This window comes from Salvelinus namaycush, chromosome 25 (assembly GCF_016432855.1).
Source record: "Salvelinus namaycush isolate Seneca chromosome 25, SaNama_1.0, whole genome shotgun sequence".
Lineage (NCBI taxonomy): Eukaryota > Metazoa > Chordata > Actinopteri > Salmoniformes > Salmonidae > Salvelinus > Salvelinus namaycush.
Window position 1 is genome coordinate 6,743,810 of NC_052331.1, and position 72,089 is coordinate 6,815,898.

The window sequence follows — 72,089 nt, forward strand, 5'->3', positions numbered from 1 at the left end:
TTTGACTGGTACTGTATATTAAATCCAATTTTATTTGTCATATGCTTCGTAAATAACAGGTGTAAACTAACAGTGAAATGCTTACTTAAGGGCCCTTCCCGTCAATGCAAAGAGAAAAATAATAGAAGGATAACACAAGGAAGTAACAATAACTTGGCTATTTACACTGGGTACCAGTACCGAGTCGATGTGCAGGGGTACAAGGTAGTTGAGGTAGATATGTACATATACTGTATGTAGGGGTAAAGTGACTAGGCAACAGGATAGATAATAAGCCGTAGCAGCAGTGTATGTGATGAGTCAAAAGAGTTAGTGCAAAGGGGGACAATGCAGATAGTCTGGGTAGCTATTTGGCTAACTGTTTTGCAGTCTTATGACTTGGGGGTAGAAGCTGTTCGTGTGGTAGCAGAGAGAACAGTCTATGACTTGGGTGGCTGGAGTCTTTGAGTCTTTTGAGTCTCCATCTATGTGCCAACTTTACAATCAAAACAACCTTGGCATCTGGGCTAGATAAGGCTATAATAGTAGGGCTCTATTCAATCTGTAAATTTTAGCGTTACAGCGTGATTTAAATTTAAAGGCAATATTCCCACGTCAATGGAGACTGCATTCACAGTGAAGCTGCGTACACTGAGTATACAAAACATTAAGAATACCTGCTCTTTCTATGACATAGACTGACCAGGTGAAAGCTATGATCCCTTATTGATGCCACTTGTTAAATCCACTTCAATCAGTGTAGATGAAGGGGAGGAGACAGGGTAAAGAAGGATTTTTAAGCCTTGAGACAATTGAGACATGGATTGTGTATGTGTGCCATTCAGAGGGTGAATGGGCAAGAGAAAATATTTAAGTACCTTTGAACGGGGCATGGTAGTAGCGCACCGGTTTGAGTGTATCAAGAACTGCAACGCTGCTGGATTTTTCACGCTCAACAGTATGTATCAAGAATGGTCCACCACCCAACAGACATCCAGACAACTTGACACAACTGTGGGAAGCCTTGTAGTCAACATGGGCCAGCATTCCTGTGGAATGCTTTCGACACCTTGTAGAGTCCATGGCCCGGCGAATTGAGTCTGTTCTGAAGGCATAAGGGCGTACAACTCAATATTAGGAAGATGTTCATAATGTTTTATACACTCGGTGTATGTCGGCTCAATCGGAAATTTCTCTTGTGCAATCTGTAACACTTCAGCGATAAAGATTGAATAGAGCCCTTAGTTTAACTGAGAGGGGTTGGGTTAAATGCGGAAGACACATTTCAGTTGAAGGCATTCAGTTGTACAACTGACTAGGTATCCCCCTTTCCCCTTTCAGGGAAGACAAGCGGTAGGCTATACCTACTATACATTTGAAGAAGTGGACGGCGAGAACCTCTCTTTCTGCGGCTTGCAGCAGAGTACCTACATAGGCTACCATCCTTTACAGAACTTGGTGAAGTTTTTAGAATATACTTTTTGACAGTTTTGATTTTAGATAGCCAAAAATCAACTCGTATATTGACACAAGCGTGATTTTTTTTTAAATAAATAAGGTGTGTTACCTAAGCATCACCTGTAGCATTGAAATTAATTCAACATGATTATGAAGGGCAGGATGAAGACCATGTTTTTTCATGTCTAGCATTTGGCTGATGGCAGTCCTCTGGAAGGGCACGTTTGATCCAGTTCTCCAACAGTAGCTAGCCATGTCAGTTGAGTAGCAAGGCAAAGGGCAGGCAAAAATATTATTCAAGGTTTTGAATACACCTTTTGAGCTACTTTTATGTATATTCTTTATTTTTAAGGCAATTGTTGTCATTTTCATCTTCCATTCTTATATTCATTTGGACCTTTTTCTATTTCACGTACATTGAGATTTAATGCACTGATTTGACTGTTGTGATTATTTGACAATATAATGGAGCTCTTTCTGACGTGCATGTTGGCTTCAAATATGTAGGACATTTGATGTGAGGGTCTTTATGGTAGTGATGATGATGATCCGTTCAACACAAATTCATGCTCGACCTCAAAACACCAACATTGTATCATATCCATTGTGATCTTCTAATTCTCGAACCGACTAGGTGAAAAACCTGTCGATGTGCCCTTGTGCAAAGCAATTAACCCTATGTAACCATGTACGCTGAGAGTTGGGAAGCAAGTTCAGGGAGTGAATACATTTAATAAATACACGAACAAAACAAGAAACACAAACAGCGCACCGACATGAAACAGCAACAATGACGACTGGGGAAGGAACCAAAGGGAGTGACATAAAGGGCAGGTAGTCAAGGAGGTGATGGAGTCCAGGTGAGTGTCATAATGCGCATAACGCTGGTGACAGGTGTGCACCCTAACGAGCAGCCTGGTGACCTACAGGCCGGAGAGGGAGCACACGTGACACCCTAATTGCTCCTGTAAGTCGCTGTGGATAAGAGCGTCTGCTAAATGACTAAAATGTAAAATGATCTTCCTCCCTCATCAGTTGTCTTCCTCACCCCAAGCAGCCTGACTCAATTTCTGTCTGTCCCTCCCCTCAGTCTGTTCGTGGTGCCAGGGTGCTGGTGACTGGTGCCAGCACGGGCATAGGAGAGCAGGTGGCATACCGCTACTCAAAGATGGGTGGCCAGATCGTCATCACGGCCAGGAAGGAGCACGCCTTGCAGAAGGTTTGTGGATCTGTCTGACTAACTATGTACATCTGTCCTTTCTATTATTACCAGATGGTGACAGCCTCTTTACCAGTGTGTCATTGCTTCCTCTGTCCTGTAGGTGGCAGAGGACAGCACAAGCCTGGGGGCCCAGAAGGCTCTGTATGTGACAGGAGATGTGTGCCAGGCCTCAGATCCAGAGAGAGTGGTGAGGATGGCTGGGTAAGAACTGATCACTTAGATCAACTTCAGTCATTGTCTGTATTATGTTAAAGATTCATACGGCACATTAGTTTACATTTTCCAACTGTCTTTTTGTTCTGCAGGATGTCTTGACATCCTAGTTTTGAATCACATTGGATCCTCCCCATTCGCCATATGGAACGGAGACAGGGAGCACGTCAGGGAACTGATGCAGATACGCTTCGTTTTTTGTCTTTATATTAGGCTATACTTAGCCTTGCACCTAGCCAAGTGAGACAAGGCTATGCTATAGTAGTTTTTAATGTGTTGCTGTTTTCCAAAGGTGAATTTCCTCAGCTACGTGAACATTGCTTCTGCAGCTTTGCCAGTGTTGGAGTACAGGGTCTGTGATCGTAGTATCCTCTCTGTTGGGTGAATACACAACACACGGTCTTATACAAATACAGTCTTATACAGATGCAGTATTATACAGATGCACACTACACTAGTACTCCTTCTACTGTATTGTTAGAGGGGAATAAAACCAAGATCTGTCCTTCTGTCTGAAGTACTCAGACAAGCACTGTCAATACTGTGTGAACTCACCAACGTTCTTTTCATCCTGTCTCTCCCCCACAGGTAGGATGACTACTCCGTGGAGCCCTACGCGGCCAACGGTTTCTTGTAGTGAACGTTTTCTTTGGCACCATACAGCATGAGCTAGCCATGCAGCACAGCAATGTATCTCTGACCATCACCACCTTGGGCCTGATCGACACAGAATCAGGTCAGACACACAATCCATTTACAGTCTTTCTTTTTTTATATGTGTTCTAGAGCTTTTGTCTTTTCCTACTGAATAAATGGCATTATGACTGGGTAGTGTGCGTGGTTGTGCTGGTGATGTTGAATGACTGGCCATGTAAAATAAACATTTTCAAGTGTCACCGTGACTTTACATACATGAGTTGTATTGACTGCTTGTGTAGCAGTAGTTGGATATTTATGAAGGTACAATACCTGCTACATTTATAGTAGGCCTTAGATAAAGTAGAATGAAGTAGAAAACATTACAGTAGGTATCATGTAGGTCTTATCACGGTGTCCTTATTCTATTATTTAACCTTTATTAAACCAGGAAGTTCAATTGAGATGAAACCTGATCAAAACATTTAAACACATCCTGCATGTAGCATGCATTACAGTACCCTTAATGTCTTACCCTGCAGCGTATCTTTAATTTCCCATGTACTATCCCGCCTGCAGAGGCCACGCCTATATGATGGCCTACCCAGCCAGCGATGCTGCCCTCCACCTCATCACCCGCCAGAAGAAGTCATTCGGCCCTGTCTACATTTACCTCGCCTGCCTGTGCAGAGACTGGTTCCCCTTCTTCAGAGACATTGTCATTGAGAACCCCTACACATACTGAAGGAGCCTCAAACCACGAGTGAATGAAGCCCCTAATACACAGAGTGGGGCAGGGTAAGGGTCAGGGAGAATATTTTAGGATAAGATAGAAATATAGAGGAGAGAGGGTGCTAGAGCAGTGGGTCAGATTCAAACCCATGCTCGCAGACGTTCACAGTACATATGATCCAGAGACAGCGACTTTCAGACAGCTGGAACTCCCAGGCCACGTGCTTTACCTACTTAAGGGAACCCTCATAGTTGTATGGAATGAGCCCACCTACTACTGTGACCACACAGGAAGCCCAACTCCACCTATGGTTGGATGTTGTATCTATATGAGGCGTTCTCATGTCTTCAAAATGCTTTCCATTGTAATGGTGGTGAATGCTCCTTATCCACTAACCAAGGTGCAGCACCCGTTGTGACCAATCAGACTTATCTGGAGGGAGGAGGTGGGTGGTTAAATGGAAAGCATATCAGGGCGTAGAGTGACCATCGTGGCTATATCTCATTATGTGTGGTCACTAGTGTGGAATTGAGATCTGCTTTAATGATTTCAGACAGGCCCTCCTTAAGCCCCCTTCAGGTGCTACATGCGTGGACATCAAAGGATTTGAGTTATAGCCACCGGTTCTTATAACCCATTCCTTTAATTAACATGCAATATTCTGTGTCTAGAGAATAAGGTGCACAATAAACTACGGTGCTAAGCGGAAGGTTGAAGTAGGGCTGTAACGTGAAGACCTCTGAAGTGTTGTGTGTGTGATGACACGCTCGACAGCAACGCTAACTGTGTGCAGTCATATGAATACAATTAATAGAACAGACACAGGTCTGGGTAGGCTATGTGTTCTCATGACTCATTGGGTCAAATGGAACACAGAGGGGAATGCTAAATTGATTTGAAGTATTCCAGCTTGGTAACGGAGCATTTCAAAATGGCTTCTTTTATACAAATCCATTACCAATGCCCTTTGTCTCCATAGTCATGTAAATGCTGCCTGTACATTGTCTGTAGGTTAAAATCTGTAATGTGTTAGTGTGTCTAGGCTTTCTGCAAATGTTGATGAAGTCTGTTGATGTCAGATAAAGCAATTATAGAGGTGTTTTTATCTACAAAGTGTAGTCATAGAGTAATTTACCGTTGGTCTCCTGCCCTAGTTCAACTGTACCAGTTTTAAATGCAAGTCACATGCGATTACTAGGGGAAAATGGCTGCTTCTCCCTTTTAACAGCTTGCCTGGGAAACTGATCAAAGCATGTTTGCGATGAGGTTCCAAATTTCAAATGCATTTTCTGATTGTATGAAAGTGACCATTTGTACATGTTTTGTATTTTATCAATGTTCCAGTCTTGAATTAAATGTCTATGTTATTTCAGTTTACACATCATGATGGTTTTATTTGCATTTATAGTCATGCATGTTTACGCTGCAATTACACCGCGAAACAACACACACACACACACACACACACCACACACACACAGTAATATGCAGCAGACTGTAGGGAAGTGCCCTGTGCTGAGAGGCAGACTGGGACTTGTTGTTATTCTCATTGCTCAGCATCACAACAAAATCACTAGTCTTCCACACTGCACTAGGACCAGTTCTCTCTCTCCATCCTCCATCCATCCATCTGTCTGGTGTTTCTTTCATCCCTTGCTTCAGCTGAAAGAGAATAATGATACAAAATGTGATAGCACAGAGCCTTGACACAGATTCTGAGGGTAAAAACTCACATTCCACTTGACATTTCACGTATGTACCCACCTAACATTTGTATTCCCGCTCCGCACATCCACATTTATACAGTATGCACTCAACATGTAAATACCACACTCTCCTATGCATACTCACACTGCATTTGGGAGCTGTAGTGGAACTCTAGTGGAAGATATAAAAAGTGACAAGGGACGTAGGGGCTAGAGGTTGATTTCACACTATCCTTTTCTCATTCCTGTGTTTCCTCTCTCTCTCTCTCAGTTCTCTCTGCCTATTTCTCTCTGAAGCCTGTTGACATTCCGTCCTGCCTTTGTTGTTCTAATGCCAACCTTTCAGCTCTTCTCAAAGAGGCAGAGGAGAGGAGGAGAGCAGGATGAGGGGAGGTGGAGGAGAATAGGGGGAGGGGAACATAGCACTCATAATAAACCTTATTTGCTAAAGCACTGCTACTGCATGGAGGCCTTCTTTTCTAGTCAAATTCTAGCATTAAAGAAATGGAGATGGCCTTCATTAGTATGCCCGATCTACATAGGTATTTATTCAAATGGTTCTATGTTTTCATACTGTAAATATGATGTTACATTATCTATACACTACAGTCACCTCCACTAATGACAGTAAAAAATAAACTTCACTGCACTTCCACAGCAAATAAATCAGATTGTTGTTGGCTTTAGACTTAATTTTCTTTCACATCATCTGATATTTTTATTTTTCAACATATGCCATGCTAGCGTGCATGCACGCACACAGCTATAATCTTTGTCTTCCATCTCCAGTGTTTCACGGGCAGTGCTGGTAGCTATGCAACAGGACTGGGAGCAACTGGGAGAGGGGGATGGGGTGGGGGTGACAGTTTAGCAAAGGAAGAGAAGGGAAGGATGGGGGGAAGGGGCCTTGACAGTCGCTGTTGGCAACCATGGTTGGTAGAGAGGTTGGCTGATCACGAGCGGAGAAAGCCCTCTCTTAGGAGAACAGATTGACTAGAGGAGATTTGTCATCTTGTGTGGAAAAGTAAATTCCTCTTTTGCATAGTTATATTTGCCAAGACCTGCCTTGCCTTGATTTTCTGTTGGCAATAACATTTTAGAGTGAAAATTACATTCAAAAGTAAAATGAAACATAAACATATCAATGGCTCTTTTTGACATGAATTTCATGAACCTTTACACTTGAAAGTAAATGGTGATTTCAATATTTAAAAAAATGTCCAGATGAATTATGTTGTAGTTGCTAACAAGACCAACAAACACATTTAAAATCTGGTGGCGAATTAAAAAGAAACAACCTTTGTATTGATTGACCCACATAAATAGGCGAATAGACATTGTGAACGTAGGAGCTGTCCAGTGTCTTGGGCTGAATGACGCCCTACTTCATCTCTCTCCCATCCTCAGCATCAGACTCGCCTTTCCCTACTCCGGCCCGGGAAAAACCTGCCACCTGTTGCACGAAAGTTTCCCATCTAAAGCTGATTTTATTTTTTATGATATTCAACGTAAATGAAGATAAACTACGTAAATAGGCTACTGAAAGTTAACGGCTGCTCAAAACATTTTGCGATTTGTTCTTTAAAAAAAAACAGCAACCGGTGAGGGAATATTTTTCTCGAGGCTCGAGCTATATCGCGGCAGACGAGCGAGAGAATTACAATATATTTCAGAATCACTCCAGTAAAGATGGAGTCTGCTCTTAATTTGTCAACGATAGATCACGATTTACTGTTTTCTCAAACTGACCGTTTTCTTCTTTGGGACACGTCCTGTACCATTAAACCATAATTGTGTGAACATGAAAATATATCTCTACAATGACCACGTCGACGAAATGTTCTTAACAACCCGTTTTAAATAGATGTACATGTCTAAAATGTGAAATTGAGAAAGTCTGACTTACCATCATGTAGCGTAGCCTATACGGACCAACAGGGGTCTTCTTCTGGCCGCACATCTCTCTCTCCGGCTGCCATTGAAACACACGTCAATCTCAGCTGTAAACCCTCCCCATTTGAGGTCCACGTATTGGTTATTATGATGTTACTAGGTAGCTCAGAGAGAGAGAGATTCTGTCTGTTTATATACTGTCCAAACACCAGAAAGGAGGTTGGATCAATGCAGATGACGACTACAGGAAGAGACCAATTGAGATTCGATTATTTTTTCTAGTGCTGTAGTAGAAAATCCAGGGTGCGGCCCTAACAAATTGTGACATGAAATTACAAATAAAAACCAATGGAGTTACACATTAATGATGTTAAACGCAAATAGGCCTACAAGCACATGCAAAAATGTATAACGTTTATTCATGATGATCATATACAAACAAGGCTGTTTGCAATTGTATTAAATCTACTATCATGAGAAAAGGTGAAATGCATTGGGCAATTATTCTTTACAGAGTATGGTCACTTTACACACAGGTGTAAGCCTGGAAACCACAAGAGGATTGGTCATATTCATGTGTGGATACTGTCTTTTTCTAGCCAGTTGCAATTACCTGAACAAATAAATGAAATAGGATATAATATGCAAAGGATTTCAAGGGTGCATTCTTCAAATAAATTGTCAAACCTTCAATAACCACCGAAGGCCTACTTATATGTGCCTTAATATTGAGGAAAGTGCTCATCTCACCCCTATCCCACATAAACATATTTATAAAAGCAAAACCTACTTGGAAAATCCAAGTGGTGCTACTTTGCAATTCAACCCTAATTTTGACATGGTCCATACTTCACCCCTGATACCGCACAATACCTAATCACTAAACATTTTTAAAGACGTTTCATAGCCAGTGGAGAAATGAATGAATACAATTACGCAGGAGCATTGTCTGTAAAGGTCGCTCATAATTGTGAAGTCCCACTCACGCCTCAAGAGAGCCCTGAGCCATGCAAACTCAAATAGATGGCCGCAAGTCTGCGATGACTGAGGATGCTGTGGGCGATGTTACAATCCTATACGGACACAACCTATTAGTAGGGACGTCAAACATTCAGCTTGCTGCACAGACCATATGGACGCTCTAGTCTAGGTGGTGGTTTTTCTGTGTTCGTTTTAACAGGACGTGCAACCTCATCTCTCCCCTTTTGCTCAATTAATTTCAACTTATTTATCGATAGGAGTGATTGACAAAACAGTGTTGCGTCTCTCTTTCTGTGAGGTGAGCCCAGTGGTTATTTTGGCATTAATATGTGTCACATATCAGTTTGAAAATTCATTGACTTAATAAAGCTGCAAACAAACATGGTCTCTTTTTAGTTTTCTTGATTAAGGCAGCTCCAAAATGCAGGTGTTTCAGCCTAGCTCAATGCTTTCTGTGGTGGTGGGGCAGCCAGTGGAAAATACGGAGCGTAGGGGTTGGTAATTTCACTAGTTGAGCCGTGATTGGCTCAGTGTTCTGTCACTCATGGGGACACCTCGTCACCGCAACATCTATGAGTAGAGCTAGAAAATTCAAGCCCCTTGGATGCTGCCACATTAGAAATGCCCTCAAGGTCATTGGCCACAGATAAAATGATGTCAAATCATTATCATTATATCTACCATAGCTTTGATTGGACTGTCAACATCATACTTTCAAAATCTTAGCTAGCAAGCTAGCAGTCATCATCATGAATCAAGTCGACAATCTACTGGCAAATCCTTTTCAATCCTTGTCACAATGAGATGATACAAGTTGGAAATCGCAAAGTTAACAGTGAGTGGTTTGGATGGAATCAGTGGAGTGGGTGTGTGGTCCAAGTGTGGGTTTAAGGGTCTCTTTTCCAAGCATAAAAGGATAAACATTCAACACCATGGGTCATAAAAGGTTGAAGACATTGACCATGCTGTCAATCCAGCATGACTTCTGCCGCGTTCAAAACAACTGGAAACTCGGAACTGGGAAATATCAAACATCAGGGAGTTCAAGACAACTGGGAACTCTTGAAAAAAAGCTCCGACTGGGGAAATATGTTTTGAACGGTCATCCATCTCAGAATTACAAATCAAGAATTCGGGCCTCTTTCTGGAGCTCCGACCTGATAATCACTGACGTCATGATTCACCCTTGTTTTTTACGAGTTGTCTTGAAAGCACCATAAATCCAGAGAATGCCAGACTTTGATGACAAAGTTTGATGACAGAATTTGCCCACAAGAAGGACCACCTTCCTGTTCAAGTGAGCACAACACAACAAGGTGAGTCCAAAAATGTATTCTATGCTGCTACACAAATTATGTAATTTGCCAGGGAGATATGTATACTGTAGCTAAGAAAGTAATACTAAGTGTATGTTGTGTAGTAAGCTGTTAGTAGCCCATATGCCTCACCTTAATAATTTGGTCCCTTTTCCCCTCATAACTTAGCCTTCTGTTCTGACTTGGTGGTGCACTTGTAGCCTATAGGCTGTTTTAGAGAAATGTAATCATTGAATATTGTGAGAGCTTTTATTGTATGCTTATATGCCACCTTTATTTATCCTACAGTTCTGACTTGGTGGTGCACATGTAGCCTATAGCCTGTTTTATAGAAATGTAATCATTGAATATTGTAAGAGTTTCCATTCTCTGCTTATAGGCACCCTTTATTTATCCTACCGTTCTGACTTGGTGTACAGGGAGAACACTGTAAGAACGACCCATGTTCGGAATTCTGTTGCTCTACATTTCAAATGCGCTAAACAAATAGTTACATTGACTACGTCCGTCCTAGCTCTCTCATTAATGTCTTAATCGAAATGACAGATTGCCTCTTATTTAAGCAAGTCAGCCATATCAGCTATGTTTTTTTTAAAGGCAGTAAGTGAGGCCGAATTAACTGTTTCACTGCCAAACAAGGCTCCGCTGGTAGCAAGGTGTAGCAGTGGTAAGGATTTACTCCATGGTGCTGAAAAAAAGCTCTGCTGTTGGGACATATTAATCTAGGCCCTAACCGTTTGTTTTGCTGACATGCATCTAAAAAAACAAAGTTTGAGTTTGCCCCACCAAGATTGACATGCTAAAATCACCACTAAGTGACCCCTGTATCATCGAAATGCAACATTCCAAAGTGTAGCTGAATGTGTTTTGCAGGTTGTCCTCTAACCAGTGATGTAAAAACATATCCAGTTTCCATGTGGTTTTTGGCTGCCTGTGCAGTTTAGAAGATGCTCATTTAAAAAAAAAAGTGATATTACTATTGTTGCACATGTACAGTGCCTTCAGAAAATAATCACTCACACCCCTTGACTTTTTCCACATTTTGTTGTGTTACAGCCTGAATTTAAAATCAATTAAATGTCGAATTTTTAAGGCACTGGCCTACACACAATACACCATAATGTCAAAGTGGAATTATATTTGTCGAAATTTTTATAAATTAATAAAATATGAAAAGCTGAAATGTCTTGAGTCAATAATTATTCCACCCCTTTGTCATGGCAAGCCTAAATAAGTTCAGGAGCAAAATGTTGCTTAACAAGTCACAAGATAACTTGCATAGACTCAGCCTGTGTGCAATAATAGTGTTTAACATTCTTTTTAAATGACTACCTCATCTCTTTACTCCACACATCCAATTATCTGTAGGGTCCCTCAGTCGAGCAGTGAAATTATTTAATATTTTTCTCTCACCAATTTTTTTGTGATATCCAATTGCGATCCAATTACGATCTTCTCTAATCGCTTCAACTCCTCAACGGGCTCGGGAGAGGCAAAATTCGAGTCATGCGTCCTCTGAAACATGACCCGCCAAACCTCGCTTCTTAAAACCCGCCCGCTTAACCCGGAAGCCAGCTGCACCAATGTGTCGGAGGAAACACCGTTCAACTGAAGATTGAAGTCAGCCTGCAAGCGCCTCGCTCAACACATGGAGACGCTAGAGTGCGATGAGCCAAGAAGTTGAGTGTCATTCACATAACAATGATAGACGATACCGTGTGAGGTTATGATGGAGCCGAGTGACTTGGTGTATAGAGAGAAGAGGAGAGGGCATAGAAGCAAGCTCTGGGGGACACCAATAGTGAGAGTATGTGGTGCAGACAAAGATTCTCTCCATGTCACCTAGTAGGAGAGGCCTGCCAGGTAGAATGTGCAGAGCCTGAAGGGCCCAGCCATGAGAGGGTGGAGAGGTGGATCTGATGGTTCACCGTGTCGAAGGCAGCGGACAGATCTAGGAGGATGAGAACAGAGGAGAGAGAGTCAGCTTTGGCAGTGCGGAGAGCCTCCATGACACACAGAAGAGCAGTCTCGATTGAGTGACTGGTCTTGAAGCCTGACTGGTTAGGGTCAAGAAGATCGTTCTGAGAGAGATAATGAGAGAGTTGATCAGAGACAGCATGCTCAAGTGTTTTGGAAAGAAAAGAAAGAAGAGACACAGGTCTGTAGTTTTTGACGTCAGCGTGTTGGTTTCTTGAGGAGGAGAGCGACTCGGGACATTTTGAAGTCAGATGCGACGCGGCCCGTGGTCAGGGATGAGTTGATGAGGGAAGTGAAGAATGGGCCAAGGTCTCCAGAGATGGTCTGAAGAAGGGAGGAGGGGATAGGGTCGAGCCGGCAGGTTGTCAGGTGGCCAGACCACACTAGTCACAAGATTTCATCTGGAGAGAGGGGAGAAAGTGGTCAAGGCGTAATGTAGTTCTGTGTGAGTGGGACCAGTGGACTCAATAGGCTGAGTAAATGAGGAGTGGATGTCAACAACCTTCTTTTCAAAGTGGCTGACAAATTCGTCCGCAGAGAAGGTGGAGGGAGGGGGTGAAGGATTAAGGAGGGAGGAGAAGGTGGGAAAGAGTTTCCTAGAGTTAGAGGCAGAAGCTTGACATTTAGAGTGATAGAAAGTGGCTTTAGCAGCAGATACAGAGGAAGAGAAGGTAGAACGGAGGGAGTGAAAGGATGATAGGTCCTCCGGAAGTTAGTTTTACTCCATTTTCACTCAGCTGCCCGCAGCCCTGTTCTTTAAGCTCACGATGAGTCACTCAGCCACCGAGCCGGAGGGGAGCCAGGAGGATAGGGGACAGTGCGAGTCATATGATGCGGAAAGAGAGGAGAATTAGGGGACAGGAGGGTGAAGAATTTAGCAGAAGGGAGAGATGATAGGATAGAAGAGGAGAGAGTAGTGGGAGAGAGAGCGAAGATTACGACAGCGCATTACCATCTGGGTAGGGGCTGAGTGGCTAGGGTTGAAGGAAAGGGAGACAGAAAAGGACACAATGTAGGAATCGGACACCTGGAGGGGGGTTGCCTACCTACCTGAGTTGGAGAGGATTGGGAAAGGGTGAGGTCAAAAGAGACGAGGAGGGGAAAGAGAGAGTTGGAAAGAAATGAATCGAAGTCAGGCGTCGGGAGGTTGAAGTCGCCGAGTACGAAGAGCGGTGAGACATCTTCAGGAAATTAGCTTATCAAAGTGTCAAGCTCATTGCGGAATTCTCCAAGAGCCCCTGGTGGGCGTTTGATAACAACAATATTAGGCTTGAGTGGACAACTGACAGTGTCAGCATGGAATTCAAATGACCAGATGGACAGGTGAGAGAGGGAGAAAAGAGAAACTCTCCAGTTAGGAGTAGCTATGACTATGAGAGTAAATGGTGTCAAAGGAAGAGAGAGCAGCTGGAGTAGCAGTGTTCTCTGGGGAGATCTATGTCTCTGTCTGGGCCAAAAAGTCACAGCACGGAAGGGCAGTATAGGGTGAAATGGGTAAAAAATAAAATGAATAGATGGGTAAAAAAGCAGATATTATATATCCCCTTGAGCATGCTGAAGTTATTAATTACACTTAGGATGGTGTATCAATGCACCCAGTCACTACAAAGATACAGGCGTCCTTCCTAACTCAGTTGCCGGAGAGGAAGGGATTTCAACATGAAGCCAATGTTGACTTTAAAACAGCTACAGTTTAATGGCTGTGATAGGAGAAAACTGAGGATGGATCAACAACATCATAGTTACTCCACAATACTAACCTAATGGACAGAGTGAAAAGAAGGAAGCCTGTACAGAATAAAATATTCCAAAACATGCATCCTGTTTTCAACAAGTTGCTAAAATAATACTGCCTATAATTTGGCAAAGCAATACTTTTTTTGTCCTGAATACAAAGTGAGTACTGTACACATTACTGAGTACCACTCTCAATATTTTCAAGCATAGTGGTGGCTGCATCATGTTATAGGTATGCTTGTAATCATTAAGGAATGGGGATTTTTTCAGGATAAAAAATAAATAGAATGAAGCTAAGCACAGGAAAAATCTTAGAGGAAAACCTGGTTCAGTCTGCTTTCCACCAAACACTGGGAGATTTATTCACCTTTCAGCAGAGCAATAACCTAAAACACAAGGCCAAATCTACACTGGAGTTGCTTACCAATAAGGAGGTGCATCTTCCTGAGTGGCAGAGCTACAGTTTTGACTGAAATCTACTTGAAAATCTATGGCAAGACCTGAAAATGGTTCTCTCACAATGATCAACAACTAATTTGACAGAGCTTGAAGAATTTTGAAAATAATAAGGGGCAAATGTTGCACAATCCAGGTATGGAAAGCTCTTAGAGACTTATCCAGAAAGACTCACAGCTGTAATCACTGCCAAAGGTGCTTGTACAAAGTATTGACTCAGGGGTGTGAATACTCATGTAAATTAGATATTTCTGTATTTAATTTTCAATAAATTAGCAAAAATGTCTAAAAACGTTTTCATTTTATCATTATGGGATATTGTGTGTAGAAGGCATTGTACGTGTAGATAATACATTTTAGGTTTAGTTTTATGGAGTAAAAAGTACATTATTTTCTTTAGGAATGTAGTGAAGTCAAAAGTAAAAGTTGTCAAAGATATAAATAGTAAAGTATAGATATCTTAAAAAACGTCCATAAAAAATTACTAAGGTAGTACTTTTAATAATTTTTAGTCAAGTACTTTATACCCCTGCGTATTGGTTATTGATTTGGACACTTCAAAAAAAGAATTACTGCAAGTCTTGTCAACAGGAAGCAGCGACAGCATCATTTTCAACTTAAGTTTAAGGAATATGTAACTTTCAACATTCATTTCCAATGTATTGTACTTAATCAGGTAAAAACTGCTGAATGAGTCCAAAAATGTGCTGTTATTGATACATTTTGATGATATACCAGAAATCACAAAAATGTGTTTGGTTTTTTGATAACATTGAGTTTTATTGCATATTTCCGGTGGTTTTGACCCACAGATTTGCAGATAGACTGGCAGGTCAACAATTTTTTGGCTTGTCTAGCTAGCTAATTGTTTTTATTATAATTTTTTTGAATGATGCATCTGGACACTGTACCCTTTATTTATCTATTTTTTCACATGGCTGCTGGTTCCTGATATTTTGAAAACATAAACTGAAGAGTCACCTGAAGCTTGAGAGGAATATGAGATGCAGTAGAGGGATTGTAGCAAGGAAGACTGGCTACTACTGTGAACTGTGTGTGGTGAGCCCTCTGGCACCCAGAGCTGCCGAGGCATCACCCAAGTGTGTGCTATACATAGTGAAGGAGAAGTACAGTGGCTACATGACTCACAATGGTTCCCAGAGTAGCCTTCTACAAGATCGTCGCCAGACTCTTCATCAACCATCTCCCTGAACACCTTTCTTTGATCAAGCCATAAACTGTATCTCTCCATCTTTGGAGGATGCATCTTGCACTCAAAGACTTACTATTGGTTGACCTAGCTAATTATATGGGCTACTCATGATGATGTAATGCTTCTTTGCTTTTTTTTGCTTTTGAAGCACTTTGAAATTATGCATTCTTTTTTATAATTTATTATTATTATTATTGAGTGCCCAACCTAATGTTTACCAGTAAATAGGCTATGCATGGTATTATATCCTATTAATAGGATATGGCATCAAATCATATATCCTTACAATGTTGTATTGCAAACCAACCCAAGATATAGGTCTATTCTGTCTTTCGGTCTGAAGAAATCCTTCCATTTTGAGCCGACAGGTGGTTGGGGGGACAGGCAGGATGAGAATCCATTTGCAAAAGAGCTCTATGACCCACTACAGCTCCATTCTGTTCAGGAAATGTCAGCAGGACGGGCCTGGGTAGCCAACACTCAACTCCACTCCTTTGATAGCCAAGAAGCCTGGTGGTGACTAGCACTACAACTGGGTTTAATATGGATCCTACAGACCTCTCTCTGGGCTGTCTCCTGATAGACTCATCGGGAGGCAGGATTATCCAGATGAAGACATCTACCTCTATTCTCCAACCTTTTCTCAAGGCTTAATGATACAGGTTCTAAGCTGGAGCTGCTGTAGAGATGTAATGCTGTGCGTGTCCTGGTTAATCCCTACATCACAATAGAATATCTGTGTAATTTGCATGGGATTATGATAGGTCTGGAGGAAAGGCTTCTACAAGTAGATGGAAGACACAATCCATTATCTGTCTGGTGAGCACACCGCTTTGATCCTTCATTGTTCTGTGGTCCAATAGTCTTTAGTAGTTTCCATTTGTCTATCTGGTCAAAAAACAAACTCCTATCTGCTAACCTATGTATTTGCAGAACTGAAGGGACTGGATAGGTGAAAACAACAGATTTGCAAACAAGCAACCAGGTTAGACAGGGGGGAGGGGGCTTGGTAAGAGTTGTTTTTAGAATGGGCTTCTATCCCCTCTCTCACCATGACCAGTGAAGGGTAAAGAGACACCTTATTGGCCTCTCCTTTCACTTCAGTGGTCATGAAGAAAAGGAAGCAATTCAATACTATTAAGAAGCAGCTGTGATACAAGCCCAAATGGAACATTACCAGTTCCTGACCCTTTGGGTTTGTCAAGTCTCTAAAAACAATATTGTTGAAAATCTTAACTGTTTGAAGGACTAGTTTAAGCAGAAGCTCCATATTTCTCACAATTCCTCAGTCCTTTCACACACGTGAACACTGAAGGGGTGGGAGCTAGGGCACTAGCTCAAGAGGGCTCTGAACGGTCAGTGTGTGTGCAGGCACATTCAACCCATTCAAAGAATCCACTTACTTTTTTTTATGCAACCAGTAGTTCAATCAAATAGCACTGGGCTGGAACAAAAGTTTGCACATACTGCAGCCTTCCAGAACTGGAGTTGTCCACCACTGGCCTGATCTTGGTGCGGAAATGGAACAGAGGTGTGGATGAAAGGCTGCTGCTGCTGTAGAAGAGAAGACTGGTGCCCTCTGGTGCTTCCTTTGTATTAGGACAGCTTTACAAGAGCCATCTCACACTGGGCTTCAGTTTCTGGTACAGTAACAGCAGTTAACCAAGGGTAAAATCTCACGCAATTTGGTCAGCTGCGTGATTAACTTCTGTGTTCATACGTGTTAGACATTAAGAGATCTGGCAAAAACGTAGTCTCCACCCTCCACGATCTGTGGGCACGCACTGGAAGCACTTGTGGCAAAGCAGTTTAAGCACCGCCTTTGCCCAATCCTGATACTTCCAAATAACCAGTGATGAAACCGCCAAGAAACTGAACTACTGCTGCTCCATTTCACACATCCCTTTCAGTCCTGGCAGATTCTCTCGGTCTACATGCAGAATCTGCCCACGGGAGATGAATGGTATGATAGTCATCAACACATACAGCAGTTAAAGCTCTTTAGCAAGAATGATGTCTCTCTCAGGGGACTATTCAACACTACGCCAATCATACATGCTCTGCATTCCCTCTCCTACACACACACACACTTTATAATGCAAACAGATAATAGCATACACTCGAAAATAGTGATGTGATCACTTTATTTTTTTCTCAGTACAGAAATATTTTTTGATCTTCATAACATTCTTTATGCATTTCAATTTGGCAGCATTCTTTGTTCTGTTTCTGTGGCATGAAATAATAAGTACAAACGCTTAGCTAGGACTGGAGCTAGTATATACACTGTACAAGTCAGCGTTCCATCTTTCAACTATCAGATAAATCAACTCTCAGAATAATACACACATGCTGTGTGTGTACTGGACACTTTTACACAGCTCAAATAAATAGCACTCATTCAAAGACGGCACAAAAGGTCACTCAAAAGCCACATCCAAACTGAGAAAATGAAAAAAAAGGTACCACTACAAGAATCAAACAAAGAAATGCTGAGAAAAAATAAGTGCCCTGGATTAAATATCTTTATACCGCAGACAGACACATATAGCACAATGCAACCATCAAGGCCTTTTAAGAGACCATGAATGTTTTTCCTTTTTCTTTACAGCGCATTTCAGTTACTGCTACACCCAGGGAAAAAAATAAAATGTTTATATTTTATCCTGTATAAGTATAAATTCCAAAGTTTATGCCTAGTTTTTTTTACCTACGTTCCCAAATACTACTTGTTCGTTAGACTGAGTGCAATGACATTTTCTGAGAACAAAAGACACCAAAAATGTGTCTCTGTAAATGTAGGTTAACCTACATATATCCATGCAAGTGATTACTGAGTACTGATACTTTGGTTAAAAATTAAAAAAAGACAATTAACTGGCAAAACAACACAATTTACAGAGAAACTGCAAGTGATTTTATGTAGTTAGTTTTTGGCCACTGCTCAAATTTCAAAATGACAACTGCAGATTTGTTTTCTAATTAAAAAATGTAAGATTTTCACCATTATTGACACACATCACACAATTAACTTAAAACTTTTTTTTTTACCGGGTGAATAAATTAGAATGGTCTACAACATGTAAAAAAAAAAATAATCTATAGTTTACAAATAGGTACAGGACAGCTCACCCTGAAGTCAAAGCATGTCACACATTTTCATACCTCGTGAGGCAAAAAAACATTTGACATACTTTCATTTTAGATGTAAACTATCCCTTTAAGGCACAAACAAACAAAAGCTTCAGGCTCTTCGCTGAAGAGTCCGACACGCAACATTCACTCACACAGAAAACAAAACAAAGTCTGCTGAAGCACACTGGCGACGTTACGTGATTAACAATAAATAAAACATTCAAAAAAAAGGACAAACTTCATATTTGGCAAGTATGCACAGTCTGTCTGTAAACAAAACAGAATCACTTGGGGAAGATAACATCCCAGAATCCTCCTCTTCCAGGGAAAATCACCAATGGTACTGTATGGGGGTGTGGCCTTGTAATGTCACACTGATTGTGATGGGTGTTGTGAGGATAGGATTTATTCCACTGGAATATTGACTCCCATCTATCGGCTTCACGACCTGGCCTTAGGTATTTGAAAGGGCCATAGGCTACCAGAGGCCTAGGAGGACATAAGGGGGCAGAGAAGGGGAGTTGTTTTTCAGAATGAAATCCAGTGGGCTGGTTCACCCCCATGTTCCCTTGTTGGACACTAGCATCCCTCTGGCTACCGGATCCTGGTAAACAGGTTCAGAACAGATACAGACTCCTGCAGAGGAAGAGAGCAGGGGTCAGTTCTCTAACACTAGAATCCTCAATACCAGTGTTTCCCAAATGAGACACTGGTTTTGCTTATTGGGTTGGTAACAAAATCATTTAAAAAGAGGTAGACTTTAAGTGGGGCACAGGCAGCACAAAATCAATGTCGCCAGTCAATGAGGTGTGGGGTTACCTTGGTGGACCTCATCTTGCTGAAGACGTTCCAGAAGCGCAGGGTCTCGTCTCCGGCGCCTGTCACGATGGCCTCTCCGTCAGGGGACATGGCCAGGTAGAGCACTCTGTAAGAGTGGCCTGTGAGTTTCGCCACCTGTGTGAGGGAGGGGTACTTCCACACCAAGATCTGGTTCTGGGAGTAACCGTGTGTGCTCACCTGGAAGTAAAAATAATTTTAGTTACAAATGCTTAAAAGGGATAATCCACCCAATTTTGTGAAAGACTATGTTCAGTAAAACATTTTTCCCCCCCACAATTTAACTTCTAAGTGGTCGGTCTGAAATAAAGAAATCATGTAGGAATGTGTCATAGCTACATGGTTCTCGTTACTGGAGATCGGGTTATGGCCCATCACATTTCATAATTACCTGGGGCTCGATTCATTACTTAAGAAAAAAAAAGTAAGAAGATTAAGGAAAAATATAAGTTTGTAAGATAGTTCATTCTTAGGAACTTCGTAAATACCTTATGTGGCATTGACATTAGTGACGTGCTTGAACCCAATAAACAAGCCTGTGACAGGGATGATAGGATTTGGCCCACTATAATAAAGTGTTGATATTTCCATTTGTTTTTTGCTTTGGGTCTCAAAATTATTCTTTTTTTGTTGGCTCGCAAACCCTTTATGCACAAAAACAATTTTTGTTTTCACACATTATAGCCATCAGACTAGCTATATCACGGATAACCAAGGAAAGCCCAATACAAAGTTCAGCAAACAAGAGTTTGAAGTGATGGTGGAGGAAATAGCAGCCAGGAAAATATTGCTGTTGGGGAGACTTGAAAACTGCAGGGTCACTGCAGAGATCAAAAAGAGAGGATGGGCGAGAGTGGGCGAGTCGGTCTCTGCCGTCGGGGGTATGGCAAGTGTCGCCGCTGTAAAAACAATAGTGGTTCGACATCAAGTCGGCTGCTAAGAAGAAGGGAGCTGAGAGACCATTCGTGGGGACCAGCTGGAGGAGAAGATGTTGTCCATGATAGGAGAGATGGTGGTAGAGGGACTGCACAACCGTTAAGTTAGCTAACGTAAACTCACCCCATTCCATACAAATGTGCGCAACCGCGACATTCAAACGAGGCTACAAAGAAAACTAATGGGACTGTAGCAACTGTGTTGACTTCAAAATCTGGGGTGTGAACTACGTTTCTATTCAAGCGTTGATCGACATGGTAATGGCTCTATAGTATTGGAGAAAAGTTGAAAAAACGGACCCTCCGTTACATCGTGACATGTCATGCCGTAACGTACAGCACGCATAAAGCAACTATTTCTGTCTTACAATCTCTCTCCACCAGGTGTAGCACCTCAATCATCGTTTAAAAACAAGAAATGGACAGTGACGGGGGTACGGGGGGGATACCTAGTCATATTTTGCGTCGTTACTGCAAGCGATCACGACTCTCAAAAAAACTGTTTACTTCTGAAGTTCACTTTAGCACCGTCCGAAAAACCCGATTCAAATTCGACACAAACCTTCAAATAGGTATGTAATCACACATTATATAAACTCTTTACAGTGTTTTACTTACATTTTAGAGGCGATAAGGTGATAAGTTGGACAGACCGAGTGGAAAAAAAGCAATTTTCCCACACTTCTCTCCTTCATACTATCACGTATTAGTTTCGCTTCCCCACCCGCCATTTAAAAAAAAGACCCGACGGGGCTCATTGCCTGCTTGAATCATGCAGAAACGGGCAGCGTTTAGGTCATGTCATTTATTTTGTTGGAAAGGGGAGAAAGTGTGCTTTACAAATGGTATTGACATTACAGTTGATCTGGAAGTATTATGTTTTTGGGAGCTAAAATAAGGTCAATTGTACAGACCAAGGCAATGTACAAAAGTGAGTGCGTTTACGTTAGCTAACGCATAACGACATTATAGCCAACATAGCTAACGTTAGCCAAGTTCTTCTTTGCCATTTGAAGAGCTAACGCTAGCTTTTTAACACTTCTAGAATATGGTAATATATTGTTAATTACTAGCTAGCTAGATAACTAATTAAACGCGCTTCATCTTTCTAGCTGAATATAAATGTCCGGTAGCAAACTGTCTGTGGCGCAAGAAAACGTTAATTAATGGTTCCAAAAGTATCCATTCGTCACAAGACACGCATTTAGCTGTCCTAAAGTTAAGTACATGTCCAAGAAGAAATCCTAGAACATTATTTTGAAGTATCCCATTTCACTTTTTGGGGGGGAATAAACATAGGGAAAAAATGAAGAACATTTCCAATAACTTTGAGGTTACGGAAATAACGGCAGTTAAGAAATTTCAAATTAAGATTCAGCTGCAACAGATTTCCACGTTGAAACAAACCGTGTTTTAACTAAATAGTGTTATTTAACACTTAATCATAGGCATTAGTGGATTGTGGTGTATTGGGGGGGGGGTGGGGGTACTAAGCTAACATATAGAATTGTTTTAACCTCTACGGGATCAGTCTCCCTAAACCAGGACGGTTGTTGCTAATGTGACTAGAATGACTTCCATTCAGTAATCTTGCTCTGATTTGTCATTCTGAGGGCCCATAGTTGTGTTTGATAAAAATCCATTATTATGTTCAAATGTAGGAACTGAGGTCTACAGTTTGAACCCACTGCCGCCTCTGGCTCCACACCCACCCCGCCCAGCCATCTAGATGTGTGAAAGTATATAAGCTAATGATCCATCATGTATGACATTCCTGGGATTATGTAAAATTGAATTTTTTAATACCATAGCATTTTTGTATGTTCTCTATAGTTATGTACATGAAAATGTATCAATTCAGCACATTTGGGCAAACTCCTGGCAGATTTGACACAAAATATTGTGCAGTAATGTAGTTCACAGGATCAGTCTGAAACTTTGCCATCTGGTGGCCAAAATCCAAATTACACCTAGACTCCTATCTGAAAGTATGGCCATGGTCTTGCATTTCAAAGTTGATGAAAAATAATGTTTTTTTGTTTGTATTATCTTTTATCAGATCTAATGTGTTATTCTCCTACATTAATTTCACATTTCCAAACATTTCTAAGTGTTTCCTTTCAAATGGTATCAAGAATATGCATATCCTTGCTTCAGGTCCTGAGCTACAGGCAGTTCGAGTTGGGTATGTCATTTTAGGAGAAAATTGGGGGGGGGGGGGGGGGGGGGGGGGGTCAGATCCTTTAAGATGGTCATACCAAGGATAATCTAGCAATTTGATTTTTAACAGCCTTTAAGTATCCCCAAAAATGCTTAAAAAAATATTTGATTAAGTATTGAATTTGGCCTTACTACTATTAGCATTGAATAACAGACCCCCCAAAAAGTGTCTGCCCGATATCTAAGATATATAACAAAGATCAGGAAACTGTTTGACACATTTAATACCTATGGAAGTAGTTTAGGTACTAAAATACTTCCACAGAATGTGGAAAAAGTCAACGGATCTGAATACTTTCCCAAGGCACTGTATATGGGTTACAGCCTTATTCTAAAATTAATAAAAACGTGTCCCCCCTCAATATACACACAATACACCAAGACAAAGCAAAAACAGGTTTAGAAAGTTTTGCTAATTTATATATATATAAAAATATCACATTTACATAAGTATTCAGACCCTTTACACACTACTTGTTGAAGCACCTTTGGCAGCAATTACATCCTCGAGTCTTCTTGGGTATGACGCAACAAGCTTGGCACACCTGTATTCGGGGAGTTTCTCCTATTCTTCTCTGCAGATCCTCTCAAGCTTTGTCAGGTTGGAAAGGGGAGTGTTGCTGCACAGCTATTTTCAGTTCGATCGGGTTCAAGTCCAAGCTCTGGCTGGGCCAGTCTAGGACATTGAGACTTGTCCCTAAGCCACTCCTGCATTGTCTTGGCTGCGTGCTTAGGGTCATTGTCCTGTTTGAAGGTGAAGCTTATCCCCAGCCCGAGGTCCGGTGAGCAATGGAGCAGGTTTTCATTAAGGATCTCTCTATACTTTGCATCATCTTTGCCTATGTTCTGACTAGTCTCCCAGTCACTGCCGCTGAATAACATCTGCACAGCAGGATGCTGCCACCATGCTTAACCTAGCAGCATCCCTACAGTGTATTCCAGACCTGACGCTTGGTATTCAGGCCAAAGAGTTCAATCTTGGTTTCATCAGACCAGAGAATCTTGTTTCTCATGTTCTAAGAGTCCTTTCTGTGCCTTTTGGCAAACTCCAAGCGGGCTGTCATGTGCCATTTACTGAGGAGTGGCTTCCATCTGGTCATTCTACCATAACGGCCTGATTGTCTAGCCCGGCTGATTTGTAACAATCTGGACCCTTTCTTTCTAAAATGATCTGCCAAAATTGTTGCAACCCCTATTACTAGCCTGTTCAACCTCTCGTGTCGTCTGAGACTACCAAAGATTGAAAAGCAGCTGCGGTCATCCCCCTCTTCAAAGGGGGGGACCCTCTTGACCCAAACTGCTACAGACCTATATCTATCCTACCCTGCCTTTCTAAGGTCTTCGAAAGCCAAGTCAACAAACAGATTACCGACCATTTCGAATCCCACCATACCTTCTCCGCTATGCAATCTGGTTTCAGAGCTGGTCATGGGTGCACCTCAGCCACGCTCAAGGTCCTAAACGATATCCTAACCGCCATCGATAAGAAACAATACTGTGCAGCCGTATTCATTGACCTGGCCAAGGCTTTCGACTGTCAATCACCACATCCTCATCGGCAGACTCGATAGCCTTGGTTTCTCAAATGATTGCCTCGCCTGGTTCACCAACTACTTCTCGGATAGAGTTCAGTGTGTCAAATCGGAGGGCCTGTTGTCCGGGCCTCTGGCAGTGCCACAGGGTTCAATTCTTGGACCGACTCTTCTCTGTATACATCAATGATGTCGCTCTTGCTGCTGGTGAGTCTCTGATCCACCTCTACGCAGACGACACCATTCTGTATACTTCTGGCCCTTCTTTGGACACTGTTAACAACCCTCCAGACGAGCTTCAATGCAATACAACTCTGCTTCCGTGGCCTCCAATTGCTCTTAAATACAAGTAAAACTAGATGCATGCTCTTCAACCGATCGCTGCCTGCACCTGCCCGCCCGTCCAACATCACTACTCTGGACGGTTCTGACTTAGAATATGTGGACAACTACAAATACCTAGACAACTACAAATACCTAGGTGTCTGGTTAGACTGTAAACTCTCCTTCCAGACTCACATCAAACATCTCCAATCCAAAGTTAAATCTAGAATTGGCTTCCTATTTCGCAACAAAGCATCCTTCACTCATGCTGCCAAACATACCCTCGTAAAACTGACCATCCTACCGATCCTCGACTTCGGCGATATCATTTACAAAATAGCCTCCAATACCCTACTCAATAAATTGGATGCAGTCTATCACAGTGCCATCCGTTTTGTCACCAAAGCCCCATATACTACCCACCACTGCGACCTGTACGCTCTCGTTGGCTGGCCCTCGCTTCATACTCGTCGCCAAACCCACTGGCTCCAAGTCATCTACAAGACCCTGCTAGGTAAAGTCCCCCCTTATCTCAGCTCGCTGGTCACTATAGCAACACCCACCTGTAGCACACACTCCAGCAGGTATATCTCTCTGGTCACCCCCAAAACCAATTCTTCCTTTGGCCGCCTCTCCTTCCAGTTCTCTGCTGCCAATGACTGGAACGAACTAAAAAATCTCTAAAACTGGAAACAATCTCTAAAACTTATCTCCCTCACTAGCTTTAAGCACCAGCTGTCAGAGCAGCTCACAGATTACTGCACCTGTACATAGCCCATCTATAATTTACTACATCTCAACAACTACATCTCCCCCTACTGTATTTATTTTGCTCCTTTGCACCCCATTATTTCTATCTCTACTTTGCACATTCTTCCACTGCAAATCTACCATTCCAGTGTTTTACTTGCTATATTGTATTTACTTCACCACCATGGCCTTTTTTTTTTGCCTTTACCTCCCTTATCTCACCTCATTTGCTCACATTGTATATAGACTTCTTTTTCTACTGTATTATTGACTGTATGTTTGTTTTACTCCATGTGTAACTCTGTGTTGTTGTATGTGTCGAACTGCTTTGCTTTATCTTGGCCAAGTCGCAATTGTAAATGAGAACTTGTTCTCAACTTGCCTACCTGGTTAAATAAAAAACATATATATTTTTTTTGGAGTGCTGCAGAGATGGTTGTCCTTCTGGAAGGTTCTCCCATCTCCACAGAGGAACTCTGGAGCTCTGTCAGTGACCATCGGGTTCTTGGACACCTCCCTGACCAAGGCCCTTCTCCCCAGATTTCTCAGTTTGGCTAGCTGGCCAGCTCTAGGAAGTGTCTTGGTGGTTCCAAACTTCTTCCATTTAAGAATGCCACTGTGTTCTTGGGGACCTTCAATGCTGCAGAAATTGTGCCTTGACACAATCCTGTCTCGGAGCTCTATGGACAATTCCTTCAATCTCATGGCTAGGTTTTTGCGTGTGTAGGACCTTACATAGACAGGTGTGTGCCTTTCCAAATTATGTACAATCAAGTACCACAAGTGGACTCCAATCAAGATGTAGAAACATTAAGGATGATCAATGGAAACAGGATGCACCTGAGCTCAATTTCGAGTCTCATAGCAAAGGGTCTGAATACTTATGTAAATATGGAATTTCTGTTTTCTATCTTTAATAGAGTTGGATTTTTTTCCGAAAAAACAGTTTTCGCTGAGGCATTGTGTGTAGATTGATGAGAGAAATAATACAATTTAGATAAGGCTGTAACATAAAATGTGGAAAAAGTCAACGGGTATGAATTCTTTCCAAATGCACTGTATACTATATATACAAAAGTATGTGGACACACCTTCAAATTAGTTGATTCAACTATTTCTGCCACACCAGTTGCTGACAGGTTTATAAAATCGAGCACACAGCCATGCAATGTCCATAGACAAACAAATGGCAGTAGAATGGCCTTATTGAAGAGCTCAGTGACTTTCAACGTGGTACCGTCATAGGATGTCAATTTTCCAACAGGTGAGTTCGTCAAATTTCTGCCCTGCTAGAGCTGCCCTGATCAACTAAGTGCTGTTATTGTGAAGAGGAAACATCTAGGAGCAACAATGGCTCAGCCGTGAAGCGGTAGGCCACACAAGCTCAAAGAACGGGAACGCCGAGTGCTGAAGCACGTAAAAATCGCCTGTCCTCGGTTGCAATACTCACTACCGAGTTCCAAACTGCCTTGAAGCAATGTCAGCACAAGAACTGTTCGTCGGAGCAGCCGCACACAAACCCAAGATCACCATGCGCAATGCCAAGCGTCGACAGGAGTGGTGTAAAGCTTGCCGCCATTGTACTCTGGAGCAGTGGAAACATGTTCTCTGGATTGATGAATCACGCTTTACCATCTGGCAGTCTGATGGACAAATCTGGGTTCGGCGGATACCAGGAGAACACTACCTGCCCCAATCCATAGTGCCAACTGTAAAGTTTGGTGGAGGAGAAATAATGGTCTGGGGTTGTTTTTCATGGTTCAGGGCCCTTAATTCCAGTGAAGGGAAATCTTAACGCTATAGCATAAAATTACATTATAGACGATTCTGTGCTACCAACTTGGTGGCAACAGCTTGGAGATGGCCCTTTCTTGTTTCAGCATGACAATGCCCCCGTGCACAAAGCGAGGTCCATACAGAAATGGTTTGTCGAGATCTGTGTGGAAGAACTTGACTGGCCTGCACAGAGCCCTGACCTCAACCCCATCTAACACCTTTGGGATGACTGTGAGCCAGCCCTAATCCCCCAACATCAGTGTCTGACCTTACTAATGCTCATGGCTGAATGGAAGCAAGAAACCAGAGTAATGTTCCAAAATCTAGTGGAAAGCCTTCCCAGAAGAGTGGAGGCTGTTATGGCAGAAAAGGGGGGGGACCAGCTCCATATTAATGCCCATGATTTTGGAATGAGAGGTTCGACGAGCAGGTGTCCACATACTTTTGTTCATGCAGTGTCCTCCATTCCTTAAACTGGTACCGGGCTGACTTCAGGCGAGTCTTGTAAAGCTTGTGGTTGTCCTCGAACAAAACATCTTTCATAGAGAGGTCATATTAGTTTGTAGCCCAAACCGTTCGGACAATACAGACGTTTGTGTGAGAAGACCAATTTTCGTGATGTCTCATGGTCTGACAAACACCGCTGTAGCTTGGCCATCTTCCACCGCAGATGCGTAATGCTGCCATTTGCAGACGCAGTGAATCTCTAGCTTAAACAGACAGATTTTGATGGGATTTTTTTTTATTGTTATGCTAATAAAATGTTCACAGGGTCGCGGAAATTGACTCAAGAGGGTTTTAAAAAGTAGTATAAATGATTATAAATGTATAAATGATATCCATTAAAAGGGCACTTCTTTGTGCCAAATGTAAACAAATATATATATATATATTTTTTTAAATCACATTTCATTGTCATTTCTGTTCAGGTTTCCCAAAGAATGAACCCAAAAAGCACCCACCAGCTACGTACCAGTTCATTGGTGTGTTTAGACCAGGCCAGGTTGCACACCTGGGATCCGGTGTCGGTGCACTGCAGGGGCTGGCCCGTCAAGGTGTTCCAGAAGCGGATACAGCGGTCGGCTGTGCCCCCTCCAGATGCCAGCAGGCCGTGCTGATGGGGGGACCAAGCGATGGCCTTCACCGCAGCCAGGTGCTCTGTGTACTGCTGCACCGGGAGAACACTGGAGTGGTTCCATACCAGTAGCTATGGGGAGGGGGAAGGATTGTTAGTGTTCTAGGAAAATAATGCTATAGGATAAGGATAAAAGAAGTAGTGTAGTTAAACAAGAGAGGGTTTAACTATTGTGAGATGGGATAGGTCAGACTGCAGGTTTGTGTTTCTGTGTGTGTCTTGTAATTACACCGATACCAGTAGTTGGTGGTCTGTGCTGTGTAGGGCTGAGGTCAATTCCATTTAAATTCCAGTCAATTTAGAATATAAACCAAATTCTAAATTTTCCTCAGTGAAAAACATTGGAGAGAATCAGAATTTCAATGTACTTCCTGATTTCAAATGACATTGACCCCAACCCTGGTGCCTTGTCTGTGCATGTACCTTGTTGTCGTTACCCCCTGAGGCCAGCAGCTGATGGTCTGTGCTCCACTTGAGGCCGCAGACTTCCTGTCTGTGTCCCTGGAGACGGCGTTCTGACTGGAGGGGTGGGGCTCGGATGTCCCTCTGCAGGATCACCCTATCACGACTGCCCGACGATAACTGGTCGGCATTCCACGCCAACGCACCTGGAGAGAAAGTTTGCAAATAAATGATATTCAAATCATACAAAAGAGTTGAAATGCACTCAGTTTTCGTAGTTGTTTTGACTAAACGCTAAATATTTACATGAAGCCATAGCAATAGAATTAATAGATATTGTATTCTGTGTCAATCTATTTCTATGGTGCATCACTACTGTTCCTCTCTCTAAGGAGAAGCTGTCATGTTCTCTCTGTAAGACGGGCAGTAAAAGTCTACTCCCACTCACCCACTCTGGCTGTGTGTCCCTCCAGTACAGACAGCTTCTTCCCTGCTGCCGCATCCCAGATCTGTACATAGCCCTTATGAGTCCCCACTGCTACCAGGTTCCCCTGAAACCACACACACAAATGCAATAACCAGACATGGTATCAGGGCAAATCCACCACACCCCCTGAAATCTCTAGAAACACATGACTACAAAGGGATATAGGGTCGACTAAGGGGCAGAGCCATATATTTAGCGAGTTGGGCCAACTTTCAGAATTTCTTTCATTCAGTTATATAGCATTGTTTAGATATTACTCATGTAATGGTAATAGGGTGCAAATAATGGCTGCCATAGAATGTTGTAGTGTCCTGTACAGTGCATTCGGAAAGTATTCAGATCCCTTGACTTTTCCTACATGTTGTTACGTTACAGCCTTATTCTAAAATGGATTAAACAAATGTTTCCTCAATCTACACACAATACCCCATAAGGAAAAAGTGAAAACAGGTTTAGACATTTTTGCAAATGTATTAAAAATAAAAATAAAAACCAAAATACCTTATCAACGCAAGTATTCAGACCCTTTGCCATCAGACTCGAAATTGATCTCAGGTGCATCCTGTTTGCATTAATTATCCTTGAGATGGTTCTACAACTTGACTGGAGTCCCACAGTTGACAGTGCATGTCAGAGCAAAAACCAAGCCATGAGGTTGATGGAATTGTCTGTAGAGCTCCGAGACAGGATTGTGTCGAGGCACACACAACACATTTCTGCCGTATTTGAAGGCCCCCACGAACACAGTGGCCTCCATCATTCTTAAATGGAGTAAGTTTGGAACACCAAGACTCTTCCTAGAGCTGGCCGCCCAGTCAAACTAAGCAAATCGTGGGAGAAGAGCCTTGGTCAGGGAGGTAACCAAGAACCCGACGGTCACTCTGACAGAGCTCCAGAGTTCCTCTGTGGAGATGGGAGAACCTTCCAGATGTACAACCACCTCTGCAGCACTCCATCAAGCAGGCCTTTATGGTAGTGGCCAGACGGACACCCCTCCTCAGTAAAAAGGCACATGACAGGTCACTTGGAGTTGCCAAAAGGCACCTAAAGACACTCAGACCATGAGAAACAAGATTATCTGGTCTGAATGGCAAGTGTCACATCTGGAAGAAACCTGGCACCATGCCTACGGTGAAGCACGGTGGTGGCAGCGTCATGCTGTGGGGATATTTTCCAGTGGCAGGGACTGGGAGACTAGTCAGGATCGATGGAAAGATGAACAGAGCAAAGTAGAGAGATCCTTGATGAAAACCTGATCCAGAGTGCTTAGGACCTCAGCCTGGGGCGAAGGTTCACCTTCCAACAGGACAATGACCCTAAGCACATAGCCAAGACACTGCAGGACTGGCTTCGGGACAAGTCTCTGAATGTCCTTGAGTGACCCAGCCACAGCCAAGACTTGAACCCGATCGAACATCTCTAGAGAGACCTGAAAATAGCTGTGCCGCAACGCTCCTCATCCAACCTGACAGAGCTTGAGAGGATCTGCAGAGAAGAATGGGAGAAACTCCCCAAATACAGGTGTGCCAAGCTTGTAGCGTCATACCAAAGAAGAATTGAGGCTGTAATCGCTGCCAAAGGCACTTCAACAAAGTACTGAGTAAAGAGTGTGAATACTTATGCAAAATGTGATATTTACATTTTTTTTTTTTTAACTCATTTGCAAACATATATACAAACCTGTTTTTGCTTTGTCATTATGGGGTATTATGTGTAGATTGATGAGGGAAAAAAACGATTTAATCCATTTTAGAATATGGCTGTAACTACTTTCCGAATGCACTGAAAATGCATCATAATGCAGAAGTCTCAATGTCCCAACTCTATAAATACAGTACATGGCTCTGATAAGGGGTATACATGAGAACATATCAGAGGTAAAGTAGACAGACGCACCCTCTCTGACCAGCCCACTGACGTGACAGAGTCCCCCTCCACTGACAGGTCACACAGACGCGTCACCTGGAGACCAAAAGACATAATTGATATATTGTCAATTACCAACTTATATCACATGAAAGAGCTTACAAAAGGCCTTTGAGATAAATGGAAACATCAAATAGTAGGCCGTTTCTCACGATGAGAAGGTGGTCACTGATTTCAGTGTATCAAAGAGTAACTTACATTATTTTTTTATTTATTGTTGCTGAAAACCAGATGTTCCGGCATAGTTATAGTGAAACATGTCAACTCTGATCTTCATTTTGACAGTTTGTTACAAAAGTGACATATTATGGTCTTTTAATAGTAAATCTAGCCAGGATTTCATCATACATGTCAAGCGGTGAAGTTTCAGCTCTGTCTGTCCGTGGCCTCTCTTCCTCAGTGCGCACTGTCACTGTGTCCGTTTCCATCTTGTCCAGCTGTGTCTAACATTTCACGTAAACCCTGTTTCTTGTCTGCATCGAAGTAGCGGTCCTTGTACCTATCATCGAGCATGGTGGCGACAAAGTAAAGAGACAGAGAGAATGCCACCAAATCGCTTGTTCACAGCCTCAAGTACTTTTGTAAGTTAACCCCACGGTCTGTGTCGGCAGTTTTGTTGAGCAGGCGTTTCAATGACATGACAGAGGGTAGCACGTCTGCTGCAGATGCAATTGAGCTTATTTCTTTAGTCAGTTGTTCGAATGGAGCGTGTTCATGTTTCCAAGTTTCAAACATGTTCTCAAATGCCATTGAAATGGCAGCAGCGGATTGAGAACCAGCACATTCTTGAGCATGCAATAAATACATCTTTCCTCAGTATGAAATCCTCGTTTACCCACTGTGCTGTCAGACTCCATGCTCATGGGGCTGACATCGCTGGTCCAAATGTCAGCTGTGAAGCTAACAGCAGTGATGCTCATGGATGTGAATTTCAACAATACTGTGTAACTCTGGTAGGGCAACATCTGAAAAATAGTGTGTACCAGGGCTCGACCAGTCAGAGAAAGCCAACATCATCCACAACAGAGGACGGTTGATTGTCAAGGGCAATGAATTCCATTATCTTGGCGTTAATGGAGTTCGCCTTTGAGTTGTCTCGCTGAAATGTTCTTACTCTTTTAAAGGACAGCTCGACTTGAACTTGTTTAGTTGTGTGCGCTGAGAATTTCTCTGCTTTTGTTCTGTGTAGCGCTGTATTTTTCGTGGAGTCGTTACATCATCTACTTACGTTATATAGGTATGCACGTCAGCTTTGACATTGGATTTGCGCGTCGGTGTTAAACTAGACATCGGGCCGATGTTGGCATTTTTAGCAAATATCGGCCTATTCCGAAATGCTCACCGATATATCGTACATCCCTACAAGTAAGTGAAAGAAATAGGTGGATTATGTTTTCATATGGGTGCATCTCTAATCTGAACTAAAAGGACTATTGCCCCGTAGCACTCAGTTCTGTCATCATGAAGTGCTTTGAGAGACTAGCCAAGGATCATATTACCTCTACCTTACCTGACACCCTTGACCCACTTCAATTTGCTTACCGCCCCATTAGATCCACAGACGATGCAATCCTACACTGCCCTATCCCATCTGGACAAGAGGTACACCTATGTAAGAATGCTGTTCATTGACTATAGCTCAACATTCAATGCCATAGTACTCTCCAAGCTCATCATTAAGCTTGAGGCCGTGGGTCTGAACCCCGCCCTGTGCAACTGGGTCCTGGACTTCCTGACGGTGGAGAAGGTAGGAAAAAACACCTTCACTTTGCTGATACTCAACACCAGGATACATGCTCAGCCCCCTACTGTACCCCCTATTCGCCCATGACTGCGTTGCCATGCACGCCTCCAACTCAAATCATCAAGTTTGCAGACAGCCGTAGTAGGCCTGATTACCAACAATGACGAGACAGCCTACAGGGAGGAGGTGAGGGCCCGCGAGTGTGGTGCCAGGAAAATAACCTCTCACCCAACGTCAACATAACAAAGGAGTTGATCGCGGACTTCAGGAAACAACAGAGGGAGCACCCCCCTATCCACATCGACGGGACCGCAGTGGAGAAGGTGGAAAGCTTTAAGTTCCTCGGCGTACACATCACTGACAAACTGAAATGGTCCACCCACACAGAGAGTGTGGTGAAGACGCAACAGAGCCTCTTCAACCTCAAGAGGCTGAAGAAATTTGACTTGGCACCTAAAACCCCGACAAACTTTTACAGATGCACAATCGAGAGCATCCTGTCGGGCCGCATCACCGCCTGGTCCGGAAACTGCACCGCCCGCAAGTGCAGGGCTCTACCTGCCCTCCAGGACACCTACAGCACCCGATGTCACAGGACAGCAAAAAATATCATCAAGGACAACCACCACCCGAGCCACTACCTGTTCAACCTGCTATCATCCAGAAGGCGAGGTCAGTACAGGTGCATCAAAGCTGGGACTGAGAAACTGAAAAACAGCTTATATCTAATGGCCATCAGACTTTTAAATACTGTTAAATAGCCATTACTAGCACATTAGAGGCTGCTGCCCTATATACATAGACTTGGAATCACTGGCCACTTTAATAAATGGAACGCCACTCACTTTAATAACGTTTACATATTTTGCATTACTTATCTCATATATACACTGCTCAAAAAAATAAAGGGAACACTTAAACAACACAATGTAACTCCAAGTCAATCACACTTCTGTGAAATCAAACTGTCCACTTAGGAAGCAACACTGATTGACAATAAATTTCACATGCTGTTGTGCAAATGGAATAGACAAAAGGTGGAAATTATAGGCAATTAGCAAGACACCCCAAATAAAGGAGTGGTTCTGCAGGTGGTGACCACAGACCACTTCTCAGTTCCTATGCTTCCTGGCTGATGTTTTGGTCACTTTTGAATGTTGGCGGTGCTTTCACTCTAGTGGTAGCATGAGACGGAGTCTACAACGCACACAAGTGGCTCAGGTAGTGCAGCTCATCCAGGATGGCACATCAATGCGAGCTGTGGCAAGAAGGTTTGCTGTGTCTGTCAGCGTAGTGTCCAGAGCATGGAGGCGCTACCAGGAGACAGGCCAGTACATCAGGAGACGTGGAGGAGGCCGTAGGAGGGCAACAACCCAGCAGCAGGACCGCTACCTCCGCCTTTGTGCAAGGAGCACTGCCAGAGCCCTGCAAAATGACCTCCAGCAGGCCACAAATGTGCATGTGTCTGCTCAAACGGTCAGAGCATACCTGTAAGAGGGGGTCGCCCTGGTAGTAATTCTAGGTTTTTACACAGTACCTAAGACAAATATGTGAGTTAATTTGACCATTGGAAAAAGAGCTACTGCGTAATAATGCAATACGGGATGGATTGAATTGAGCCCCTCATGTTAATTTAAGGTGATGATCGCACTTCTTCCCAACACAATATGCAATAAAGATTATTTTTGCACCCCATGGGGGAATAGATGTCAGGAACTCGCCACCTTACTTACCACTGTGAGCCAACTGCCCAAAGCCCTATTTACTTGCCATGCACATTCATTTCATCAGATTAATATTCATGAGCAATTCCCCACACCCACATCTTCTCACCTGAATGCATTTTTTTTTTTTTAATTAGAAGGGGTTGGGCAAAGGCTGAAATTTGGGTTGAGAGTTACCCTTTAACACAAACACCCCCCACACCCCCACCTGGCTGGTGCAGGCGCTCCACAGGTAGACACAGGTTCCCAGGCCGACACTGAGGACGTTGAGCGAGGACCAGTCCACCAGGTTGAGGTAGAAGTCATCCTGCAGCTCCGGAGCATCCAGCACCTTGAAGGGGATCTTAGAGATCTTACGTGTGGGTTTCCTAGGCGACCGTAACAGCTTCTGACTAGGAGGGAGACAAGGAGGGCTGGATTGCTCATTCAATGTGAAACAGAAGAGACTCTTCTTCACCAAGAGTAATATCATTAGAATGGAATGAGAGGGTGAGGAGAAATAAAACATCACTGTTGGCCATATAATATCAAATGTATGAGAAGGTGAAGGTGGTGGTTACCTGTTGCTGCTAACAGGAGACAGGGAGTATGGAGAGACCGTGTTGCCATCCTCAGGGAGAGACCGTTTGACACAGACAGAATACTGTAAACCCACACAAGTGGCATATTCAGAATCAGAAGTTAACACGTTGTAGTACGACTAACAAATATTAAAAAGGTGGCTAGCTCCAGCATACAGTACACTAGTCCTGGTAGTTTTGAAAAAGACGCCATTGCCCCAGAATGTATAAGGGCCTACTACGGACACTAAAGAGGCTCCTCTTGGCAGGGGTGGAGGGCTGGAGGCGGCGATCCTCTGACTGGGGGTCCTGGACCTTCTCTATGCCTGCCCCCAGCAGCTCGTTCTTTAGCAGGGCAGAGTACGCCAGGCCGTCTGCTAAAGGAGAAATAGTGGAGGACCGAGGGGGTGAGCAGACATGCATGAGCAGCACAGATTAAGTGCCGTAGGAGACTTTAAAGGAGTCAAGAGGGTTACCTTTGCTAGTGTCTGTTGTGCCATCCTTTGTCTTCCTGTTCTGATTGTGGGACTTCTCATTCTCCTACACAACATCAACACAGTGATTACATGTGCTGAAACCCAGAAAGTGATACAATCAACACAGATGTAAAACTTAGGGCAGAAGACAAAATCCCAGGGTGCATTGCAGGGGTCTCACGTTGATGCGGTGGAAGTTGACGCTCCAGTTGGCGCCGGCGCGGGAGGGGATGAAGCGGTCGCCATGTTTGCTTGGTGACGACAGAGGGGAGTTGGTGGGTGTCAGCGCTCGCATTGCATCTATGGCCTTCTTTACAGGGGGAAAGAGCGAAGGATACAGTGTAAGAGGGGGAATCGTCATAAGAGGACACTATTTTTTAAGCCAATTTCCTGCAAATCTACACGTTTCTCCATGGAGTGGAGCTAAAATGTTTGCAGTTTTAAAGCTAGGGCATTATACAAATCTGTTTTATTTTGAGTAGATACCACAAACTTCCAGTCATTGCGCTAATGCTAGTTAGCACCGGCTCGCAAAAACTACCAACTTCCTTCATACAGGACAGACATACAAATGGTATTCACGACCTCATCTGCCTCTAGGGAAATAGATTGCCAAAATCCAGAAGTATTCCTTTAAAACACATTAGGAGACCACTTGAGTTGTGCGAAAAACCTAAAGAAACTTAGAATTTTGGGTGTAGCTATTCTTTAATGCAGGTGCACACCATGCTGTTGTTTAGTTTAGCTAGCAGTGTTTCTGTAGCACTCATGTGATTGCAGTGTGCCAAACAAATGGCCACTTGATTGATACAAATAATCATGATGTCATTATGCCAGGTAGGCATAGGCTACTTTGTGGTTAACATTTAAAATCAATAAGGTTTTTGGGAAAACCTTTCCATTACCAGCATACGGTTATCATTAGCATGATAGCAAACGGCTGCACAATGTACACACTCTAGACATACGCGCGCACCCCACTAGAGGCCGACCGATTTATTGGTTGGACTTTTATGAATGTATTTGTATCGCCAAATAATTAATAGGGCACTCTTTACATGGCTATAAACCCACCTTGCCATGGCGCGATACAGCAAGACTGGACACGATCACCCAACGCAACTACACTTGTCGGGGAGGACAGTGAATTACTAACTGTTACTGCTTCTACGTTGAGTGCTTCGTAGATAGAAGCTTGGCAGCTCAATAAAGTGCCAGAAATGCACACTGGCCATATACTGTTACATTAAGTGTCATGGTATGGTTTTGGGTGTCGTAAAAAACAATTGATGCTGTGCCCAAATGTAAAGCCGTGCTAAGAACGTTCAACTTTGGTGATGTTAACGTTGCAGCCCTTTAGTGAAGCCGGAAAAATCTGGTGTTTTATATTTGCTCTTTGCAAAGGTTATTCCTCAAGCTCTGTCATTCAAATGTTTATATAGACACACACAAAAACAGCAGGTTACAAAATAGCGCTTCATGGCTACTTTTTGATGTATGGGTTGTCATTTGTCAGGGACTGGTCCAAATTCACGTTTCGTCACCCCCATCTTGCCAGCAGTGTGAGAGTAGTGGACACCGTTCACTGAGGGTAGTGTTAACAGGAATCCTTGGGACGTCCCTATGCTAAACCCTAACCTAAATCATAAACCTTACCATTTTAAAAAGTTAAACTTCAAAGATCCCGCATAGAAAATACCATTCACTGAGGCAACGCCTTGGGCGAGAGGCAGCGCTATTCCAGCTGCAAATGTTGTGATTGATGTTTTTCCTTTCCAGTGACTACTACCAGAATTCAGTGGCTACAGCCCTACAATTTACGAAAATATAGCTAAGTACCAATACATTGAAAATGTGTTCCATGTCATTGTTTTCCAGCTGGCTAGTATAAGTCAGCTCAGTCTTCAGAGAATAATTATTTGCTGGAATCTGTGTGCAGTATATCCTCCTTTCAATAGAGTAAGTTTATCTATTTAAAAAAATATATTGTCTTTCTGGTGCTACTAAATTGTATGTGGTGCTTACATTAATGTCCTTTCCTCAAATTTAAGAGATCAGCTTTGAGTATCTTTGTTAGTGCTGTTTTAAGCACAATCATTTCATGATATTTTTTGGGTCCAGCTATAATAAAAATATCAGCAGATACTGTATAAGTCAGTGAAACCCATATCGGTGGGGGTTTACATAACACAGAGATGGGCATTCCTGTGCCGTTTCAGAAAGTGGCAGAAAATACAAATTACTGAAGCATTTTGTTCCCACATTATGATTAACTTGGGCAAATTAAGTTATTTTCTAATAAGTATAATACATTTTTAATTCTATTTTAATGCCTGTATTCCGTCCACGTTTTCTGCAAAACGCTGATTTTATAGTGCCCTATATAGCAAATACTGAGAGAAATTAAATTCCCATTCTACCATGACTAAAGCGGTGTTCCTTTGCTCAAAACATAAAATCAATACAGGTAAATTAAAAGAATTTCAAATTCTCCCTGACAAATGTATTTTGGTGATTGTCAGTTCAAAGATACACATATATACAAACTCATCAAAAAAAAGAAAGGTCCTCTCACTGTCAACTGCGTTTATTTTCAGCAAACTTAACATGTTTAAATAGCAGTGCATCTCCTCCTCATGGACTGCACCAGATTTGTCTGTTCCTGCTGTGAGATGTTACCCCACTCTTCCACCAAGGCACCTGCAAGTTCCCAGACATTTCTGGGGGGAATGGCCCAAGCCCTCACCCTCCGATCCAACAGGTCCCAGACGTGCTCAATGGGATTGAGATCCGGGCTCTTCGCTGGCCATGGCAGAACACTGACATTCCTGTCTTGCAGGAAATCACACACAGAACGAGCAGTATGGCTGGTGGCATTGTCATGCTGGAGGGTCATGTCAGGATGAGCCTGCAGGAAGGGTACCACATGAGGGAGGAGGATGTCTTCCCTGTAATATACAGTGTTCAGATTGCCTGCAATGACAACAAGCTCAGTCCGATGATGCACTTTTTGCCAGTCCTGTCTGGTCCAGCGACGGTGGGTTTGTGCCCGACGTTGTTGCCGGTGATGTCTGGTGAGGACCGGCCTACAAGCCCTCAGTCCAGCCTCTCGCAGACAGTCTGAGCACTGATGGAGGGATTGTGCGTTCCTGGTGTAACTCGGGCAGTTGTTGTTGCCATCCTGTTCCGCAGGTGTGATGTTCGGATGTACCAATCCTGTGCAGGTGTAGTTACACGCGGTCTGCCACTGCGAGGACGATCAGCTGTCCGTCCTGTCTCCGTAGCGCTGTCTTAGGCGTTTCACAGTACGGACATTGCAATTTATTTCCCTAGCCACATCTGCAGTCCTCATGCCTCCTTGCAGCATGACTAAGGCACGTTCACGCAGATGAGCAGGGACCCTGGGCATCTTTCTTGTGGTGTTTTTCAGTCAGTAGAAAGGCCTCTTTAGTGTCCTAAGTTATCATAACTGGGACCTTAATTGCCTACCGTCTGTAAGCTGTTAGTGTCTTAACGACCGTTCCACAGGTGCATGTTCATTAATTGTTCATTGAACAAGCATGGGAAACAGTCTTTAAACCCTTTACAATGAAGATCTGTGAAGTTTGAAAGACAGGGTCCTGAAAAAGGGACGTTTCTTTTTCTGCTGAGCACACACACAAAACACAGTGCCTTCGGAAAGTAATCATATCACTTGACATTTTCCCACATTGTTAGGCCTCATTCTAAAATTGTTTTGTATTTTTTTTATCCCCTCATTCTAAAATAGATTATTTTATTTTTTTATCCCCTCAATCTACACACATTACCCCATAATGAAAAAACAAAAACATGTTGACTTTTTTGCTAATCTATTAAAAATAAACTGAAATATCTAATTTGCATAAGTATTCAGACCTTTACTCAGTACTTTGTTGAAGCACCTTTTGCAGCAATTACAGCATCAAGTATTCTTGGGTATGACACTACAAGCTTGGCACACCTGTATTTGGGGAGTTTCTCTTATTCTTCTCTGCAGATCCTCACAGGCTCTGTCAGGTTGGATGTGGAGCGTTGTTGACACAGCTATTTTAAGGTCTCCCCAGAGACCTTCGATCAGGTTCAAGTCCAGGCTCTGGGTCACTGAAGGACATTGAGACTTTTCCCAAAGCCACTCTTAAGTTGTCTTGGCTGTGTGCTTAGGGACGTTGTCCTGTTGGAAGGTGAACCGTCGCTCAAGTCTAAGGTCCTGAGCACTCTGGATCAGGTTATCATCAAGGATCTCTCTGTACTTTGCTCCGTTCATCTTTCCAGTGATCCTGACAAGTGTCCCAGTACCTGCATCTGAAAAACATCCCCACAGCATGATGCTGCCACCACCATGCTTCACTGTAGAGATGGTGCCAGATTTCCTTCAGAAGTGACACTTGGCATTCAGGCCAGAGTTCAATCTTGGTTTCATCAGACCAGAGAATCTTGTCTGTAGGTGCCTTTTGGCAAACTCCAAGCGGGCTGTCATGAGCCTTTTACTGAGGTGTGGCTTCTGTCTGGTCACTACCATAAAGGCCTGATTAGTGGAGTGCTGCAGAGATGGTTGTCCTTCTTGAAGGTTCTCCCATCTCCGCAGAGGAACTCTAGAGCTCTGTCAGAGTGACAATCGGGTTCTTGGTCACCTCCCTGACCAAGGCCCTTCTCTCCAGATTGCTCAGTTTGGCCGGGCGGCCAGCTCTCGGAAGAGTCTTGGTGATTGCAAACTTCTTCCATTTAAGAATGGAGGCCACTGTGTTTTTGGGGACCTTCAATGCTGCAGACATTTTTTGGGAACCTTCCCCAGATCTGTGCCGACACAATCCTGTCTTGGAGCACTACGGACAATTCCTTTGACATCGTGGATTAGTTTTTGCTCTGACATGCACGGTCAACCATGGGACCTTATATACAGTACCAGTCATAATTTTGGACACACCTACTCATTAACGTGTTTTTCCTTAATTGTTACTGTTTTCTAATTGTAGAACAATAGTGAAGACATCAAAACTATGAAATAACACATATGGAATCATGTCTGATAAAAAAAAAGTGTTTCAACAAATCAAAAGATATTTTAGATTCTTCAAAGTAGCCACCTTTTGCCTTGATGACAGCTTTGCAAACTCTTGGCAGCCTCAACCAGATTCATGAGGTAGTCACCTGGAATGCATTTCAATTAACAGGTGTGCCTTGTTAAAAGTTAATTTGTGGAATTGATTTCCTTAATGCATTTGAGCCAATAAGTTGTGTTGTGACAAGGTAGTGGTAGTATACAGAAGATGGTCTTTTACCAAATAGGGCTAAGTCCAAATTATGGCAAGAACAGCACAAACAACCAAAAAGAAACAGTCCATCATTACTTTAAGACATGAAAGTCAATCTATGCAGAGAATTAAGAACTTTGAAATGTTCTTCAAATGCGGTCTCAAAAACAATCAAGAGCTATGACGAAACTGGCTCTCATGAGGACCACCACAGGAAAGGAAGACAGAGGGTTACCTCTTTGAACATATCCTCTGCAGCAGAGTTAACAGCCTAAGAAATTGCAGCCCAAATAAATGCTAGAGTTCAAGTAACAGACACCTCAACATCAACTGTTCAGAAGAGACTGCGTGAATCAGGCCTTCATGGTTGAATTGCTGCAAAGAAGCCTCTACTACAGGACACCAATAAGAAGAGACTTGCTTGTGCCAATAAACATGAGCAATGGGCATTAAACCAGTGGACAGTTGTCCTTTGGTCTGATGAGTCCAAATTTGAGATGTTTGGTTCAAACCGTCTTTGTGCGATGCAGACTAGGTGAACAGATAATCTGCATGTGTGGTTCCCACCGTGAAGCATGGAGGAGTTGTGGGGGTGCTTTGCAGGTGATCCATCTGTGATTTATTTAGAATTCAAGGCACACTTAACCAGCATGGCTACCACAGCATTCTGCAGCGATACGCCATCCCATCTGTCTTGCGCTTAGTGGGACTATCATTTGTTTTTCAACAGGACAATGACCCAACAGACCACCAGGCTGTGTAAGGGCTATTTGACCAAGGAGGAGAGTGATGGAGTGCTGCATCAGATGACCTGGCCTCCACAATCCCCCGACCTCAACCCAATTGAGATGGTTTGGGATGAGTTGGACCACAGGGTGAAGGTAAAGCAGCCAACAAGTGCTCAGCATATGTGGGAACTCCTTCAAGACTGTTGGAAAAGCATTCCAGCTGAAGCTGGTTGAGATAATTCCAAGAATGTGCAAAGCTAACATCAAGGCAAAGGGTGGCTACTTTGAAGAATACACTTTTTTGTTTAGAACATGATTTCATAGTTCTGTCTTCACTATTATTCTACAATGTAGAAAATAGTCAAAATAACAAAAAACCCTTGAATGAGTAGGTATCTCTAAACTTTTGACTGGTACTGTAGGTGGCCCAAAACAAAGCGTAGGTGGCCTGCATAAGGAATTCAATGGCAGATTGAATGTTCAATAGAAATACGATTGAAAGAAATACATGTAGCCTAAGGTCTATTTTTAATGGGTTTCCACAGGAAGAGGGGAGGGGTAAAACGTGTTATTAAGTAAACAGAAGAGGTCAATCATAGGTGATTTTAATTTAGATAAAACACCAGGGGACCTGAATAAAATAGACTATTTTAATAAAACCTTAGCTTTTAGACCACACACTGTGTTAAATAGCAAAGCCCTAGTTTCACACAGACACTCCCTTTAGTCTTCACAAAGCAGTTTTGTTATTATCCCGGTTAGGGAGGAGCCAGGATCAGACGATTGTCAGTGATCTGAGGAAATCCAGCCTTTGTTCAGTAGCTTTGAACTTCAAAACACTGACAGTGTGTTTTGCTTAGCCTAACATAATGTTCCATATACAGTTCTGCAAAACTAAATACACTAACAGGTTCTCGTACATGTCGGGGCAAGTATAGCCTACTCGTACTCCTGATCTACTATCAGGGGATTTGGATCTCGGGTGACGCAAATGACGGTACACTTTTCTGCCAACTAACATACCCTTGTTAACCAGGTTAAATTTGTGCAAAACACTAAAATGTCGTGGCCAACAGAAAACACTATGCATGCATACAAGGAACATACATTTTTCATTAACAGCTTAATAGGGCTGCAATCCCGTTAACGGGATCGATATGACAACAGCCAGTGAAAGTGCAGGGCGCCAAATTCAAACAGAAATCTCATAATTAAAAATCCTCAAGCATACAAGTATTTCACACCATTTTAAAGATACACTTATTGTTAATCCCACCACAGTGTCCGATTTCAAAAAGGCTTTACAGCGAAAGCACCACAAACGATTATGTTAGGTCACCGCAAAATCACAGAAAAACACAGAAATGGAGATAAAATGAATCACTAACCTCTGATGATCTTCATCAGATGATACTCATAGGACTTCATGTTACACAATACATATATGTTTTGTTCGATAAAGTTCATATTCATATCCAAAAACCTCAGTTTACATTGGCGCCATGTTCAGAAATTCTTCCAAAATATCCGTAGAAATTGCAGAGAGCCACATCAAATAACAGAAATACTCATCATAAACTTTGATGAAAGATACATGTTTTACATAGAATTAAATATAAACTTGTTCTTAATGCAACCGCTGTGTCAGATTTCAAAAAAGCTTTACGGCAAAAGCACAATATTCAATAATCTGAGAACAGCGTTCAGCCACAAAAGCAAGCCATACAGTTACCCGCCAAATTGTGGAGTCAACAAAAGTCAGAAATAGCATTATAAATCTTCACTTACCTTTGCTGATCTTCGTCGGAATGCACTCCCAGGACTCCCACAAGAAATGTTTGTTTTGTTCGCTTATGTCCAAATAGCTACTTTTGTTAGCGCGTTTGGTAAACAAATCCAAAGTCACGAAGCGCGTTCACTAAAAGCAGACGAAATGTCAAAAAGTTCCGTAAGAGTCAGTAGAAACATGTCAAACAATGTATTGAATCAATCTTTAGGATGTTTTTAACATAAATCTTCAATAATATTCCAACCGGAGAATTCCATTGTCTTCAGAAGTGCGATGGAACAGAGCTCGCTCTCACATGAACGCGCATGGTTAGTGCATGGTCAGGTCATGATATACCTTACTCATTCCCCTCTCCTTCGGCCCCACTTCACAGTAGAAGCATCAGACAAGGTTCTAAAGACTGTTAACATCTAGTGGAAGCCGTAGGAAGTGCAAACTGACCCATATCCCACTGTGTATTCGATAGGCGATGAGTTGAAAACCTACAAACCTGAGATTTTCCACTTCCTTGTTGGATTTTCAGGTTTTTGCCTGCCATATGAGTTCTGTTATACTCACAGACATCATTCAAACATTTTTAGAAACTTCAGTTATTTCTATCCAATACTAATATGCATATATTAGCAACTGGGACTGAGGAGCAGGCAGTTTACTCTGGGCACCTTTTCATCCAAGCTACTCAATACTGCCCCTGCAGCCATAAGAAGTTAATGGAAACATGCAACAATAGCAAACCTATCATCTTAAAGTAAAAAGGCTATATACAGTGGGGCAAAAAAGTATTTAGTCAGCCACCAATTGTGCAAGTTCTCCCACTTAAAAAGATGAGAGAGGCCTGTAATTTTCATCATAGGTACACTTCAACTATGACAGACATAATGACAAAAAAAATCCAGAAAATCACATTGTATGATTTTTTATGAATCTATTTGCAAATTATGGTGGGAAAAAAGTATTTGGTCACCTACAAACAAGCAAGATTTCTGGCTCTCACAGACCTGTAACAACTTCTTTAAGAGGCTCCTCTGTCCTCCACTCGTTACCTGTATTAATGGCACCTGTTTGAACTTGTTATCAGTATAAAAGACACCTGTCCACAACCTCAAACAGTCACACTCCAAACTCCACTATGGCCAAGACCAAAGAGCTGTCAAAGGACACCAGAAACAAAATTGTAGACCTGCGCCAGGCTGGGAAGACTGAATCTGCAATAGGTAAGCAGCTTGGTTTGAAGAAATCAACTGTGGGAGCAATTATTAGGAAATGGAAGACATACAAGACCACTGATAATCTCCCTCGATCTGGGGCTCCACGCAAGATCTCACCCCGTGGGGTCAAAATGATCACAAGAACGGTGAGCAAAAATCCCAGAACCACACGGGGGGACCTAGTGAATGACCTGCAGAGAGCTGGGACCAAAGTAACAAAGCCTACCATCAGTAACACACTATGCCGCCAGGGACTCAAATCCTGCAGTGCCAGACGTGTCCCCCTGCTTAAGCCAGTACATGTCCAGGCCCGTCTGAAGTTTGCTAGAGAGCATTTGGATGATCCAGAAGACGATTGGGAGAATGTCATATGGTCAGATGAAACCAAAATAGAACTTTTTGGTAAAAACTCAACTCGTCGTGTTTGGAGGACAAAGAATGCTGAGTTGCATCCAAAGAACACCATACCTACTGTGAAGCATGGGGGTGGAAACATCATGCTTTGGGGCTGTTTTTCTGCAAAGGGACCAGGACGACTGATCCGTGTAAAGGACAGAATGAATGGGGCCATGTATCGTGAGATTTTGAGTGAAAACCTCCTTCCATCAGCAAGGGCATTGAAGATGAAACGTGGCTGGGTCTTTCAGCATGACAATGATCCCAAACACACCGCCCGGGCAACAAAGGAGTGGCTTCGTAAGAAGCATTTCAAGGTCCTGGAGTGGCCTAGCCAGTCTCCAGATCTCAACCCCATAGAAAATCTTTGGAGGGAGTTGAAAGTCTGTGTTGCCCAGCAACAGCCCCAAAACATCACTGCTCTAGAGGAGATCTGCATGGAGGAATGGGACAAAATACCAGCAACAGTGTGTGAAAACCTTGTGAAGACTTACAGAAAACGTTTGACCTCTGTCATTGCCAACAAAGGGTATATAACAAAGTATTGAGATAAACTTTTGTTATTGACCAAATACTTATTTTCCACCATAATTTGCAAATAAATTCATAAAAAAAATCATACAATGTGATTTTCTGGATTTTTCCCCCTCATTTTGTCTGTCATAGTTGAAGTGTACCTATGATGAAAATTACAGGCCTCTCTCATCTTTTTAAGTGGGAGAACTTGCACAATTGGTGGCTGACTAAATACTTTTTTGCCCCACTGTATATGTATATATATATATATATATATATATATATATATATATATATATATAACCTATTATTGAACACGCAACTCCTGTAATGACGCAGGCAATTAAAACATAATTTAACATTTCCCAAAATGCAATTAGTTGGAAAACACAGTTTTAAACAGAGCACCTGATGGCGAGCAGTTCCATATGTGACTCATGAAAATCTCTGTTAAACTTAGAGAAGAGGGGAAATCTAACAGCAAAAACTAGCATGGGTTGCTAATATGACTAGGATTGTACCTTCGGCTTCTGGACAACTAAATAAAGTTTAAATGAAAACCAATAAAACAAAAGGAGAAATATTCTGGTTAACGGCCTTTATAAAATAATTTCCTCCATATTTCTATCGTTGGATTTTGGCTACCCTTACCAAAAAAAAGATAGCAGTTGTGAAACTGCAGTAAAAGTGCATTAACTGCAGTCGACGGTGTTATTTTGGATGCAGTTATACTCTCTAGTTACGCGCTGATAGCCTGTCTACCGTTGGTAAAGCCTATGCACTCGAATGGGAGGCGCGATTTAATTACAAGTTCATAAAAATAGCTCTTTAAATCGTGGCCATCAAAATATGTGCATTTAAAATTATTGGTGGCGCAATGACTGGGCTTACAAAAGCACGTTTCACTCCAGCAGCACATTTCTGATGAGCTGCTCTCGCTCTGTCTGACAGGTGATAGGCTATTCCGCTCCACAAACTAGGCTGTGTGATAAATGAGATACATGACAACTAACGAAAATACACACACGCGCCAATTTAATTCCACCACACTATGCAAATTAACCTGTAGACTGAAACGTTAAAATCACTAGTATCGCTGGATAGATTACCTTCACCCCATGTCCCATCAATTGAACTAAAACTCACTCTCCAAATCCCTGAACAGTCTGTGGTCAGCTAAGTGTGTTCCAAGCAATTCATACATGAATACATTTAGACACCATCTTGAGGTTTGAATTCTAAGATATTTGCAAGATGTAAACAAGGGAACATCATACCATCTCAATACAGAATGATATTGGACAACACAAGCCAATACAGAATAATAAACAGTACAGACAATACCTTTTAAAAAGTCAATCCACTTACAATAGGGCTGGCATTCTCGTTCTGGATGTTGATCTGCCTGAGCAGCCGACACTCATAGTCCTGGTCCATAGCTGTAAAGGAATAGGAAATTATATAGCATGGATTTACATTCACAAATATCATAGCTACACTACATGACCAAAAGTATGTGGACACCTGCTTGAACATCTCATTCCAAAATCATGGGCATTAATATGGAGTTGGTCACCCCTTTGCTGTCATATCAGCTACCACTCTTCTGGGAAGGCTTGCCACTAGATGTTGGAACATTGCTGCAGGTACTTGCTTCCAATCAACCACAAGAGCATTCCAATTCATCCCAAAGGTGTTTGATGGTTCAGGGCTCTGTGAAGGCCTGTCAAGTTCTTCCACACCATTTCTGTATGGACCTCGCTTTGTGCATGGAGCCATTGTCTTGCTGAAACAGGAAAGGGCCACAAAGTTGGAAGCAGAAAATTGTCTAGAATTTCATTGTATACTGTATCATTAAGATTTCCCTTCACTGGTACTAAGGGGCCTAGCCCGAACCATGATAAACAGCCCCAGACCAGTATTCCTCCTCCACCAAACTTAAGTTGGCACTATGCATTGGGGCAGGTAGCGTTCTCCAGGCATCCGCCAAATACAGACTCGTGCGTCGGACTGCCAGATGGTGAAGCGCGATGCATCACTCCAGAGTCCAACAGCTAAGAGCTTAAAATCAAATCAAATTTTCTTTGTCAGATGCGCCGAACAACAGGTGAAATGCTTACTTACAAGCCCTTAAGAAAATACCTATATATTAAAATAAAATGATATAAAAATAACAAATAATTAAAGAGCAGCAGTAAATAACAATAGCGGGGCTATATACACAGGGGTACCGGTACAGAGTCAATGTGCGGGTGCACCGGTGTCGAGGTAATATGTTCATGTAGGTAGAGTAATTAAAGTGACTAGGCATAGATAATAACAGAGTAGCAGCAGCGTAGAAGACGGGGGGGGGGGGGGGGGGGGGGGCAATGCAAATTGTCTGGGTAGCAATTTGACTAGCTGTTCAGGAGTATTATGGCTTGGGGGTAACAGCTGTTAAGAAGCCTCTTGGACCTAGACTTGGCACTTCGGTACCGCTTGCCGTACAGTAGCAGAGAGGACATTCCATGCCAAGGGTGGCTGGAGTCTGACAATTTTGTGGGCCTTCTGCTAACACCTCCTGGTACAGAGGTCACGGATGGCAGGAAGCTTACCCTCTGTAGTGACATGCGGTCGGAGGCCGAGCAGTTGCCATACCAGGCAGTGAGGCAACCCGTCAGGATGCTCTCGATGGTGCAGCTGTAAAACCTTTTGAGGATCTGAGGACCCATGCCAAATCTTTAGTCTCCTGAGGGGGAAAAGGTTTTGTCGCACCCTCTACTCAACGTTTTCCCAGCTGTACTAGCCTCCCTCCACAGCAACCATCTGAACCTGAACGATGCCTGGGCAGTGGTCACAGATAATGCCTCCTACTGCCTGAAGACATACAAGGAGGTTCTGAAAGGAGTGATGCCCAACAGTGTCCATGTTACCGGTCTCTGCCATGTCATCAATCTGGTGGGTGAGATCTGGCAGCACTACAAATACTTCTCTGAAGTTGCATCACTTGTGACCTGGATGAGATCTGTCTTCTTCAAGAAGCCTGCCAGAAAGCTGTTCTGGCATGGTAACCCACGCCAGAACAGAGGCAGTTTGGAACTCGGTAGTGAGTGTTGAAACCGAGGACAGACGATTTTTTAAACGCTACAGCCCTGGGCAGTCCTGTTCTGTGAGCTTGTGTGGCCTACCACTTCACAGCTGTCCGTTGTTGCTCCTAGACCTTTCCACTTCACAACAGCACGTACAGTTGACCGGAGCAGCTGTAACAGGGCAGAAATTTTACAAACTGACTTGTATGTAAAGGTGGCATCCTATGACGGTGCCACGTTGAAAGGCACAAATATCTTCAGTAAGGCCATTCTTCTGCCAATGTTTGTCTATGAGATTGCATGGCTGTGTGCTCAATTTTATACACCAATTTTATACACCTTGACAGGTGTATAAAATTGAGCAACAGGTGAGGCAGAAATAGCCAAATCCTCTCATTTGAAGGAGTGTCCACATACTTTTGTATATATAGTGTACTTGTCAGCTGCACATTATGCATATTCTAAGTGATACTGGGCTTTGCCTATTGATGTAGATTAATTCAATACTTAGTTCCAAAGCACTGTTTTGTTTTCTGTAAATTGTACCTAGCTATTCGGGTTGTTTTGTGCGGAGATTTGAGTAGCTGGCGCACTAATCTCGCTGGCTGTAATTAACTTATCCTCTGCAGCAGAGGTAACTTTGGGTCTTCCTTTCCTGTGGTGGTCCTCATGAAAGCCAGTTTCATCATAGAGCCATATGCAACTGCTTCTGTCGTGCATCTACAGAAAACTGTTGGCATTGCTTACTTATGTTGTTCTCTCTAAACTAAGCCCAAGGGTCTACGTTACAATTTTAATTGGCAGAAAACTAGTGTTAGATCTCTAGTTCAAGAATGCCGGATAGCACCTTGAACTAGCTAGCCATATTATAGTTCAAGACTTGAGCCAATATGAAAGCCACTTTCAAACACCGTCCAAAAATAAAATTATTCGACGACTCTAAAGCCACTGATTGTAGAAAGCTAACTACAATTAGCACGATAAAGCCATGCTAGTCATAAATCACATAGCTGTACCTTTCGCTGACCAGTAACGTTAGTACCGCGCTAACGTTAGCAACCTATCAATCTCCAAACGTTCGAACTTGTTTCTCACACAAACATTTTTCAAATTGACCTACCGTGCAGCGTGAAAGACTCAGTTATGAACTGAATCGGAGATTATTGTTTGTCTGGCGAGATTTATGTGGAGAAAAATGTATATTCTTTATTCTCCAGCCCAGACGGAGACTAATGTTTTCACCAACAAACGCTTGACTGGGATTCGCAAAGGAACATGGGAAATACGCGGTGACGTCACTTTTTTGAATCACACATTTTGCGTTGTCAAGGGAACACACAGGCAGAAGTGATTCTGACGAGTCATGGGTAACTGCATACATGATGGGGTGTGTCTGAAAGTGGGTGTGTCAACAGAAGTGGGAGGATCAACATAAGTAGGTGTAAAGAAAGGGAATCAGCTAATTGGGCAGATTTGATGCCACTCAAGACAGTTTTGCGTGGCTGATTGGGCTGCATGACTAGTCAATTGTTGACAACTGTAGCATTTTAGTTAAGCCTAACCCCAACCACTTTCCTAATCTTAAACTAATTCTCTTTATTTCTTCTAACCTACCAAGTTATTTATCCTAACCTTCTATTCATTTTAGCTAAGCCTAACCCTTTTCCTATCAATGCGCTAAGTAGATATCAATAATGATCGCCATTGACTACACCACTGCTGTCATCCTTATCTCCAAGCGTTTATTCAAGTTGGATAATCTTTGGATGCCACCAGCAGTCGCACCATTGGAAGACATGGCTTGGACTGTAGCCTACAAAAGCCTATTCCTGCTCTTTTCCCTAGATCCATCAAACACATTTGGGATGTCATCATTGTGGTCTCTGATTTAATGTCATGTTGAACAAATTTAAACTTGCTCTATTTTTCAAAGCTGTTTGAATGTCATTGAGAAAACAGAGAAGTGTCAAAGATGTTTTTTTCGCAAGCATCCTTTCTGAATTTAAAAGTAATCCTTGAAGTAATAATCACATTTTTCAAAAGTATCTAATCTGATTATAATAATTTTGATGGTAATGTAACGGATTACAGTTTTTGCAATTGTTTACATGTAATCCGTTACTCTCCAACCCTGTATGGCACAATACACTTCTGTCAATCAAATTCGACCCACATAATCAATTTAGCAATGCCAGTATACCATAAACACATTTCCAATACGTACTTTTCCATTTACAGTAATGAAAACCAATAGGTTTATCAAGAAAAACATAATAGAATGTAGCATACCGAAATGTATTCATACCCAGGGGCATCATTTGGGTTCTTGCATTGGAATTATATTGAATTCTGCTTATATCACGTTGTACCACAGTAAACATACGAGTTCAAAAAATGCTTTAGACCAAGAAGTGACAGGTTGAATGGCACGAAATCTCGCAGCGCTCTATCAGCACAATGGACACACTAAAGCAAGATTTTGATTTAAAAAAACAACCAGCTAGATTGTTTCAATCTTACCTTTTCAAATGAGTTGCAGCTTCCTTGATGCTCTGTGAAACTTCCTGAGTAATCTATCATTCAATTCTCCTGAAATCTTTTTATAAGATCCCCCTCAAATGCCAGTTGGATTAGTTGACCTTTCTTCGGGTGTATAGCATGTTTCTTCTGTGCTACCTGTACACGTTTGTCAAAGTGGAAAATGAGTTCTCGCGTGTAGCTCACATGTAGCACGGATCAGCTACCTATGGAGGAGTGGCTATGGAGGAACTGAGAATGTCGGAGAAAGAGAGGGACCCTGATGAAGAGCTCCTGCCCTGTCTGACAGATTGACTTTCTCCCTGGCTGTAGGCCTACTGTACAATCGATGCACCCTTTGCTCAAGGCAAACTGCCTTTTCTTACCAAACATCCAAAGCTGACTAGAGACACAATTATTTTCCCATCCTTCATTTGTTGTTCATTGATGACTCATATAGATGACTCATATATTTTGTTAACAAGAGGAACACGTTAGAAATACGTTTTTTCACTTTTTGTGTTATCCTGGATGATTTTCAATTGCGTTGTATACACATGTGGTTATATTGTGTTTTTTAAATGGTCAAATAAATCATATCATATAAAAATATGGTGGAAGGAAACTCTCTCACCAGTGTTTACACCAATCATAAGCTTTTTAACTTTAGTAGTACATGTAAGAATCAGTTAGCTATCCATCCTTTTTTCCTGTTCACTTTCCTGTTCACTAGCTATTGATAGTGATGCACAAGCTAGGCCTTTTTGAAACATCGCCATCTTGTTAACCAGCCATATTCAGTAGCTTGAAGAGCTAGAAAACCCTATTTGAATTTTGCCCAAAGATTGCCAGTTCAAAAAGGGAACCAGAGTGCCCACCTCAGCTAACGCAATTAGATGCTAGTAACAATCACTTACCTTATTTGGTGGTTTATTTAAGCTGACCGCTTCTGCTCTCACATCCTGCTGCCGCTTGCTTCTACTGCTAGTATGTGTTTAATTATTTTCCTCCGACCACCACCCCAGCCTTCACCTGTTAGGGTCTGTTTTCCTGCTGAGGGGATTGGCATACTTTACCGTGCTCACTGCTTGTAGGACTTTTTATATGTTGACACTTTACTTGGGCAGTGAGCTACCCTGAAGAAGCAGAGCCTATATTACCTAAACTTGCATTATTCATTATTTAATAAATGGTTAAACATGTTTATTCTACATGGTGTTTCATTTCTAGACCTTGGTTCAACGACAAACATCTAGTGTAATAGAATTACTTTGGCAACGATTACAGCCTCGAGTCTTCTTTGGTATGATGCTACAAGCTTGGCACACCTGTATTTGGGAAGTTTCTCCCATTCTTCTCTGCAGATCATCTGTCAGGTTGGATGAGGAGCGTTGCTGCACAGCTATTTTCAGGTCTCTCTAGAGATTTTAGATCGGGTTCAAGTCCGGGCTCTGGCTGGGCCACTCAAGGATATTCAGAGACTTGTCCCGAAGCCACTGCTGCAGTGCCTTGGGTGTGTGCTTAGAGTCGTTGTACTGTTGGAAGGTGAACTTTCACCCCAGTCTGAGGTCCTGAGCACTCTGAAGCAGGTTTTCATTAAGGATCTCTCTGTATTTTGCTCCACCGTACACAGAAAGGCTGATTTTAGGCAGCACTAAAAAGGCAGGGCAGGCCAGGGCTCATGTCTGGAGTATTCGTTGCAGTGTGTAATTCAGTGTAGCTTACGTAGCTTGGGACTATCATTTGTTTTTCAACAGGACAATGACCCAAAACACACTTCCAGGCTGTGTAAGGGCTATTTGACCAAGAAGGAGAGTGATGGAGTGCTGCATTAGATGACCTGGCCTCCACAATCACCCGACCTCAACCTAATTGAGATTGTTTGGGATGAGTTGGACCGCAGAGTGAAGGAAAAGCAGCCAACAAGTGCTCAGCATATGTGGGAACTCCTTCAAGACTTTTGGAAAAGCATTCCTCACAAAGCTGGTTGAGAGAATGCCAAGAGTGTGCAAAGCTATCATCAAGGCAAAAGCTACTTTGAAGAATCTAAAATCAAAAATATATTTTGATTTGTTTAACACTTTTTTGGTTACTGCATGATTCTATATGTGTTATTTCATAGTTTTGATGTATTCACTATTATTCTACAATGTAGAAAATAGTAAAAAATAAAGAATGAGTAGGTGTGGCCAAACTTTTGACTGGTACTACTATATATATTTTACCTCTTTTTTTATCCCAAATTTCATGACATCCAATTGGTAGTTACAGTCTTGTCCCATCTCTGCAACTCCCGTACGGACTTGGCAAAGGCGAAGATCGAGAGCCATGCGTCCTCCGAAACACGACCCTGCCAAGCAACACTGCTTCTTGACACACTACTCGCCTAACCCGGAAGCCAGCCACACCAATGTGTCTGAGGAAAAACCGTACAACTGGCAACCGTGTCAGCGTTCATGCGCCCGGCCCGCCACAGGTGTTGCTAGAGCGGGATGGGACATGGAGATCCCGTTAGGCCAAACCATCCCCTAACCTGGACGACGCTGTGCCAATTGTGCGCCGCCTTGTGCGTCTCTCGATTGTGGCCGGCTGTGACACAGCCCGGGATCGAACCCGGGTCTGTAGTGACGCCTCATGATTTTAGGCAGCACTAAAAAGGCAGGGCAGGCCAGGGCTCATGTCTGGAGTATTCGTTGCAGTGTGTAATTCAGTGTAGCTTACGTAGCTTGTTTTACACCATCCCAGCAGGTCAAAAGACTCAGGGCTGAAACAAAATCATTGGGGGCTACAGCTCCAAAAGCTGATTTAAATATTATTAAAGTGACCAGTGTTCGTGAGAGAGCACGACAAAACCTATTCCCCCTCAGGAGACTGGAAAAATTTGGCATGGGTCGTCAGATCCTCAAAAGGTTCTACAGCTGCACCATCGAGAGCATCCTGACGGGTTGCATCACTGCCTGGTTTGGCAACTGCCAGGCCTCTGACCGCAAGGAACTACAAAGGGTAAGTGCTTATGCCCCAGTACATCACTGGGGCCAAGCTTCCTGCCATCCAAGACCTCTATACCAGGAGGTGTCAGAGGAAGGCCATAAGAATTGTCAAAGACTCCAGCCACCCTAGTCATAGACTGTTCTCTCTTCTCCCGCACGGCAAGCGGTACCGGAGTGCCAAGTCTAGGTCCAAGAGGCTTCTTAAAAGCTTCTACACCCAAGCCATAAGACTCCTGAACATCTAATCAAATGGCTACCCAAACTATTTGCATTCCCCCCCTTTTACACTGCTGCTACTCTCTGTTATTATCTATGGATAGTCACTTTAATACCTCCTACATGTACATATTATTCAACAAAAAGTTAATATGTGGAATTTCTTTCCTTCTTAATATGTTTGAGCCAATCAGTTGTGTTGTGACAACGTAGGAGTGGTATACAGAAGATATAATTGCCATAATTGGTAAAAGACCAGGTCCATATTATGGCAAGAACAGCTCAAATAAGCAAGGAGAAATGACAGTCCATCATTACTTTAAGACATGAGGGTCAGTCAATTCAGAAAATTTCAAGAACTTTGAAAGTTTCTTCAAGTGCAGTTGCAAAAACCATCAAGCGCTATGATGAAACTGGCTCTCATGAGGACCGCCACTGGAAAAGAAGACACAGAGTTACCTCTGCTGCAGAGCATAAGTTAATTAAAGTTAATTGCACCTCAGATTGCTGCCCAAATAAATGCTTCAGAGAGTTCAAGTTCAGACACATCTCAACACAACTGTTCAGAGGAGACTGTGTGAATCAGGCCTTCATGGTCGAAATGCTGCAAAGAAACCACTACTAAAGGACACCAATAATAAGAAGAGACTTGCCAAGAAACACAAGCAATGGACATTAGATTGGTGGAAATCTGATGAGTCCAAATTTGCGATTTATGGTTCCAACCGCCATGTGTTTGTGAGACGCTGAGTAGGTGAACGGATGATCTCCGCATGTGTGGTTCCCACCGTGAAGAATGGGGGTGCTTTGCTGGTGACACTGTCTGTGATTTATTTAGAATTCAAGGCACACTTAACCAGTGTGGCTACCAGAGCTTTCTGCAGCGATACGCCATCCCATCTGTTCTGCTCTTAGTTCAAAAACCCTTGAATGAGTAGGTGGGTCTAAACCTTTGACTGGTACTGTATATTGGAATTTCATGTATACTGAGAGAGATTTGGACAATTATTCAAACGATCAATCTTTATTTAACATCGATTAATTATTGCAATAATGAGACTGGTCGACCCAACACTCTTGAGTGTTGGACCGAGAGCCTAACCTTTATAAAGGAATCCTGGTTCTAATATAGCTGACACTAAAATGTTGGTCATTGCTGGTTGCACCCCTCCCATGCAGATCGGCGGCATCATAAGCCATTTTTGGGTCCATCTCGTGGTTCATCTCGTGCACCTGGTGTTGTTTTAACCCCCAACCTGGCTTAATTTCCCAAATACAAGAATGATTAGAAACAATGAGGGATTGTTCTACTCCTAAGCTATCTCTAGTAAAACCCATGTCCTTGACCATACGCCCAGTAGCTGCAGGGAGCTAGTGTGGAGACCATTAAAAACACAGCATTAGTAGAACCGAAATGTCTTACTATTTGTTATTTGTAAATATGTAATTTTTCTCTCACATTCCCCCATTTTCAGATTTCTCTCAATTTAAAAGAAAAATTACAAAGTTTCAAAAGACATTAAGAATATAAATAATTCTAAGTCAGAGTACATTTTTCATAATGTTGATACTGAGCATACTCCCATTGATCAGCATGGTAGAAATAACTATTTCCATCCCTATAGCACCATCTGTAAGAACACAAATTAGCATATCTTGTTGGACAAATCCAGGTTTTGACTCGCGGTGTCACACCCTGATCTGTTTCACCTGTCTTGTGCTTGTCTCCACTCCCCACCAGGTGTCTCCCATTTGTTCCCGTTATTCCCTGTGTATTTATACCAGTCCTATCTGGCTGTTGCCAGTTTGTCTTGTCAAGTCAAGCCAAGCAGTGTGTTTTTCCATGCTCCTGTTTTTCGTAGATTCTGTTTTTCTAGTCCTCCCGGTTCTGACCCTTTGCCTGCCCTGACACTGTACCCTTTGCCTGCCTGACCATTCAGCCTGCCCTCAAGCCTGCCTGCCGCCCTGTACCTTCTGGACTCTGATCTGGTTTATGAATTTCTGCATGTCCTCGACCTGCCTCTTGCCTGCCCCTTGTTTTTCAAAAAATATCGAACCATCTGCCTCTGGTGTCTGCATCTGTGTCTCGCCCTGTGTCGTTATTTATTTCATTTTTTTTATTTCACCTTTATTTAACCAGGTAGGCAAGTTGAGAACAAGTTCTCATTTACAATTGCGACCTGGCCAAGATAAAGCAAAGCAGTTCGACACATACAACAACACAGAGTTACACATGGAGTAAAACAAACATGCAGTCAATAATACAGTAGAAAAAGAAGTCTATATACAATGTGAGCAAATTAAGTGAGATGGGAGGTAAAGGCAAAAAAGGCCATGGTGGTGAAGTAAATACAATATAGCAAGTAAAACACTGGAATGGTAGATTTGCAGTGGAAGAATGTGCAAAGTAGAAATAGAAATAATGGGGTGCAAAGGAGCAAAATAAATAAATACAGTAGGGGAAGAGGTAGTTGTTTGGGATAAATTATAGATGGGCTATGTACAGGTGCAGTAATCTGTGAGCTGCTCTGACAGCTGGTGCTTAAAGCTAGTGGGGGAGATAAGCGTTTCCAGTTTCAGAGATTTTTGTAGTTCGTTCCAGTCATTGGCAGCAGAGAACTTGAAGGAGAGGTGGCCAAAGGAGGAATTGGTTTTGGGGGTGACCAGAGAGATATACCTCCAGGAGCGCGTGCTACAGGTGGGTGCTGCTATGGTGACCAGCGAGCTGAGATAAGGGGGGACTTTACCTAGCAGGGTCTTGTAGATGACCTGGAGCCAGTGGGTTTGGCGACGAGTATGAAGCGAGGGCCAGCCAACGAAAGCGTACAGGTTGCAGTGGTGGGTAGTATATGGGGCTTTGGTGACAAAACGGATGGCACTGTGATAGACTGCATCCAATTTATTGAGTAGGGTATTGGAGGCTATTTTGTAAATGACATCGCCGAAAGTCGAGGATTGGTAGGATGGTCAGTTTTACGAGGGTATGTTTGGCAGCATGAGTGAAGGATGCTTTGTTGCGAAATAGGAAGCCAATTCTAGATTTAACTTTGGATTGGAGATGTTTGATGTGAGTCTGGAAGGAGAGTTTACAGTCTAACCAGACACCTAGGTATTTGTAGTCCACATATTCTAAGTCAGAACCATCCAGAGTAGTGATGCTGGTCGGGCGGGCAGGTGCAGGCAGCGATCGGTTGAATAGCATGCATTTAGTTTTACTTGTATTTAAGAGCAGTTGGAAGCCACGGAAGGAGAGTTGTATGGCATTGAAGCTCGTCTAGAGGGTTGTTAACACAGTGTCCACAGAAGGGCCAGAAGTATACAGAATGGTGTCGTCTGCGTAGAGGTGGATCACAGAACCACCAGCAGCAAGAGCGACATCATTGATGTATACAGAGAAGAGAGTCGGCCCAAGAATTGAACCCTGAACCCCATTAAGACCGCCAGACGCCCGGACATCAGGCCCTCCAATTTGACACACTGAACTCTATCAGAGAAGTAGTTGGTGAACCTGGCGAGGCAATCATTTGGGGAGCCGATGAGGATGTGGTGATTGACAGAGTCGAAAGCCTTGGCCAGGTCAATGAATACGGCTGCACAGTGTTGTTTCTTATCAATGGCAGTTAAGATATTGTTTAGGACCTTGAGCGTGGCTGAGGTGCACCCATGACCAGCTCTGAAACCAGATTGCATAGCGGAGAAGGTGCGGTGGTATTCGAAATGGTCGGTAATCTGTTTGTTGACTTGGCTTTCGAAGACCTTAAAAGGCAGGGTAGGATAGATATATGTCTGTAGCAGTTTGGGTCAAGAGTGTCCCCCCCTTTGAAGAGGGGGATGACCGCAGCTGCTTTCCAATCTTTGGGAATTTCAGACGATACGAAAGAGAGGTTGAATAGGCTAGTAATAGGGGTTGCAACAATTTCGGTAGATAGTTTTAGAAAGAAAGGGTCCAGATTGTCTAGCCCGGCTGATTTGTAGGGGTCCAGATTTTGCAGCTCTTTCAGAACATCAGCTGACTGGATTTGGGAGAAGGAGAAATGGGGAAGGCTTGGGCGAGTTGCTGTGGGGGGTGCAGGGCTGTTGACCGGGGTAGGGGTAGCCAGGTGGAAAGCATGGCCAGCTGTAGAAAAATGCTTATTGAAATTCTCAATTATAGTGGATTTATCGGTGGTGACAGAGTTTCCTATCCTCAGTGCAGTGGGCAGCTGGGAGGAGGTGTTCATATTCTCCATGGACTTTACAGTGTCCCAGAACTTTTTTGAGTTTGTGTTGCAGGAAGCAAGTTTTTGCTTGAAAAAGCTAGCCTTGGCTTTTCTAACTGCCTGTGTATATTGGTTTCTAACTTCCCTGAAAAGTTGCATATCACGTGGGCTGTTCGATGCTAATGCAGAATGCCATAGGATGTTTTTGTGTTGGTTAACCTCTCTGGCGCAGGCATTCCGCTAGCGATCCACTTCGACAACATCCGGTGAAATTGCAGAGAGCCAAATTCAAAATACAGAAATAGTCATAATAAGCATTCACAAAAAAGATTAAAGATTAACTTCTTGTTCATCCAGCCGCTTTGTCAGATTTCAAAAAGGCTTTACGGCGAAAGCATACCATGTGATTATCTGAGGACAGCACCCCGCTTACAAAAGCATACAAACATTTTCCAACCAAGTAGAGGAGTCACGAAAGTCAGAAATAGCGATAAAATTAATCACTTACCTTTGAAGATCTTCATCTGGTTGCAGTCACAAGAGTCCCAGCTACACAATAAATGTTTGTTTTGTTCAATAAAGTCCCTCTTCATATCCCAAAAAACTCAGTTTTGTTGGCGCGTTTTGTTCAGTAATCCACTGGCTCAAAGGAGGTCAAAACATGCAGACGAATACATCCTAATAGTACCGGTAAAGTTTGTTGAAACATGTCAAACGATGTTTATAATTAATCCTCAGGTTGTCAATTGTCTAAATAATCGATAATATTTCAACCGGACAATAGCGTATTCAATAGAAAGGAAAAACAACGAAGGAAGCGCACACGGTCACGCGCGCAAACCAGCACTGCATGCTTCCTCAGTCCACTGACAGAAAGGTCTCATTCTTCTTCATTTTTCAGAAAACAAGCCTGAAATAATGTCTAAAGACGGTTGACATCTAGTGGAAGCCATAGGAACTGCAATCTGGGTCCTAACCCATTAGATACTCAATAGGCATTCAATTGAAAACTAGCCACATCAAAAACATCCCACTTCCTGGATGGATTTTTCCGCCTGGCATATCAGTTCTGTTATACTCACAGACATTATTTTAACAGTTTTGGAAACATTAGAGTGTTGTCTATCCAAATCTACCAATTACCAGACGTCGAAATACTGCACCCAAGCCATAAGAAGTTTTTAAACCCGTTGGAGCTAAAAAAAATATGACACATAAAGTCCCGAAACACCCCACGGTTGTGGTTACTCACTACTTGTAGACATTTCCTCAGCGAAGTATAGCAGTTCTGTGCAGGTGTCCTCACAAGATTCACAGCAAGCACAGCTATCAATGCAGACAGTACTCCTTAGCAGCAACAGATATCTCATGGAAACATGAACTCGTTAATCTTCCACAAGCAATTCTCTCCAGGTCTCGCACGATGCTAGGCTAACCTCGAGCTGTCAAATACCTCCACGATGAGACAGTAGCTTCAGTCTCTACTAAGTATTTCTTAACAAAATAATAACACTCTCTTATAAAATAAAATCAGTATTTCCCTTCAAAGCTCGGTAGATATGGGTTTTGTTCTATTTTTATCATCTTCTTTCATAGATTTTCTTCACCAACACTGATAATGTCTCTCCATCACTCTTTCAACGTCTCTCCCTCTTTCTTCAACGTTTCTTTTTCTCAGGCCTCCTGTTAACCTGGTCAACTCTCCCATTGGCCTCAGCTTAACAAGCTACCTTATTGGTCAAAACTTAAAAGCAAACCACTTATACATTAAATAAATATTTATTCAAAAGAAATGCATTAACGACATTACAATTCAGGAGCAATATGATCACCTTTTTAATTTAATACCAATTAATTATAACAAATAAACTCTATACCTGGTTTTAACAAGGGTATTACATCTACATAGGCGTACAGAGGCCCATTAACAGCAACCATCACTCCTGTGTTCCAATGGCACGTTGTGTTAGCTAATCCAAGTTTATTATTTTAAAAGGCTAATTGATCATTAGGAAATCCGTTTGCAATTATGTTAGCACAGCTGAAAACTGTTGTTCTGATTAAAGAAGCAAATAAACTGGACTTCTTTAGACTAGTTGAGTATCTGGAGCATCAGCATTTTTGTGTTTGATTACAGGCTCAAAATGGCCAGAAACAAAGACCTTTCTTCTGAAACTCATCAGTCAATTCTTGTTCTGAGAAATGAAGGCTATTCCATGCGAGAAATTGCCAAGAAACTGAAAATCTCATACAACGCTGTGTACTACTCCCTTTATAGAACAGCGCAAACTGGCTCTAACCAGAATAGAAAGAGGAGTGGGAGGCCCCGGTGGACAACTGAGGAAGAGGACAAGTACATTAGAGTGTCTAGTTTGAGAAACAGACGCCTCACAAGTCCTCAACTGGTAGCTTCATTAAATAGTACCCGCAAAACACCAGTCTCAACATCAACAGTGAAGAGGTGACTCCGGGATGCTGGCCTTCTAGGCAGAGTTGCAAAGAAAAAGCCATATCTCAGACTGGCCAATAAAAATAAAAGATGAAGATGGGCAAAAGAACACAGACACTGGACAGAGGAACTAGTCTCTGGAAACATTTTAAAGAAACAGAAAATGACTACCCCCATTATCCTGGAAGAGAAAGTGTACATTTCGTTAATATTCACTATACTAGATCTTAATCAGCAACCCAAATGTTTTAATTACAAACAAAACATGATGAAGATAACTCCACTGTACTCAATGTATCTCGCCACCGAGTCTAACGATTCACTCCCATATATGACTGGTCTCTCTTTTCCCCATGATTTTCCGTATCCACCACACCATAATGCCCTCCATGTTCCTCGTGACTACTCCTCCCATTCTATTCATTATATTATATCCCATTATATATTATATATATATATATATATATATATATATATATATATATATATATTATATATATTATATCCCATTCCTCCATTCATTTATAGTCCATTCTATAAATCTATTTCAGAATAAGACAACATAAAATGTTATACTACTTCAGAATAAGCCGAAATCAAGTCCCTCACAAGATTAAAAACATCCAAGGTTCTCTGGGTTTGCAAGGAGTATTTGGTCATTCCGATTTTAACTTGTTACCTTTTAGACTCCATTTTCTTTGATTCTAGCGAGGATTATCCAACCCCAAAATCGGCTGCACTTCCATCCATGTAAAATTATCCAGTCATTGTTAATGGACAAATGTTTAAAGACATGGGTAATAGTTGTAGCGCCTCAGATTGTGCCCCTGTTAACCTGCTAAATGGGGGTGGCAGGTAGCCTAGTGGTTAGAGCGTTGGACTAGTAACCGAAAGGTTCCAAGATCGAATCTCTGAGCTGACAAGGTAAAAATCTGTTGTTCTGCCCCTGAACAAGGCAGATACCTGTAATTCCATCTGGAACTCTCATGTTATTTACTACCCTCGCTTAATCCAGTTGACTCTCCAATAGGGAAAATGTTTCTCCTTGCTCCCTCAGAACAACAGTGCTTTATTTCAAAGGGAGATTGTATCCAATCCTTATGTCACAAGTTACTGGAATACATTGGTCACTAATATATGTTGGGAAAAAGTCTGGTTATTACCATACAAATAGTTGCTTGTTAACAAGGTCAAAGAGGTCTCTTTAAGAATGATCCATAAGTATTACCCTGCGAATTATTACCTGAAGAAACTCCAAAATACATTAATATTGATTATACTTTTTGTGTTGAGCATCCAGAAACAGTTTCACATTTATTTTGGCATTGTTTACATGTACAATTATGGAAAGATATTCACAGTTTTATAATTGTTAATATTCTTGATGACTTTTGTTTGTTATGGGAGAATGTGCTGCTCAGTTTCCTTAACCGTAATAAAGATAAAGGAAAACAATTTTACCTCATAAATCTAATTTTGCTAGTGGCAAAATTTCACATTCATAAATGTCAATTCTCTAATAAAAAAAACACTCTTCCGTGTTTTCTATAAGGAATTTGAGCAGTACATTAAGACCATTCTACATTCTTCTAATAAGAAAGCTGTTAAAACAATCAATATGTGTGTTTCTTTTAAGGTCTTTGCATAATCTGTAATTTGTTGTACCCCCTAGCATATTTTATCATTGTCTATTTATGTACTTATTGTATGTATACAGACTTTTTCTACATTGGTAATAAAACAAATATATATATATTTTTAAATGCAGTTAACCCACTGTTCCTGTTAACTGTTAACTGACTTGCCTAGATAAATAAATAAATAAAAAATACGCATTTGAACATTATAGGCTATACATTATAGATAAACGGACGTCTTGTATTTTAGAGAGGCTTAAATTCAAATATTCACGTTTCTGCCGAACTATCTCGTAAAATATAGAAAAAATACATTGTTTTGAACTGTGTGTTGTGTGGTTTTGTCAATAAAGTTATACACATGTACGAAACGGAAGTTTGCCTATGCGCATTAGTGTTTACGTTGTGAACGGCGTGACGCAAACGTTGAGGAATTGGTGAGTTTAAAAACGAGTAATTCTGTGGTAAATTAGATATTAAAGATATTCCATTAATTTGATTAGATGCACCTACATTTACTACAGCAACAGATATGAAAAGAAGTCCCGTTTTGTTCGTTAAAGTTGTAGCTGCTTTGCCGGTTACCTCAACAAAGCTAACACAGGCTAATATTAGCATAGCTAGCTAATCCACCCTCTGCACCAAAACCCAGTGTATAAGATAGCTATACTATAGCCTATAGTAGTTGTCTTATAATAGTGTTATTACATGCATTGTTAGGCCTCTTGCTTTTGGTGTAGAAATGTATGTAACAAACTACGTTTGAATAGTAGCTTTAGATAGTTGGCTAGTTGCACCCTAATTGCTAGCTAGGTGCCATGGGCTGCGAATGTTACTAGTTAGCTAAGCTGAACAAATGTTATAATTTGGTACAATTTCAAGTCTTATTTTTCCCCCCAATATGTTTCTCCAGAGTGAAGACGTCTACCTTGAGTGTTTGACCAGCTGTCCGGGAGGTGGAGTTGAGTGTTTTGACTGTGAGTGAATCCATTGCCCTGCAAAATGGATTTCCAACACAGAGCTGGGGGCAAGACGGGGAGTGGTGGGGTGGCGTCCTCCTCGGAGAGCAACCGGGACCGGCGAGAGCGGCTCCGCCAGCTGGCCCTGGAGACCATTGACATCAACAAGGACCCCTATTTCATGAAGAACCATCTGGGCTCTTATGAGTGTAAACTGTGTCTGACACTCCACAACAATGAGGTAAGGAAGTGCTCATTTTAACATAACTCTTTATATGATGATCAATTGTCATTTGAATTACAGATTTGAACCATTATTGTTTTCTCTTTACAGGGCAGCTACCTGGCCCATACACAGGGAAAGAAGCATCAAACGAATTTGTAAGTACATAGGGATTACTACTACTTTTGTGTCATTTTAGCACTGTCTATATTTGGTTTTGCTCACTTCTCTATTTTGTTGAATGCAGAGCAAGAAGAGCAGCCAAAGAAGCAAAAGAAGCTCCCGCCCAGCCAGCCCCCGAAAAGGTGAAGGTTGAGGTCAAGAAATTTGTGAAAATTGGTCGACCGGGGTACAAAGGTAGGTTATTATGTGTTTTGATTTAGTCATCATCAGGCTCTCAAAGGATTTGATGACTCTAGAACAATCTAATGTAATGTACTGAAATGTATTGATATTATTTCCCTTCTCAACAGTAACAAAACAGAGAGATCCAGAGAGCGGGCAACAGTCTTTACTTTTCCAGGTGAGTCTGAATCAGAGTATGTGAGCGGAGCTGGCGAGGAGCGGAGAGTGCCCAATTTGACTGGAGCTTGGAGCGAGATTCCCAAAGGCTGGGGCGTTGGAATTCTCGCTTGCTCCAATTTCGCTCCAGTAGCGCTCACATCACAAGCTCAGGGCATGCCAGCCCCATGCATTTGTAGTCTACTTGTGTGCTGCAAATAGCCCCTTGCTAATGTCATGGAGTTTGTTAAATATTTTCATAAAGAAACTGATTAAACACACAGGTGCTAAATCAAGGTGACTTACAAAGATGAGGTCCAAGAGGGAGTGCAGTGATGTAGTGTCCACAACTAAAGAATCATTGTGGAATCTGAGACATTTATCCCTGAAGCCACAGACTGGCCAAACTCGTGTTTCTAAAAATGAAATATTTATTTTATTTTATTTCCCCTTTATTTAACCAGGTAGGTCAGTTGAGAACAAGTTCTCATTTACAACTGCGACCTGGCCAAGATAAAGCAAAGCAGTGCAACAAAAACAACACAGAGTTACACATGGGATAAACAATCGTACAGTCAATAACACAATAGAAATGTCTGTATACAGTGTGTGCAAATTAAGTAAGGAGGTAAGGCAATAAATACGCCAATGGTGAAGTAATTACAATTTTGCAATTTACACTGGAGTGATATGTGCAGATGAGGATGTGCAGGTAGAAATACTGGTCTGCAAAAGAGCAGAAAAACAAAACAAAAACAAATATAGGGATGAGGTAGGTTGGATAGTTGGTTGGATGGGCTATTTACAGATGGGCTGTGTACAGCTGCAGAGATCGGTAAGCTGCTCTGACAGCTGACGCTTGAAGTTAGTGAGGGAGATTCCAACTTAAGTGATTTTTGCAATTCGTTCCAGTCATTGGCAGCAGAGAACTGGAAGGAAAGGTGGCCAAAGTAGGTGTTGACCTTGGGGATGACCAGTGAAATATACACGGGTGGGTGTTGCTATGGTGACCAGAGCTGAGATAAGGCAGAGTTTTACCTAGCAAAGACTTATAGATGACCTGGAGCCAGTGGGTTTGGCGATGAAGATGTAGCGAGGACCAGCCAACGAGAGAATACAGGTCGCATTGGTGGGTAGTATATGGGGCTTTGGTGACAAAACGGATGGCACTGTGATAGACTGCATCCAATTTGTTAAGTAGAGTATCGGAGGCTATTTTGTAAATGACATCGCCGAAGTCAAGGATCGGTAGGATAGTCAGTTTTACGAGGGTATGTTTGGCAGCATGAGTGAAGGAGGCTTTGTTGCAAAATAGGAAGCCAATTCTAGATTTAACTTTGGATTGGAGATGCTTAATGTGAGTCCACATATTCTAATTCAGAACCATCCAGAGTAGTGATGCTGGTCGGGTGGGCGGGTGAGGTCAGCAATCGGTTGAAGAGCATGCATTTAGTTTTACTAGCATTTAAGAGCTGTTGGAGGCCACGGAAGGAGTGTTGTATGATGTTGAAGCTCGTTTGGAGGTTTGCTAACACAGTGTCCAAAGAAGGGTCAGATGTATACAGAATGGTGTCGTTTGCATGAATTCTAAAAATGAATTCAAAGGCACTGTTTAATTTGTATTTCATTCTAAGTAAGTCACAGCCTAAATGCACAATTTATAGACTGTCATGATTTAATACAACAACATGTATGGCCTAGCCCAAACCATTATTCCTCCTCCACCTCCAAATGTTACAGTTGGCACTGTGGGCTGCAATTTCTGAGACACTGGCTACTTTCTCTTCCTCCCCTATCAGATTGATTACCCAGAGATAGCAGAGGGCATAGGACCCAGGCATCGCTTCATGTCTGCATACGAGCAGCGCATCGAGCCCCCAGACCGTCGTTGGCAGTACCTTCTACTGGCTGCAGAGCCCTACGAGACGATCGCCTTCAAGGTATGTGCATGTCTTTATTTGGACCTAAGAAAATCCCCAATCACTCTCATTTGTCTGTGCTTTGTTCTGTTTTCCTATGAATGACAACTCATACCTTTTTGTATCTTCTATATTTATGCAGGTGCCAAGCAGAGAGATTGATAAAGGCGAGAGTCGCTTCTGGACCCACTGGAACAAAGATACAAAACAGGTAAAGTACATTTGGTGTTGACAGTCCCATGGTTGGTTTTATCTGACTTGGTTTTTGGAGGATATTTAGGTATTAATGGAATCCAACTAAATGTACCGTCCCTCTCCAGTTCTTCCTCCAGTTCCACTTCAAGATGGAGAAAGCCCTCGCCCCACCCAGCGGACCCGTACCCCCCATGGGTATAAAGCGCCCCCCTCCCCTGATGAGTGGGATGGGGCCTCGACCCCCCAGTGAGCCCATGCCCCCTCCACTTCCAGGGGGGATGAATATGCCCCCTTTACCCCCTGGCGCCCCCGGCCCTCCCCAAATGCACCACCACCATCAAATGCAACACAGTGGCCCCGGGATGGGTATGCCACCCCTGATGAGACCCCCACTCCCCTCTGACAGCCATGAAGGAATGCCCCATCGAAACAACTGATCTCCAACCAGCACATCATCCTTCTGTTAGATTGTTTGCCTATCATTTGGTTGCTATAACAGTGCCCTGTTTTAGGACTATGTCAAGTGTACTGTTTCATTGTCCGATGTACTTTTTCTAAACTCTGGAAGAAACTTTGTATACCTACATATATTCTACAGATGTAAAATGGGCCATATTCAATAGGTTTTGTACACAGTTGCCAAGGCATTGTATTTATCATGCTCGTCTAATATCCACACTATCATACCATTTTTAGAATGAGGCAATATAATGTGCAAGCGTTCTAAGTGTTATGCTAGTGTGGCTATAGGAAGATATCCATTGTTGTAGGCACTTTGTGATGGCACCAATATTAATAGGATCCTGCTGTATTGTAAATGTTGAGTCCTGTGTATGAAACAACATATTTTAAGATTCTTTTTTATAATAAAAAATGTGGAAAAGTGTATCATGATCTTTCTCTGTGTGCTTGGCTGAAAATGTGTTTAGAGGCAAAGATATGATACATAACAGGGAAAGCTTTATTGACAATTAGGGTAGCAGAAAAAGGATTTTAGATGAAAGCATTTTTTTTTTTTTTTTTTTTTTTTTTTTTTTATATAATGTTTAACAATTGCCCAGCAGTAATAGGCAGTCTGAAACATTCCCATAGTCCCTACAAAGAGTCCCCAATAAAGCAATTCAATTTGCTTTATTGGCATGATGTAACAATGTGCATATTGCCAAAGCTTACTTTGGAGATTTACAATATTAACAATTAAAATAATAATAATATTGTCAATGGAACAACAGTAACAACAACAATTAAGGGTGAAAATAACCATACATTGAACAATTACAATAAGCATAGAGGACATGTGCAGGTTGGTTTACAATAGCACCCATACAATTACTCAAATGAGACGTCTTGCTCAACTTTATAATACAAACCAACATTTTCAAAACGGCATCACTGAACAATATTCTAAGCAACAAAGACATGGCAGACTGGGAAATCAGTCATGCTTCTCTTCTGACTAGCACTTGCAATGGCTGCCAATGAGCCAGCAGCAATTACAGTTGGAACATTCATTTGTGCAGAGAACCCATAATAAGTGTTCACAATGATGCCCATCCACATTACCTTATTTGACTATTATGTAGAACTACTGTTGTATTCCTTTACTTAATTCTTCATCAGACAGCATGCCATTTGCCCTCCTATGATTTGCTGTCTTTTCATTTCTTAACCTTTTGTATCGTGAGTTTAACTTCCTCCTCCATCTTCCACCACTTATTTTTCCTCTCTCAGCTTTACCTGTTTTCCCTTTTTCTTCAGCTTAGTTTCTTCATCCCTCTCTCTCTTAGCCCTCTTAGCCCTCTTTTCCTCCCCCTCTCTGCCTTTGAAAAGTCTTCTCTCTGGTGTTCCACTGCTTCTTAGGCCCTTCAGGGACCTCTCTCTGACCCCCTTCTTCAATCGAACTTGTTTGGTTTCCCCGTCATCATCTTCGTCATTAAAGTCAGGTAACCACCAGAACAACACCTCATACAGAGAGGTCTCAGGCTGCAGGAAACAGGAAATGGTCATTACTATGTTATATAAAAACGCAACATTTTCCAAGATTTTACTGAGTTACAGTTCATATAAGGAAATCAGTCAATTGAAATAAATAAATTAGGCCCTAATCTATGGATTTCACTTGACTGGGAATACAGATTTAAATCTGTTGGTCACAGATACCTTTAAAAAAAGGTAGGGGCGCGGATCAGAAAACCAGTCAGTATCTGGTGTGACCACCTCTCCTTCGCATAGAGTTGATCAGGCTGTTGATTGTGGCCTGTGGAATGTTGTCCCACTCCTCTTCAATGGCTCTTCAAAGCTGCTGGATATTGGCGGGAACTGGAACACGCTGGTCAATCCAGCCTGCCCATACCATAACCCCACCGCCACTATGGCGCACTCTGTTCACAACATTGACGTCAGCAAAACGCTCGCCTACACGCTGTCTGCCATCTGCCCGGTACAGTTGAAACCGGGATTAATCTGTGAAGAGCACACTTCTCCAGCATGCCAGTGGCCATCGAAGGTGAGCATTTGGTGAGCATTTGCCCACTGAAGTCAGTTACAATGCCAAACTGCAGTCAGGTCAAGACCCTGGTGAGGACGACGAGCACGCAGATGAGCTTCCTTGAGACGGTTTCTGACAGTTTGTGAAGAAATTCTTTGGTTGTGCAAACCCACAGTTTCATCAGCTGTCCGGGTGGCTGGTCTCAGACGATCCCGCAGGTGCAGAAACCGGATAAGAAGCTCCTGGGCTGGCGTGGTTACACGTGGTCTGCAGTTGTGAGGCAAGGTAGACGTACTGCAAATTCTCCAAAATAACATTGGAGGTGAATTATGGTAAGGAAATGCATGCCAATCACATGCCAATCGCACGCTCCCTCAGAACTTGAGACATATGTGGCATTGTGTTGTGTGACAAAACTGCACATTTTAGTGGCCTTTTATTGTCTCCAGTGCAAGGTGGTCATGCTGTTTAATCAGCTTTTTGATATGCTACATCTGTCAGGTGGATAGATTATCTTGGCAAATGAGAAAGGCTCACTAACAGGGATGTAAACACATTTGTGCACAACATTTTAGAGAAATAAGCTTTTTGTGCATATAGAACATTTCTGGGATCTTTTATTTCAGCTCATGAAACATGGGACAAACACTTTACATGTTGCATTTATATTTTTGTTCCGTACAGTATATAGTTTGTTTGCAAACTTCAGCATACAATCACATCACTCATCGACGAGACACAGAGGTCTCAGCCCTCAATGCATTCAGGGCAGAGGAGGCTGGTGAGAGGAGCCATATGAGGGCGGGCTCATTGTAATGGCTGGAATCAATAAATAGAGAAACCATGTTTGACTCGGTTCTATGTTTGATACCGTTCCATTTATTTCATTACAGCCCTTACATTGAGCCCCTCCTCCTGTAGCTCTGCCCACCAGCCTCCTCTGATTCAGGGGTATAATAAAAATGTTTTTGAGGAATGTAGAGGTCACATACACATTATTTCACTGAATGTCATATGCCATCCTAATCTTTCAAGCATAATCAGCATACTACCCCATATGTGTATACTACCTAATAAATGTTCACATATACAGTGGGGCAAAAAAGTATTTAGTCAGCCACCAATTGTGCAAGTTCTCCCACTTAAAAAGATGAGAGAGGCCTGTAATTTTCATCATAGGTACACTTCAACTATGACAGACAAAATGAGAAAAAAAATCCAGAAAATCACATTGTAGGATTTTTAATGAATTTATTTGCAAATTATGGTGGAAAATAAGTATTTGGTCACCTACAAACAAGCAAGATTTCTGGCTCTCACAGACCTGTAACTTCTTCTTTAAGAGGCTCCTCTGTCCTCCACTCATTACCTGTATTAATGGCACCTGTTTGAACTTGTTATCAGTATAAAAGACACCTGTCCACAACCTCAAACAGTCACACTCCAAACTCTACTATGGCCAAGACCAAAGAGCTGTCAAAGGACACCAGAAACAAAATTGTAGACCTGCACCAGGCTGGGAAGACTGAATCTGCAATAGGTAAGCAGCTTGGTTTGAAGAAATCAACTGCGGGAGCAATTATTAGGAAATGGAAGACATACAAGACCACTGATAATCTCCCTCGATCTGGGGCTCAACGCAAGATCTCACCCCGTGGGGTCAAAATGATCACAAGAACGGTGAGCAAAAATCCCAGAACCACACGGGGGGGACCTAGTGAATGACCTGCAGAGAGCTGGGACCAAAGTAACAAAGCCTACCATCAGCAAGGGCATTGAAGATGAAACGTGGCTGGGTCTTTCAGCATGACAATGATCCCAAACACACCGACCGGGCAACGAAGGAGTGGCTTCGTAAGAAGTATTTCAAGGTCCTGGAGTGGCCTAGCCAGTCTCCAGATCTCAACCCCATAGAAAATCTTTGGAGGGAGTTGAAAGTCCGTGTTGCCCAGCAACAGCCCCAAAACATCACTGCTCTAGAGGAGATCTGCATGGAGGAATGGGCCAAAATACCAGCAACAGTGTGTGAAAACCTTGTGAAGACTTACAGAAAACGTTTGACCTCTGTCATTGCCAACAAAGGGTATATAACAAAGTATTGAGATAAACTTTTGTTATTGACCAAATACTTATTTTCCACCATAATTTGCAAATAAAGTCATCACAATGTGATTTTCTGGATTTTTTTTCTCATTTTGTCTGTCATAGTTGAAGTGAACCTATGATGAAAATTACAGGCCTCTCTCATCTTTTTAAGTGGGAGAACTTGCACAATTGGTGGCTGACTAAATACTTTTTTGCCCCACTGTACTCATACCTACTAAATATTATAGAAGTATGATTCCATACTTTAGGTGTCACCTAAACGTCCTTGAGGAGCCAGCCATTTGAATGGATGCTCCAGCTAACCGTCAGTGACAGCAGTAGCTGATCTGCAAAGTGCAGATGAAAACCAGCACACACTGCAGGCCTTAAGGAGTGGCACTTTGCAGCAAATATCCTGTAATTCATACCATGTTGGGAATGAGGATTCTGAGCCCGGAGAGACAGGAGAGTATTTTGTTTCTGTGCCACTACCTCCTGTGGTTGGACTTTGGGTCTCAATGCAGAGATTGACTCACAGTCAGCGCATCAGCATACTCCTCTTCCTCCACAGCCCGTCGACCTTTAATGGTTTCTATAGGATGACAAGGCGCTCACATTATGGATGTAAACCTACAAAAAAATGTGTGTCTGTATGTGTCATTGTCACTGACTGGTTTGAGTTAAAGTTTAACCCCCAAAATGTATATTAATTGTGCTTTAACAACTCAACATAATTGTATATAGTAAGTGTAGTGGGCCGTGGTCCACACTAGTGTACTTGCCATGTAGTTTCTGAAAGCCGGAGCTGAGCAGCAGGATTGTGATAGCTATGAGCAGACAGCAGTTAAGTGTGAACCCTTCCCAGGGTCTCTATCTGGCTCAGGTTCTGGGGGGATATAGCCTTACGCAGAGACACTGACGAATACAGAGACAGAGTGAAAGACACGGGTTATAACAGCATAAATCACAGTGTCGTAATGTAAAGTGCGTAAAGTACTTAAGTATAAATACTTTTAAGTACTACTTAAGTCGTTTTTTGGAGTATTTGTACTTTACTTTACTATTTATATATACAGTACTAGTCAAAGATTTGGACACACCTACTCATTCAAGGGTTTTCATTTATTTCTAGTATTTTCTACATTGTAGAATAATAGTGAAGACATCAAAACTATGAAATAGCACATATGGAATCATGTAGTAACCAAAAAAGTGTTAATATGTCAACCGGATTCATGAGGTGGAATGCA

At 42.4% G+C, this 72,089-nt stretch overlaps 2 protein-coding genes and 1 pseudogene across 6 annotated transcripts; 2 read left to right on the top strand and 1 right to left on the bottom strand.

The window, feature by feature from the left end:
* Nucleotides 1-1,636: 1,636 nt before the first annotated feature.
* LOC120020577 lies at nt 1,637-4,253 on the top strand (annotated as a pseudogene).
* Nucleotides 4,254-17,647: 13,394 nt separating this feature from the next.
* Nucleotides 17,648-49,716, bottom strand: LOC120020164 (fizzy-related protein homolog). 5 transcript variants are annotated; one of them, XM_038963645.1, is made up of 13 exons: nt 49,582-49,716; nt 46,762-46,832; nt 35,665-35,793; nt 35,484-35,547; nt 35,254-35,384; nt 35,008-35,090; nt 34,656-34,839; nt 30,950-31,015; nt 29,015-29,117; nt 28,588-28,772; nt 28,003-28,236; nt 19,475-19,672; nt 17,648-19,291 (listed from the first exon to the last, which is right to left on the bottom strand). In XM_038963645.1, the coding sequence occupies exons 2-13, from the start codon at nt 46,828-46,830 to the stop codon at nt 19,250-19,252; spliced, it is 1,488 nt and encodes a 495-aa protein (XP_038819573.1). In that variant the 5' UTR covers nt 46,831-46,832; nt 49,582-49,716; the 3' UTR covers nt 17,648-19,249. The 5 variants fall into 5 exon arrangements, with proteins under 5 accessions (XP_038819573.1, XP_038819574.1, XP_038819575.1 ...); XM_038963646.1 differs by having other exon boundaries at nt 46,738-46,832; XM_038963647.1 differs by lacking the exon at nt 35,254-35,384 and having other exon boundaries at nt 46,738-46,832.
* Nucleotides 49,717-62,866: 13,150 nt separating this feature from the next.
* On the top strand, nt 62,867-67,160 carry LOC120020003 (splicing factor 3A subunit 2-like). The gene is made up of 8 exons (XM_038963424.1): nt 62,867-62,906; nt 63,383-63,669; nt 63,763-63,809; nt 63,899-64,008; nt 64,125-64,174; nt 65,952-66,092; nt 66,214-66,282; nt 66,392-67,160. The coding sequence occupies exons 2-8, from the start codon at nt 63,472-63,474 to the stop codon at nt 66,701-66,703; spliced, it is 927 nt and encodes a 308-aa protein (XP_038819352.1). The 5' UTR covers nt 62,867-62,906; nt 63,383-63,471; the 3' UTR covers nt 66,704-67,160.
* Nucleotides 67,161-72,089: the final 4,929 nt, after the last annotated feature.

Bases quoted from the DNA above. Each gene is read 5' to 3' on its own strand.
- LOC120020164 (XM_038963645.1), bottom strand. From the start codon at position 46,830: ATGGACCAGGACTATGAGTGTCGGCTGCTCAGGCAGATCAACATCCAG. The intron at 35,091-35,253 runs GTCCGTAGTAGG...GTGGGTTTACAG, and splicing joins CCAAGAGGAGCCTCTTTAGT to TATTCTGTCTGTGTCAAACG. The intron at 28,773-29,014 runs GTGAGTGGGAGT...CTTTCTCTCCAG, and splicing joins GGGACACACAGCCAGAGTGG to GTGCGTTGGCGTGGAATGCC.
- LOC120020003 (XM_038963424.1), top strand. From the start codon at position 63,472: ATGGATTTCCAACACAGAGCTGGGGGCAAGACGGGGAGTGGTGGGGTG. The intron at 63,670-63,762 runs GTAAGGAAGTGC...TTCTCTTTACAG, and splicing joins TGACACTCCACAACAATGAG to GGCAGCTACCTGGCCCATAC. The intron at 66,093-66,213 runs GTATGTGCATGT...ATATTTATGCAG, and splicing joins ACGAGACGATCGCCTTCAAG to GTGCCAAGCAGAGAGATTGA.